Source organism: Uranotaenia lowii, chromosome 2 (assembly GCF_029784155.1).
Source record: "Uranotaenia lowii strain MFRU-FL chromosome 2, ASM2978415v1, whole genome shotgun sequence".
Taxonomy (NCBI): domain Eukaryota; kingdom Metazoa; phylum Arthropoda; class Insecta; order Diptera; family Culicidae; genus Uranotaenia; species Uranotaenia lowii.
The window spans coordinates 61,938,950-62,010,204 of NC_073692.1; the positions used below are offsets into that span (position 1 = coordinate 61,938,950).

Below are 71,255 nucleotides of genomic sequence, written 5' to 3' on the forward strand. Positions count from 1 at the left end.
CTGGCCTTTAGAAGCCGTTTTTGGGGATTCTGAGCTTAATTTGGGATCACAACTTTAAAATGCGTTTTCTGGCCTTTAGAAGCAGTTTTTGGGGATTCTGAGCTTAATTTGGGATCACAACTTTAAAATGCGTTTTCTGGCTTATAGAAGCCGTTTTTCGGGATTCTGAGCTTAATTTGGGATCACAACTTTAAAATGCGTTTTCTGGCTTATAGAAGCCGTTTTTCGGGATTCTGAGCTTAATTTGGGATCACAACTTTAAAATGCGTTTTCTGGCCTTTAGAAGCCGTTTTTGGGGATTCTGAGCTTAATTTGGGATCACAACTTTAAAATGCGTTTTCTGGCCTTTAGAAGTCGTTTTTCGGGATTCTGAGCTTAATTTGGGATCACAACTTTAAAATGCGTTTTCTGGCCTTTAGAAGCCGTTTTTCGGGATTCTGAGCTTAATTTGGGATCACAACTTTAAAATGCGTTTTCTGGCCTTTAGAAGCCGTTTTTGGGGATTCTGAGCTTAATTTGGGATCACAACTTTAAAATGCGTTTTCTGGCCTTTAGAAGCCGTTTTTCGGGATTCTGAGCTTAATTTGGGATCACAACTTTAAAATGCGTTTTCTGGCTTATAGAAGCCGTTTTTCGGGATTCTGAGCTTAATTTGGGATCACAACTTTAAAATGCGTTTTCTGGCTTATAGAAGCCGTTTTTCGGGATTCTGAGCTTAATTTGGGATCACAACTTTAAAATGCGTTTTCTGGCCTTTAGAAGCCGTTTTTGGGGATTCTGAGCTTAATTTGGGATCACAACTTTAAAATGCGTTTTCTGGCCTTTAGAAGCCGTTTTTCGGGATTCTGAGCTTAATTTGGGATAACAACTTTAAAATGCGTCTTCTGGCCTTTAGAAGCCGTTTTTCGGGATTCTGAGCTTAATTTGGGATCACAACTTTAAAATGCGTCTTCTGGCCTTTAGAAGCCGTTTTTCGGGATTCTGAGCTTAATTTGGGATCACAACTTTAAAATGCGTTTTCTGGCTTATAGAAGCCGTTTTTCGGGATTCTGAGCTTAATTTGGGATCACAACTTTAAAATGCGTTTTCTGGCTTATAGAAGCCGTTTTTCGGGATTCTGAGCTTAATTTGGGATCACAACTTTAAAATGCGTTTTCTGGCTTATAGAAGCCGTTTTTCGGGATTCTGAGCTTAATTTGGGATCACAACTTTAAAATGCGTTTTCTGGCCTTTAGAAGCCGTTTTTCGGGATTCTGAGCTTAATTTGGGATCACAACTTTAAAATGCGTTTTCTGGCCTTTAGAAGCCGTTTTTGGGGATTCTGAGCTTAATTTGGGATCACAACTTTAAAATGCGTTTTCTGGCCTTTAGAAGCAGTTTTTGGGGATTCTGAGCTTAATTTGGGATCACAACTTCAAAATGCGTTTTCCGGCCTTTAGAAGCCGTTTTTGGGGACTCTGAGCTTAATTTGGGATCACAACTTTAAAATGCGTTTTCTGGCCTTTAGAAGCAGTTTTTGGGGATTCTGAGCTTAATTTGGGATCACAACTTTAAAATGCGTTTTCTGGCTTATAGAAGCCGTTTTTCGGGATTCTGAGCTTAATTTGGGATCACAACTTTAAAATGCGTTTTCTGGCCTTTAGAAGCCGTTTTTGGGGATTCTGAGCTTAATTTGGGATCACAACTTTAAAATGCGTTTTCTGGCCTTTAGAAGCCGTTTTTGGGGATTCTGAGCTTAATTTGGGATCACAACTTTAAAATGCGTTTTCTGGCCTTTAGAAGCCGTTTTTCGGGATTCTGAGCTTAATTTGGGATCACAACTTTAAAATGCGTTTTCTGGCTTATAGAAGCCGTTTTTCGGGATTCTGAGCTTAATTTGGGATCACAACTTTAAAATGCGTTTTCTGGCCTTTAGAAGCCGTTTTTGGGGATTCTGAGCTTAATTTGGGATCACAACTTTAAAATGCGTTTTCTGGCCTTTAGAAGCCGTTTTTGGGGATTCTGAGCTTAATTTGGGATCACAACTTTAAAATGCGGGATTCTGAGCTTAATTTGGGATCACAACTTTAAAATGCGTTTTCTGGCCTTTAGAAGCCGTTTTTCGGGATTCTGAGCTTAATTTGGGATCACAACTTTAAAATGCGTTTTCTGGCCTTTAGAAGCCGTTTTTGGGGATTCTGAGCTTAATTTGGGATCACAACTTTAAAATGCGTTTTCTGGCCTTTAGAAGCCGTTTTTCGGGATTCTGAGCTTAATTTGGGATAACAACTTTAAAATGCGTTTTCTGGCCTTTAGAAGCCGTTTTTGGGGATTCTGAGCTTAATTTGGGATCACAACTTTAAAATGCGTTTTCTGGCCTTTAGAAGCCGTTTTTCGGGATTCTGAGCTTAATTTGGGATCACAACTTTAAAATGCGTTTTCTGGCTTATAGAAGCCGTTTTTCGGGATTCTGAGCTTAATTTGGGATCACAACTTTAAAATGCGTTTTCTGGCTTATAGAAGCCGTTTTTCGGGATTCTGAGCTTAATTTGGGATCACAACTTTAAAATGCGTTTTCTGGCCTTTAGAAGCCGTTTTTGGGGATTCTGAGCTTAATTTGGGATCACAACTTTAAAATGCGTTTTCTGGCCTTTAGAAGCCGTTTTTCGGGATTCTGAGCTTAATTTGGGATAACAACTTTAAAATGCGTCTTCTGGCCTTTAGAAGCCGTTTTTCGGGATTCTGAGCTTAATTTGGGATCACAACTTTAAAATGCGTTTTCTGGCCTTTAGAAGCAGTTTTTGGGGATTCTGAGCTTAATTTGGGATCACAACTTTAAAATGCGTTTTCTGGCTTATAGAAGCCGTTTTTCGGGATTCTGAGCTTAATTTGGGATCACAACTTTAAAATGCGTTTTCTGGCCTTTAGAAGCCGTTTTTCGGGATTCTGAGCTTAATTTGGGATCACAACTTTAAAATGCGTTTTCTGGCCTTTAGAAGCCGTTTTTCGGGATTCTGAGCTTAATTTGGGATCACAACTTTAAAATGCGTTTTCTGGCCTTTAGAAGCCGTTTTTCGGGATTCTGAGCTTAATTTGGGATCACAGCTTTAAAATGCGTTTTCTGGCCTTTAGAAGCCGTTTTTCGGGATTCTGAGCTTAATTTGGGATCACAACTTTAAAATGCGTTTTCTGGCCTTTAGAAGCCGTTTTTCGGGATTCTGAGCTTAATTTGGGATCACAGCTTTAAAATGCGTTTTCTGGCCTTTAGAAGCCGTTTTCCGGGATTCTGAGCTTAATTTGGGATCACAACTTTAAAATGCGTTTTCTGGCCTTTAGAAGCCGTTTTTCGGGGATTCTGAGCTTAATTTGGGATCACAACTTTAAAATGCGTTTTCTGGCCTTTAGAAGTCGTTTTTCGGGATTCTGAGCTTAATTTGGGATCACAACTTTAAAATGCGTTTTCTGGCCTTTAGAAGCCGTTTTTGGGGATTCTGAGCTTAATTTGGGATCACAACTTTAAAATGCGTTTTCTGGCTTATAGAAGCCGTTTTTCGGGATTCTGAGCTTAATTTGGGATCACAACTTTAAAATGCGTTTTCTGGCCTTTAGAAGCCGTTTTTGGGGATTCTGAGCTTAATTTGGGATCACAACTTTAAAATGCGTTTTCTGGCCTTTAGAAGCCGTTTTTCGGGATTCTGAGCTTAATTTGGGATCACAACTTTAAAATGCGTTTTCTGGCCTTTAGAAGCCGTTTTTCGGGATTCTGAGCTTAATTTGGGATCACAGCTTTAAAATGCGTTTTCTGGCCTTTAGAAGCCGTTTTTCGGGATTCTGAGCTTAATTTGGGATCACAACTTTAAAATGCGTCTTCTGGCCTTTAGAAGCCGTTTTTCGGGATTCTGAGCTTAATTTGGGATCACAGCTTTAAAATGCGTTTTCTGGCCTTTAGAAGCCGTTTTTGGGGATTCTGAGCTTAATTTGGGATCACAACTTTAAAATGCGTTTTCTGGCCTTTAGAAGTCGTTTTTCGGGATTCTGAGCTTAATTTGGGATCACAACTTTAAAATGCGTTTTCTGGCCTTTAGAAGCCGTTTTTGGGGATTCTGAGCTTAATTTGGGATCACAACTTTAAAATGCGTTTTCTGGCTTATGGAAGCCGTTTTTCGGGATTCTGAGCTTAATTTGGGATCACAACTTTAAAATGCGTTTTCTGGCCTTTAGAAGCCGTTTTTCGGGATTCTGAGCTTAATTTGGGATCACAACTTTAAAATGCGTTTTCTGGCCTTTAGAAGCCGTTTTTCGGGATTCTGAGCTTAATTTGGGATCACAGCTTTAAAATGCGTTTTCTGGCCTTTAGAAGCCGTTTTTGGGGATTCTGAGCTTAATTTGGGATCACAACTTTAAAATGCGTTTTCTGGCCTTTAGAAGTCGTTTTTCGGGATTCTGAGCTTAATTTGGGATCACAACTTTAAAATGCGTTTTCTGGCCTTTAGAAGCCGTTTTTGGGGATTCTGAGCTTAATTTGGGATCACAACTTTAAAATGCGTTTTCTGGCTTATAGAAGCCGTTTTTCGGGATTCTGAGCTTAATTTGGGATCACAACTTTAAAATGCGTTTTCTGGCCTTTAGAAGCAGTTTTTCGGGATTCTGAGCTTAATTTGGGATCACAACTTTAAAATGCGTTTTCTGGCCTTTAGAAGTCGTTTTTCGGGATTCTGAGCTTAATTTGGGATCACAACTTTAAAATGCGTTTTCTGGCCTTTAGAAGCCGTTTTTGGGGATTCTGAGCTTAATTTGGGATCACAACTTTAAAATGCGTTTTCTGGCTTATAGAAGCCGTTTTTCGGGATTCTGAGCTTAATTTGGGATCACAACTTTAAAATGCGTTTTCTGGCCTTTAGAAGCCGTTTTTGGGGATTCTGAGCTTAATTTGGGATCACAACTTTAAAATGCGTTTTCTGGCCTTTAGAAGCCGTTTTTCGGGATTCTGAGCTTAATTTGGGATCACAGCTTTAAAATGCGTTTTCTGGCCTTTAGAAGCCGTTTTTCGGGATTCTGAGCTTAATTTGGGATCACAACTTTAAAATGCGTTTTCTGGCCTTTAGAAGCCGTTTTTCGGGATTCTGAGCTTAATTTGGGATCACAGCTTTAAAATGCGTTTTCTGGCCTTTAGAAGCCGTTTTCCGGGATTCTGAGCTTAATTTGGGATCACAACTTTAAAATGCGTTTTCTGGCCTTTAGAAGCCGTTTTTCGGGATTCTGAGCTTAATTTGGGATCACAACTTTAAAATGCGTTTTCTGGCCTTTAGAAGCCGTTTTTGGGGATTCTGAGCTTAATTTGGGATCACAACTTTAAAATGCGTTTTCTGGCCTTTAGAAGCCGTTTTTCGGGATTCTGAGCTTAATTTGGGATCACAGCTTTAAAATGCGTTTTCTGGCCTTTAGAAGCCGTTTTTCGGGATTCTGAGCTTAATTTGGGATCACAACTTTAAAATGCGTTTTCTGGCCTTTAGAAGCCGTTTTTCGGGATTCTGAGCTTAATTTGGGATCACAACTTTAAAATGCGTTTTCTGGCCTTTAGAAGCCGTTTTTCGGGATTCTGAGCTTAATTTGGGATCACAACTTTAAAATGCGTTTTCTGGCCTTTAGAAGCCGTTTTTGGGGATTCTGAGCTTAATTTGGGATCACAACTTTAAAATGCGTTTTCTGGCCTTTAGAAGTCGTTTTTCGGGATTCTGAGCTTAATTTGGGATCACAACTTTAAAATGCGTTTTCTGGCCTTTAGAAGCCGTTTTTGGGGATTCTGAGCTTAATTTGGGATCACAACTTTAAAATGCGTTTTCTGGCTTATAGAAGCCGTTTTTCGGGATTCTGAGCTTAATTTGGGATCACAACTTTAAAATGCGTTTTCTGGCCTTTAGAAGCCGTTTTTGGGGATTCTGAGCTTAATTTGGGATCACAACTTTAAAATGCGTTTTCTGGCCTTTAGAAGCCGTTTTTCGGGATTCTGAGCTTAATTTGGGATCACAGCTTTAAAATGCGTTTTCTGGCCTTTAGAAGCCGTTTTTCGGGATTCTGAGCTTAATTTGGGATCACAACTTTAAAATGCGTTTTCTGGCCTTTAGAAGCCGTTTTTCGGGATTCTGAGCTTAATTTGGGATCACAACTTTAAAATGCGTTTTCTGGCCTTTAGAAGCCGTTTTTGGGGATTCTGAGCTTAATTTGGGATCACAACTTTAAAATGCGTTTTCTGGCCTTTAGAAGCCGTTTTTCGGGATTCTGAGCTTAATTTGGGATCACAACTTTAAAATGCGTTTTCTGGCTTATAGAAGCCGTTTTTCGGGATTCTGAGCTTAATTTGGGATCACAACTTCAAAATGCGTTTTCTGGCCTTTAGAAGCCGTTTTTGGGGATTCTGAGCTTAATTTGGGATCACAACTTTAAAATGCGTTTTCTGGCCTTTAGAAGCCGTTTTTCGGGATTCTGAGCTTAATTTGGGATCACAACTTTAAAATGCGTTTTCTGGCCTTTAGAAGCCGTTTTTCGGGATTCTGAGCTTAATTTGGGATCACAACTTTAAAATGCGTTTTCTGGCTTATAGAAGCCGTTTTTCGGGATTCTGAGCTTAATTTGGGATCACAACTTTAAAATGCGTTTTCTGGCCTTTAGAAGCCGTTTTTCGGGATTCTGAGCTTAATTTGGGATCACAACTTTAAAATGCGTTTTCTGGCCTTTAGAAGCCGTTTTTCGGGATTCTGAGCTTAATTTGGGATCACAACTTTAAAATGCGTTTTCTGGCTTATAGAAGCCGTTTTTCGGGATTCTGAGCTTAATTTGGGATCACAACTTTAAAATGCGTTTTCTGGCCTTTAGAAGCCGTTTTTCGGGATTCTGAGCTTAATTTGGGATCACAACTTTAAAATGCGTTTTCTGGCCTTTAGAAGCCGTTTTTCGGGATTCTGAGCTTAATTTGGGATCACAACTTTAAAATGCGTTTTCTGGCCTTTAGAAGCCGTTTTTCGGGATTCTGAGCTTAATTTGGGATCACAACTTTAAAATGCGTTTTCTGGCCTTTAGAAGCCGTTTTTCGGGATTCTGAGCTTAATTTGGGATCACAACTTTAAAATGCGTTTTCTGGCCTTTAGAAGCCGTTTTTCGGGATTCTGAGCTTAATTTGGGATCACAACTTTAAAATGCGTTTTCTGGCCTTTAGAAGCCGTTTTTGGGGATTCTGAGCTTAATTTGGGATCACAACTTTAAAATGCGTTTTCTGGCTTATAGAAGCCGTTTTTCGGGATTCTGAGCTTAATTTGGGATCACAACTTTAAAATGCGTTTTCTGGCTTATAGAAGCCGTTTTTCGGAATTCTGAGCTTAATTTGGGATCACAACTTTAAAATGCGTTTTCTGGCCTTTAGAAGCCGTTTTTCGGGATTCTGAGCTTAATTTGGGATCACAACTTTAAAATGCGTTTTCTGGCCTTTAGAAGCCGTTTTTCGGGATTCTGAGCTTAATTTGGGATCACAACTTTAAAATGCGTTTTCTGGCTTATAGAAGCCGTTTTTCGGGATTCTGAGCTTAATTTGGGATCACAACTTTAAAATGCGTTTTCTGGCTTATAGAAGCCGTTTTTCGGGATTCTGAGCTTAATTTGGGATCACAACTTTAAAATGCGTTTTCTGGCCTTTAGAAGCCGTTTTTGGGGATTCTGAGCTTAATTTGGGATCACAACTTTAAAATGCGTTTTCTGGCCTTTAGAAGCCGTTTTTCGGGATTCTGAGCTTAATTTGGGATCACAACTTTAAAATGCGTTTTCTGGCCTTTAGAAGCCGTTTTTCGGGATTCTGAGCTTAATTTGGGATCACAACTTTAAAATGCGTTTTCTGGCCTTTAGAAGCCGTTTTTCGGGATTCTGAGCTTAATTTGGGATCACAGCTTTAAAATGCGTTTTCTGGCCTTTAGAAGCCGTTTTTCGGGATTCTGAGCTTAATTTGGGATCACAACTTTAAAATGCGTTTTCTGGCTTATAGAAGCCGTTTTTCGGGATTCTGAGCTTAATTTGGGATCACAACTTTAAAATGCGTTTTCTGGCTTATAGAAGCCCTTTTTCGGGATTCTGAGCTTAATTTGGGATCACAACTTTAAAATGCGTTTTCTGGCCTTTAGAAGCCGTTTTTGGGGATTCTGAGCTTAATTTGGGATCACAACTTTAAAATGCGTTTTCTGGCCTTTAGAAGCCGTTTTTCGGGATTCTGAGCTTAATTTGGGATCACAACTTTAAAATGCGTTTTCTGGCTTATAGAAGCCGTTTTTCGGGATTCTGAGCTTAATTTGGGATCACAACTTTAAAATGCGTTTTTTGGCTTATAGAAGCCGTTTTTCGGGATTCTGAGCTTAATTTGGGATCACAACTTTAAAATGCGTTTTCTGGCTTATAGAAGCCGTTTTTCGGGATTCTGAGCTTAATTTGGGATCACAACTTTAAAATGCGTTTTCTGGCTTATAGAAGCCGTTTTTCGGGATTCTGAGCTTAATTTGGGATCACAACTTTAAAATGCGTTTTCTGGCCTTTAGAAGCCGTTTTTGGGGATTCTGAGCTTAATTTGGGATCACAACTTTAAAATGCGTTTTCTGGCCTTTAGAAGCCGTTTTTGGGGATTCTGAGCTTAATTTGGGATCACAACTTTAAAATGCGTTTTCTGGCCTTTAGAAGCCGTTTTTCGGGATTCTGAGCTTAATTTGGGATCACAACTTTAAAATGCGTTTTCTGGCTTATAGAAGCCGTTTTTCGGGATTCTGAGCTTAATTTGGGATCACAACTTTAAAATGCGTTTTTTGGCTTATAGAAGCCGTTTTTCGGGATTCTGAGCTTAATTTGGGATCACAACTTTAAAATGCGTTTTCTGGCTTATAGAAGCCGTTTTTCGGGATTCTGAGCTTAATTTGGGATCACAACTTTAAAATGCGTTTTCTGGCTTATAGAAGCCGTTTTTCGGGATTCTGAGCTTAATTTGGGATCACAACTTTAAAATGCGTTTTCTGGCCTTTAGAAGCCGTTTTTGGGGATTCTGAGCTTAATTTGGGATCACAACTTTAAAATGCGTTTTCTGGCCTTTAGAAGCCGTTTTTCGGGATTCTGAGCTTAATTTGGGATCACAACTTTAAAATGCGTTTTCTGGCTTATAGAAGCCGTTTTTGGGGATTCTGAGCTTAATTTGGGATCACAACTTTAAAATGCGTTTTCTGGCCTTTAGAAGCCGTTTTTCGGGATTCTGAGCTTAATTTGGTATCACAATTTTAAAATGCGTTTTCTGGCTTATAGAAGCCGTTTTTGGGGATTCTGAGCTTAATTTGGGATCACAACTTTAAAATGCGTTTTCTGGCCTTTAGAAGCCGTTTTTGGGGATTCAGAGCTTAATTTGGGATCACAACTTTAAAATGCGTTTTCTGGCCTTTAGAAGCCGTTGTTCGGGATTCTGAGCTTAATTTGGGATCACAACTTTAAAATGCGTTTTCTGGCCTTTAGAAGCCGTTTTTTTTTGGGATTCTGAGCTTAATTTGGGATCACAACTTTAAAATGCGTTTTCTGGCCTTTAGAAGCCGTTTTTCGGGATTCTGAGCTTAATTTGGGATCACAACTTAAAAATGCGTTTTCTGGCCTTTAGAAGCCGTTTTTCGGGATTCTGAGCTTAATTTGGGATCACAACTTTAAAATGCGTTTTCTGGCCTTTAGAAGCCGTTTTTCGGGATTCTGAGCTTAATTTGGGATCACAACTTTAAAATGCGTTTTCTGGCCTTTAGAAGCCGTTTTTTTTGGGATTCTGAGCTTAATTTGGGATCACAACTTAAAAATGCGTTTTCTGGCCTTTAGAAGCCGTTTTTCGGGATTCTGAGCTTAATTTGGGATCACAACTTTAAAATGCGTTTTCTGGCCTTTAGAAGCCGTTTTTCGGGATTCTGAGCTTAATTTGGGATCACAACTTTAAAATGCGTTTTCTGGCCTTTAGAAGCCGTTTTTTTTGGGATTCTGAGCTTAATTTGGGATGCGTTTTCTGGACTTTAGAAGCCGTTTTTTTTGGGATTCTGAGCTTAATTTGGGATCAAAACTTTAAAATGCGTTTTCTGGCCTTTAGAAGTCGTTTTCGGGATTCTGAGCTTAATTTGGGATCACAACTTTAAAATGCGTTTTCTGGCTTATAGAAGCCGTTTTTGGGGATTCTGTGCTTAGTTTGGGATCACAACTTTAAAATGCGTTTTTTAGCCTTTAGAAGCCGTTTTTCGGGATTCTGAGCTTAATTTGGGATCACAACTTTTTCGGGATTCTGAGCTTAATTTGGGATCACAACTTTAAAATGCGTTTTCTGGCCTTTAGAAGTCGTTTTCGGGATTCTGAGCTTAATTTGGGATCACAACTTTAATTCAAGTTTAATTTTTTGTTAGTAGCATTTGATTCGAGTGAAATGGAAATGTGATTTCAGATAAATGAAGCAATCATGAAATTAATTTGATTTAATATTTTCATTCTACAATATCTTTGAAACAAGATCATTTCGGTAGTAAATTTCTTTAACAATTTCAATTCAAACCATGATCAACGAACTCTCCTTGAATCAGAAACGAGGTTTCTCATCGCCAACGGTATCCCAGCTGAGCGAAATCGATGTTTCGTTGTTGACCGTACTTCTGGGGGTTGCGGCCTGTTGTCTCTTGAAGCGCCTCAAGGTAGTCAGAAGCCAGATGGTTCCCAACATGCATAGTAGCTGAAAAACGATGACAATCATCGTTCCCGTCGATACTGCGTTCATAATGTTCTCCAACATTCGCCTCAAACTTCCATAACAACCCTCCGGAAATGCTGCATTGCCTTCGACCAAACCGGGATGACACGATGGTGGAATAACGTACCCCGGCCATTGGTGCCAATCCGTGGGGGCGTGGATTCCACAGCACTCCAACTGAAATGTTAAAAATATATTTAAACATTTGTCCTATGTTTTTTTTTACAAATGAGATATCCTTAATAATCAAAGGTTTGAAGAACCTCTTAGCTGAATGAAACTATTATTTCAAAGTAGTCGAAGATTCCTTTGAATTCAGCTACAGTATTTGAAAGACCCAAATACTAGTATTTCACTAGCTACTTGCTAGCATCCTCAGTGGGTTATCGACTGAAGAAAGTGTATCATATCCCTCCCTTAAATTGTCCAAGCTAGGTAGCTCTGAATTATTTGTAGGTAAAAAGAACCTTCGAATGCTCGGCAAATGTGCCGTTGTCAGTTTCTTGGGCCTACCTACCCTTTTCTGGGTGTTGTCAGGTAGATTATTATTGTTACCCGCCCTATTTTGGGCGTTGTCAGGTAAATTATATTTCTTCCTACCTAAGAACTTGAACAGCCAACTATGACCTGGTCCGTTGTCTCCGTTCAACAGTTTAGCTGAATTTTGATTGAAAATTTCAATACTTTCCGCTACATCTAACTTCAGCGAATTACTGTTCAACGATCGAAGTAAAGAAATATTTTCTTGATCGATCAAATGGCCTGTTTCACAGATGTGTAATGCTACTGAAGATCTAGGATTCTGTGAAGGGAGAACTTTTTTCTTCGAATCTGATTTGGCAATTGCCAAATGTTCTTCGAATCTCTCTATTAACTTCCTTTTTGTTTGTCCAATGTATACCTTATCACAGTCAGAACAACTGATCTTGTACACACCGGATCTATGCAAAAGTTCCACCGGATCTTTTGTTGATCCTAAAATGGATTTCAATTGATTATTGGAACTACTAAAAACCAATTCAATATCAAATTTTGTTAACTTGGATCGTAATTCAAGAGCATTGAAGCTATTAAATTCCATCGATCTCCGTTGAAACTCGTTTTGAATTGGAGTTAAAGTAGTGAAGGATTTTCTCTGAAGAATTTTTTGTTTTTTGTTGATGATGGCTTGAATAGAACTGGATTGGTATCCATTCTTATTAGCCGTTTGGAAGATATATTGAAGTTCCTTTTCTTCCCCTTCTTTTCAAAATTCAGCTAAACTGTTGAACGGAGACAACGGACCAGGTCATAGTTGGCTGTTCAAGTTCTTAGGTAGGAAGAAATATAATTTACCTGACAACGCCCAAAATAGGGCGGGTAACAATAATAATCTACCTGACAACACCCAGAAAAGGGTAGGTAGGCCCAAGAAACTGACAACGGCACATTTGCCGAGCATTCGAAGGTTCTTTTTACCTACAAATAATTCAGAGCTACCTAGCTTGGACAATTTAAGGGAGGGATATGATACACTTTCTTCAGTCGATAACCCACTGAGGATGCTAACAAGTAGCTAGTGAAATACTAGTATTTGGGTCTTTCAAATACTGTAGCTGAATTCAAAGGAATCTTCGACTACTTTGAGATATCCTTACAGTTTGCTGCAAATGGTTAACGTAACCTTGCGCGGTTATATCTTCCAGATAAAGAGCAAACGTACTGAACATTCTGGATTCAAGCATGGCATCCATCCTTGTTGTGGCATTGAACGAACTCACGATACCGATGATTTCCAAAATTACCATCATTGTGTAGAGAACTACGTACTGTTGAAAAAAAAAAAACAAAATTAAAAAAGATGATTTTCTTTTAGTTCTGTTTAAACCATAAGATCTCACCGTTGATATAATGGTGACGTTCTCCAGAATGATTCCCACGCAGCAAAAGAGCGAAATCAGCAGCATTAGCACTCCGATCACCACGATGAAGTCCATCAGCGATATGTAGTAGTGATCGATGAAGATGCGATACTCCTTGAACATTCGGCCAGCGCTGGCTCCGAGAATGATTTGAAATATCTCGAAGACCTAATTGCGAAAAAATGTATGTATGAATTCTTTTAAAATGGTAAAGATTACCTTTGTCGTACCAATCCTTCGAAAAAAAATTCAAAGTTTATTTTGAGGAAGGACACCAATAAAAAAAACCATCGTAAGGGTTTTAGAATAAAAACGTCAAAATCTTCAGAGCGATGTTTTACTTCAAATAAGAACATGTTTTTAATTGAGAAAAGTGGCTCCAGAGAGTAAATAATGTCTTCACATAAAAGTTGCCCAAAGCAGCCGATTGTCGAAAATTTTACACGCTGAAATTGATGGCATGGCTCAGCTGTCAAATTCAAGCCCGATCGGACTACGGGGAGAGCACAGTGGTCCCCGAATCCCCAAAAGCTGGAAAAATAGTCCAATTTTCAAGTCAGCGAAAACAAATTTTATTATCTAGGATTCGAATCTTAAATATTCAAGGAACGTTTTGATGTAATTAGGTATTTTCTAGGACTTATTATACATCTTCCATGGAACAAACAAGAAAGACAACTTAAACACAAAAAAAAAAGATCTTTCCGAACAATTAAAAAAGGCGTCTAATCTTTATAAGTTCACAAATGTCTGTACCGAAGTGATACATAATTACCTATTTCACAGTTTTGAGATGAAAAACATCCTCAATATCATGAACTAATAAAGTTTCACTTAGTTGAGAATTCGCAATTTGAGGATAAAAAAAGTTCGATTTACTGTGTTTATTTTTCGGAAGCAAAAATATAGCTTCCGCTAACGATCGCCGTGGTAAATTATATATTGTTAGGTGGATGCCTCAACAAAAACATATCTTAACCCTCCAAAGCTGTTCGGGTCAATATGACCCGAAGCGTACATTTCAAACATCTTTATCATCATTCCAATATACTGAAGAACTGGGAATTTTGACAGACTACAGGGTGACAAAAAAGTCCGGTCACACAGGAAAATCTTAATATTTCAAAGAACAAGAAGAAAATCTGAATCTGGCTTTCATAGCTTTATTCAGTAACTCATGAAGATACTTCACAGACGATATCTCGGAATTACATCACCTTTCTCTGATCGAACCAGCTTCAGACACCTCGGAAAGTCGTCGCACGTGCTCCATCGGCATCTCGTTCCAGATTTTCGTTATAACTCGCTTGAATTACTCCAAATTTGTTATTTTATAGTCGTTCAGCTTCGACATTATGTATCCCCACACGAAATAATCCATTGGATTCAGATCCGGAGACGACGGAGGCCATTCATTCTGCTAAATGAAATCGGTCAAGTTTTCCTCACACCACGCAACAACAACCTTTGCGGTGTGGGATGGGGCGCCATCTTGCTGGAAGCAGTAGTAATCGTCTTCAAACAATAGTTCAGCTTGAGGCAGAACATTTTTCTTCAAAACCGTGTCCAGGTAGTACGCTGCGTTGATTTTGACCCCTTTATCGATAAAAATAAGGGGCAGTTTACCTCTCTTGCAAATGGCTCCCCAAACCATCACTGACGTCTTATTTTAGAACCGGGAAACGTTCAGCTTGTCCGCAGGAGCTTGCTGGAGGCTCACACTTCAAACTCAATCATTTTGGCGATTGACTGATTGCTCCAAAACGAACAGCTTCTCGTCCGAAAAAAAATCTCGTTATCTGCACGCCAACCGAGCAACTCCCGCGACCGTTGGTACATCTTGTCCTTTGTAGCTTTGTTAACCCCATGAACCACCTGTTTTTTGTACGGTGTAAGTTTCAAATCCTTGCGCAGAAGCAGGCGGATTGATTGTCGGTTCATTTTAAGGTTCCTGGCCAGTTTCCGTGCAGATTGGGCGGGATTCCGTCGAATCCGGTCTCGTATAATCTTTTTCAGCCTTGGAGTTCTCACAGACCTCGGTCGTCCAGATCGTGCCTTGTCCTCGATGCCTCCGGTCTCCAGGTACCGATTTATGGTCCGGCACACGAATTTCCGGTTGATTCCTAGCGGTTTTAGGTGTTTGAATATGCGTCCGGGTTGGTACCCTTTCACATATTCAGCGATAACAGCTGCTCTTAACCTTCCAAAGCCGTTCGCAAAATATCCGCTTCCGGGAAATTTGAGTTGTAGTTTGATTTCGTTCTCCTGGCTAAAAATGTGAACCGATTTTGATGATTTTATATTCATTGTGTAGGTAATTTATTCTAATTACTCAACATTACAAAATAAAGTTAATATGTATTACCAGGTTATCAAAAACTGGTTCAGAAAGTAAAAAGTTCGAAAAATCAATTTTATTCTTAAAATACTCATAACTTCTGACAGCTTTTCTGTATTTGAGTGATTCATTGATGTTGGAAATCATCAAGAATCCATCTATTCGACAATATATAGACATGTTGGGGTCCAATGAAAGTTTTGACCGCTATCTCAGATCTTCCTGTAGAAAAAAAATCTGACTTTAAAAAAACGACATCCAATTGTGGCTTTGCTTAGCTGTATTTCATTTCCCAATGAACCGATTTGCAAAGCTCAATTTTTAATTTTTTGTCGTTAATTTGATCATTATTTTCATAGAACATACTTACAGGGTGACAAAAAAGTCCGGTCACACTTTTTTGGGGTCGCCTGTAGCCTACACGTTGTATCTCTCTGGTGCCATCTATATGTCAAATGAAAGGGCTAACTTTGCTGCTCAAAGTGGCAGAGTTTCGTTTCTGTGCAGTTTATTTACATTGAGTTGTGAGCCATGACAGAGTTAACCCCCCAAAGCTGTTCGGGTCAATATGACCCGAAGCGCTCATTTCAAACAACTTTATCATACTGAAGAACTGGGTATTTTGACAGACCAAGTATGTTCTATGAAAATAATGATCAAAATAACGACAAAAAATTAAAAATTGAGCTTTGCAAATCGGTTCATTGGGAAATTAAATACAGCTAAGCAAAGCCAAAATTGGATAACGTTTTTTTAATGTAAGATTTTTTTTCTACCGGAAGATCTGAGATAGCGGTGAAAACATTCATTGGACCCTAACATATATATACATTGTCGGATGGATGAATTCTTGAAGATTTCAAACATCAATGAAACACTTAAAGTCTGCTTCATTTAATATTGGAACAAATTCTTTTGCTCATTGTGGCGCTCCTAGTGGACGGATTTGGAAACTTTTTTTCACCCACGTGTCGGGAAATTCATTACCTTTCACCATGTATTTATGTCATAACACCAAACGATAGCATTTTGTAAACAACCGCCATGGAAGCCGAACGGAGAGATCAAATTGTGCACAGTTTTCTTGAAAATCCATTGTTGTCGGCATCGAAGCTAGCTAAACAGCTTAAAATGCCCAGAAATACCGTATGGCGTGTTATCAAGCAGTACAAGGAAACATTGACGACGGCTCGGAAGCCGCATTCGAAGCGTCGGAGTGGAACTGTCGACCGGAAACTGCGTGGGAAAGTCATCAAGGCCGTCAAGAGGAATCCCAATCTTTCAGACGGCGATTTGGCCAATAAGTTCCAGGCCGCTCACAGTACGGTGCGACGAATTCGTCTCCGGGAAGGAATAAGGTCATTCCGAGCCAGCAAACAGCCAAATCGGACGCTGAAGCAGAACAATGTGGCCAGAATCCGTGCTCGAAAGCTGTACGACCAAGTGCTGACCAAGTTCGACGGATGTATTCTGATGGACGATGAGACCTACGTGAAGGCGGACTCAGGGCTTGAGGCGATCCCTTTTTTCATCAGCAGTCAACACACTGGCTCAGTCAATTGCATGCATTCCTTTTTGTGCGGTCCTTCGCAAGCCATTCGTTTCAAACCCGACTGGGAGCATTCGTGTCGCATTCGTTCTTCCATCTCTCTTAGAAATCCTCTCTCGTTCAATTCGTCCTGCTTTGCTCAAACTCCATTCATGCTTCTACCGTCCACGGTCATTTTGCAGTCAAACGACTGCGAAAAAAACATTCACCTCAGCAGTCAAACCGCAGTCACTGAGTAGGTAGAAGTGAATATGCTTATTCGGTGCAGCAGTTCTGTGTGGAGTGCGAGTGACTTCTACATTATATGATAAAAATTAAAAAAATTGTCATTTTAATTTTTTCTTACTTTTTATAGGGGAGAGTGGGGTAACGTGGGCCATGTTATAATATTTCAGGTGTGTGTGTGTGTGTGTGTGTGTGTGTGTGTGTGTGTGTGTGTGTGTGTGTGTGTGTGTGTGTGTGTGTGTGTGTGTGTGTGTGTGTGTGTGTGTGTGTGTGTGTGTGTGTGTGTGTGTGTGTGTGTGTGTGTGTGTGTGTGTGTGTGTGTGTGTGTGTGTGTGTGTGTGTGTGTGTGTGTGTGTGTGTGTGTGTGTGTGTGTGTGTGTGTGTGTGTGTGTGTGTGTGTGTGTGTGTGTGTGTGTGTGTGTGTGAGTGTGTGTGTGTGTCTGTGTTGTGATTAAAATTTCAATCCAACTGTCATCGTCGTTGCTTCGCGTCAGCATATTTTTCTATATGTTGTTGACTTTAATACGCATCATATGCTTCTTTTATTTATCAAGCTAAAAAAAAAGCACTCGCAAATTGCATCGATCGGGAACCTTAAATTCATTAAAAAAAATATGCTCATACGCTTATGATCTTAATTTTGTAATTTTTTTCACGTGGAAAAGGAATGTTCGATGAAACGTCAATAAGAAGTCACATAAACGCAACCAATTTGCAAATCATAGCTTGTGGGCAGTGGTGGGCCACATTTTGTAGGGTATCTTAGACCACCTATATTTTTATGTTTATATACACATTTAGAACTTAAATTACGATTTCCCTTTCTGTAAAGTATTCTTATGCCAAATGAAGAGTTATAAAAAATATTTTGTCCGTCATATGTATAGAATGTTGCCAAAACGTTCGCCTGCTAGGTTTTTAAGTTTTTTCGATCATACGCAACTATCTGTTTTATTTCATAATCTGAAATTGCTTGAAAATAAAGAAATGAATTATGAAAGCACAGTTTTGGGTCAACTGATAAACTTTGCATGTTATTTGGACAATTTGGATTTAGTGACCCACAATTCTCCACCGTTTGTCAAAATAGCTCTTTAAAAAACAGTCAGAACTTGCTGAAAAAAAACCTTTTCAAAAATAAAAAAATAAATGATACCTTGAAAATGTGATAAAATGAAAGTTTTTTATTTTCATTTTATCTTTTATAATATAAAAGTTATGGAACAAAGAAAATAGTGACCCATGATTCCCCACTCCCCCATATTTAAAAGGTTTCATTATTTTTCAGTGTAATATTTTCTATTCTTTAAAAACCAATTCTCTACAACGCGTCCGAAGGCATGATTTTGGTGCAATGCATTATGTAAATCATAGTGAATTATTTTTGGATTTATATTTGATGAAATTGCTGTTTTGAGTCTTTATCAATGGTTATTAGACCGCTGCAAGCCTTGTATGAAAATTTCCAATTTTTAAATTTTTACACCTCCCTTAACTTTTTTTGGTTGTTTTTGCTACCAGAAATAGCAATACAATTTTTTGAAGCGATCCATCCAGTCTTGAATAAGCGCAACGAGTTTTAATGTTGTATGGAAATTTATATGGAAAAATAAAAGAAAAATATTAAAAAATCTCCAAGAGATGTACTGCAAGTTTCTAAAAATATAACTTTGGATGAAAAATATTCCTTGATTCTTGTTGTAACATTCATGTGAACAAAGCACAAACGTAACTTGTATCCCAGTAAAGATATTGAATGTTATACATTTTTTTTTGTTTCAAAATAATCTAATTGATTTTAACCTTTTTGACTGCTTAATTGAAAGCTGTGTAACCGTAGGATGAGAATAAAAATTCTCAAAAAAAATGTTTTGCAATAGCCAGAATTTTTGTTGATTTTTATAATCTTTGCAAAAACATTTCATGAAATTATCAAAAGCTCTAGCAAGTAAAGTCTGCCCTTTTAAGTACTTTTCAATGGATTCAGTTTTTTTTTTAAATTTTGAAATGTTTATAACTTTTTTCATGAAATGCTTAGCTGCTTGTCATGTTAGCAAAAAATGAAGCTTGAGAATAGTTTAAACCAAAATTCAAAGACCGAGTTTATTTCGAGCCTATTTGAATTTTCTGGGCGATTTAATGTGCTTTTTTTCATACAAATTTCCATACAAAATTGAAACGCTTTGCGCTGATTCAGAAATCAACCAAATTATCTCAAATTTTGCACTGATGCTTGGTAGCCAAAAAGGCATCGAAAAAACATATGGGAGCAAAAAGTCGTTTTTGCAGCGGTCTAATGGTTATATTTTAACTTCACTTCCAGAAATGCATCATCAAGACATAATGCTTTAAAAGTTTTGAATGTCCAATTACTAAGAAATGAGCTATCAGCATCTCATTTCTAAAAGAACTAAGCATTAGTTTATGCATTGAATGATCATGTTTAAAATAATTAAATCGCTTGTTCTAGAGTGGCTTAAATTACTTCAGCATTTTTTCCAAATGTGATACAAACTTTCCACCCAACCCAACCAACACATTCCATACGCTTTACCTAGTTGGTTGGTAGGGGCTAGCAGTAGCAGCACGAGCCACACGACGAATGTTACGACCGGAGAGAAAAATTGAGAGCGAAAAATGTCCTTAACCTTGGCAGAATCGCAGTCCCGCTTCCATTCGTTCAAACTCTCTGTTTGCAACCTTCGGTATGAATGAGGAGCGGTAGAATGAAGGACTAAAAAATCATCTCTCGTAAAGCTGCAGCAGCGAATACCATACAAGCAGTCAAGAAACGGCAGAATGACTGCGACCGTTTCGCATTCAACTGAATGCTTATGGCTGTGGAAGTCAATCGGCGCACATTCGTTCGTTCACGCAGTCACAGTCAGAATGCGATCCCTTACCAAGCCCTGGGCGGACTTTGGGCAAATCCCAGGTCAAAAATTTTATTTGGCGACGGCTCGGGGGGATGTACCTGCAAAATTTAAGTTCGTGTTTGCGGATAAATTCGCCCGCAAGTACATGATTTGGCAGGGGATATGCAGTTGTGGACAGAAAACCAAAGTCTTTCTCACTGACAAGACAATGACATCAGAAGTCTACAAAAAAGAGTGCCTACAGAAACGGATTCTGCCGTTTATTCGTGCCCACGACCGTCCAGTAATGTTTTGGCCGGACCTCGCAAGCTGCCATTACAGCAAAACGGTTATGGAATGGTACGCAACGAACGGGGTCAGCGTAATACCGAAGGACCTCAACCCCCCAAACTGCCCCCAGTTCCGGCCGATAGAGAAATACTGGGCAATCACGAAGCGGAGGCTTAAGGCAAAGGGAAAACTTGTTAGGAACATGACTCAAATGAAGAACTGGTGGAATCAAATCGCCAAAACGGTGGACGAAAAGGGTGTGCGCCGCCTAATGTGCCGTATTACGGGAAAAGTACGAGAATTTCTTCGATACAGCATTGAATAATTTTTTTATTTTTTTTTTATGAAAGAGTAAAGAAAATGCTACATTTGTATGAAAAACAAATTATGAATTCGTTAATAAATGACTGAACTACACGCAATTGTTTGTGTTCCAATATTAAATGAAGCAGACTTTAAATACGGAAAAGGTGTCAGAAGTACTTTAAAAATCAAATTGATTTTTCGGACTTTTTACTTTCTGAAACAGTTTCTGATAACCGGGTAATACATATCGACTTTATTTTTAAATGTTGAGTAATTAGATTGTAGGTACACAATGAATGTAACGTTTAAAGCCAGGAGAACGAAATCAAACTACAACTTAAATTTATCCGAAACGGATATTTAGCAAACGGCTTTAGAAGGTTAAGATCAGCTGTTTGTTTTTGCTATATTTTTAATACGACAACTTTGAGTGGAGCGCCGTTTGGTTCAGAAATCAAAATTTTAAAGTATTTATACAGAGTAAATCAAGCGTTGATTACTTTGAACTTTGATATATAGGTAAATTCGCCATAAAACATCACTTTTAATATTCATGCAACTTACCTTGATGAATTTTAGAGTCTTTACTTAATTTTAACAAAAATAATCATATTTTATCGAGAAAAAAATTCTATTTTCCAGTATAAGGCTAAAAATCTGTTATTGAAGTTAAAAAAATTACATACATTGAAAAAAAAATTATTTTTATTTTTTTTCCAACTTTTCGCAAACATTCTTCAATAAAAAAGTTTTAAATCTTTTTTGCCAATTTTTTTTTTTGAACCACTGTGGAGAGGTCGCGCTACGATCCAAAATGATGATGACATAATTTTCTACATTTTAAGCTATGTTTTAAAGTTTTCCAAAATGTGAAAAATCCATCAATAAACGTAAATTTTAACATTTATCGATGCCGTAAAAACTTTATCCAGTATGACGCATTGGGTTAATGATAATACCTACAAACCAGTGAAAAACTGGTTTAATCATCCTATTCCAACACTGTTGGTGTAAAAATATTTTCCGAACAATCACCAAGTTTTTTAAAATAAATAATTTTATAATTCAATTACCTGCCTGGGGTAAGATGCAACAAAATGCAAAATAAAGAGACACCTTGTAAATCTCCTTTCCATACGCTCGAATATGATTGTTTTGCATCACGCATATATCAACATTGAAATTTCATTCACCCAAACATTTATTTTTATGATTTCAGCTAGTTGAATTTTTTATAGTATTTTTTACCCCCGAATGTAGGCAACATACAGAAAAAAAATGTAAAAATTAGTTTCAACAGAACTAGAAGTTACTGCAATTGGTGTGTTCATGCGTAATGGCTTTTATTGCATCCAAAATTTATCAAAAACTATACAATTACATACGTTTTCATTGGATTTATCATTAGAATCAAAGTTTGTTGCAAATTACCCCTTTTTTTCCAAATATAGTGAAAATCGCTTGTTTTTTTTTAATTTAAAATAACCGAAGAAACCAATAATTTTTCTGAATACGTCAATTGGATGTCCCGCTAACCTTAAAACTTTTGATGAATAAAGGGTATAACTATCTGTAGACGTGAGTTAATTAGAAGCCATTGAAGTTGAAAAGTGTTGCATGTTGCCCTAGTCGACGGCATTCAACTTTCATGATTTTCAGAATCTTTAAAAATAATCAAACAAAGCCTGTGTAAGGGGAACTTTGTCTACTACCGGACACTTTCGACACATTCGACCGTGACGGAACCATTCGGAGCTGTTATCATTCTAGAAGTCAACCAATTTATGATAGATTTGTGATCGATTACTTTTGTGATGTGAATTCACGCTAGAATTGACCATTTTTGACTTCAGTACACCTACCACTTCGATTTTCTGTTCTCTCTGTGGAAATAGGATATTGGTGTCTTCAAATAAGTTGTAGAGAAAACAATTACGCACATTTTGATGTTCATTGCTTCTTGATTGAACAACAATGGACAAAGTTATGCCTCTTTAAAGTTGTGAAGAGAATTCACTCAGTTTAATCAAAACAGGGTAGTGAACTTAATGCACGTCACGAAATTTCAAGTTATTCTGAACAATTCTTCAGAGCTTTCAAAATTAATGTACACTCTTAAAAGTGATATTTTTAAATTTTTTTTTCAAAAATTTTTTTTTTATTTGAAATCAATAATAAATAACTGAAATACAGGCAATTTTTTTTGTTCCAATTCTATCTGAAGCAAGCTTTACTTGTTATTCTTTATCAGAATTACGGAATTTTTGATGCTCAGTTTTGACGATAACCGTATTACCCAGTTTTGCAAGAAACTGTCTATAAAAACAGCATTCCGATAAAAATTAACCAATTTGGAAATCCCATTTAAACAGTAACTCGACGACTCGGCGACGACGAAAAGGTTGCAACGACCGGTCAACATTGAATATACTGCACCTCTCACCCCTTTAAAGTAACAGTTTTTCAGTTTTTTTTAACAGTTCAGTGTAACTCCTTCTACTTATTTATATATATTTTTTTATTTACATAGTATTCCTTCTCACGACATAACATGATGAATATAATTCCTAAAATTCATTCGGTCCACGGCAACCATTCTTCAATTTCTCAGACATCCCACATTCGCCAGATCACGCTCCACTTGGTCTAACCACCCCCTTTTACTAAGTGGATCATTTTATGATGTGGCTCCAGAGAGTCATTGAGCACATCTAGACTTTGGAGTCTGGAGTCACGTTAGACTGTGAGCTGTATTAGCCGTCAAAAATAAGTTGTAGTTAAATCGAAATTCTATTTTTGAATAAAACGGTGCAATTATTGATTATTGTTAATAAAAATTGTAATTTTGACATTGCATTTTCAATTCAATCTAAAAGTTCGCCAAAGTTTCTAGTTAAACTGAAGAATATATCCGTAAATGATGAAAATTTTTACGGCAAAGTGACTTCATAATGTTCGAAAATGTAGATTTTTTATGATTTATATTATATTCGCTCTTTTGTTTAAATATCAGCTCTGTTGAAATAATTTCTATTTCTAAACAAAGCAGGCACCATTTTTGATCACGTAAATCGATTTTGACGAAACTTGGCCTGGTACTAGATCAAACATTTTTACATCTTTTGACAAAATTTCAAGATTTTTCAAGAAAAATTGTCAGACACAGCAAATTTAGTAAAGCAATTCCAAATTTCCCTTTTTTTAAGGAAATAGCTGTATCTTTTTTATCGGCATTTTAAAGACTTCAATTTTTGTGGAACGTTAATTGAATACTTGAACTAAGTTTGGTGAAAATTTCATGAAAAATTGTCAACCGAGAGAGAAATGGCAGCTTGTCAAAGTTGAGAGAGAGTGCACAGCTTCACGCGATTTCATTCTTTTTTTAATGCAACTGTATGTAGGAAAAGAAAAAAAACAATTTCTAGAAATAGGTACACTTTTATTATACTCACCACTCCCAATCCGGTCAACGTCAATACTACGTACTTAGTGACATTTAACCTCTTCCTAGATATTTCCGAACGTTGCCCGGAGGAAGCTTGTCCGGCTTGCGGTGGCTCAGATTCGGTAACCATCGCTGGGGTTGCGTCTAAAACTAAATCTTGTAAACTAAATTAAATAACGAGTAAAATTTGCACACTGTTGATTCGATTTTGTTTAAACAACCAATGGATTAATTGACCAGAAGCAGAAGTCAGTTAGTCATGTCAGTGTTATCGTACCTTGCAGATCTTATGCATATCAAACGATAAGATATCGAGAGGGAGGACTCGCAAGCCCCGGACCATATGGCCGATAAATATTATAGGGGCGGCAGATATTGGATTTTTCCAGCACAACCGAAGTTGTTCAGTTTTGAATGTACCGAACGAAATTGCGGCTTTGAGCGTAGATATCAAGCACGCGTGTGAATTGCGCAGATACGGTAATTTGCCGGAAATGAGCGATACGCAACCACGAAAAATAACAAAAAATTAGCTCTATCATAATTGAGCAGTATAAAATGTGTGTGTGTGTGATATCCGTATCATAATTTATTTATTAAGCCTACATTTATTTAAGCTTGTTTTACATCAAAGCTAATACATATATTCGATTAATCTCGGAGTATTGACTATTATAATTTTAAATACTTATTTGAAAAAATGGTCCTTGGAGTTTTCAATGGTCAGCTCCTGTAGTCTCCGATAATCGAATGAGCCTGTGTTTTCATATTTTACATTACTTAGGCTCAGTTTCGTTTTGACTAGTCTTATCCTTTTGGCAAGCATGAAGGCGAACATCGCAGATGAAATCTGAAATTATGCTTTTATTTCAATTTTTGTTTACAAACGAAAAGGTTTTATAATTACCTGAACGAAGGCAACCAGTAAAATTCCGCTGATGACCGTTCGGGAGCAATGCGTCAGCAGGGCCAACATCCGCGGATAACAACCGGCCACGAAGGGAACGCATTCACCCTCCAGATAGGTGGCACAGCAAGAGGCCGGAAGTTCCGCCCGGGTGTTTCCGTTGTCCAGATCAATCACCGCGAACACGTTTTCCCAGTCGGTCCAGCTACGAATGCCGCAACATTCCAGCTGTCCAGGATAGAAGAAAAAATATAAATATTAAAATCAATCAAGATTTGTACACAATTGTTCGATACCTACCTCGATTTGCATAAAGTCAACCGATTCCTGAAGATGGCTATTCCACGCGTAGTGTTGGATGGATGAGTTCATCGTTTGCACCAGAAGACCATCCAATTCTTCCCGATGGTACACTCCTACCAGGGTAGCCGTAACTTCGAGTAGGAATACTACCGACAATAGGCCACAATACTGTAAAATAGAATTTGAAAGGGTTCATCAAATGAATTTCAGTGGCTTGTTTAGCTTGTGTTGAAAAATATACATGGTCAATCACAAAGATGCTAATAGTAGTTTTCGACCCTCTTTGTTGGAAGTTGGAGTATCATTGTTTTCAAAGTTCAATTCTTTGATCCCAATTATGTCTTTCCTTAATTTAAAATCCAAGTATAGACTATTCCGATAGTTATGAATATACTATAAAATATTCGTCATTTCCAAAATCGGGTAGTGTTCAACAAAATTTTGGCTGCGTACTGTTATTTAAATCAAAGTGAAATAAGAGTTATCATTTTTTGTCTTTTTTCCGAAGAAATCTGGAAATGCGTGGCCTTATTCCCGAAAAGGAATTGTGCACAAATCGGGCACTGTCAATCAGAAAACTAGCTAAGGAAGAAGGTGTGAGTGTCGAAGCAGTTAAAACCGCATTGAGAAAGTATGGAGAACAGTGTACGGATTGAATACCTCAAATCGCTTTTATTCTCCTTTCTGTTTGAAGGATCATTTTCGCTGCGCACTAAAATTAATGGTATTCCATCGGTTTTTTTTTTTAATTTTACTCATTTAGGTTTGGAGATACACCGCGTTTCCTCGGTCTGGGTTCTCTGATTCCTACATCCTAGTTACGCCAGCTGTATCCACCCTGGGCCGTTGGGTTCGTCACTTGCACGAGAAGGTTACTGAAGTCTAACAGCTTCAACATCTCCTTGGTCTCTGGGTCGACTTCGATGACGTCCTGTTCCAGGGCCGATACCTCGGGTACGTAGTTGTCACGTCGCTCACGTTCCTCTTCTTGCAGTTTGATCGAAATGCCTCGGACCTGCGAGTGGCGCAGACGCTTCATCAAATGGGTGACGAAACCGGCAATTTTGTTGCGCAGCGGCATCTGCTTGGATCCACGACAAGACTTTACGTGAGTCAGTTCAATAAAAAATTTGATCTACGCGAAGCGAATCTTTTTTCTTGATGGTGTCTCCCAGTTGAACCTTGAATGGCACACAGTATCAAAAATCAGACAATTTGTGTGGCTTTTTTGGGTTTAGCACAACATTTAGTGAGTGGTACCAGACAGACGAGGAATCAGTTTTTTTTAAACTCACCTTCGGTCGCCTTATGACAATAACATTTTTTTCAAATACTCCTCTATTTGCTGACGGACATCTTGATGCAATTTCGGATCACGAGAAAGCCGGCGTTCCAGTGCTGCCATTCTCTTCGATGCCATGGGGTAGCTGTCAGGAAAATTCGGTTTCTGGTTCCACAACAGCCCTGTTACGAAACGATCGCACGGTGGTTGCTTCGAGAATCTCACGAGCACGTCTGATGTCTTCCGACTTGTCGTAAACTTAAGGCTGGTCCTCGTTTCCTTGCCGTCTTCAAGTTGCTGCTTTTCTTCCGCTCCGTGATCTTCTCACTACAAAATCCGATTTTTGAATCACCTCATATTCTTTGTCCGGCAGTCAGAGATGCATATTTGAGATATCATTAACTTTTGGTTTTCCCTTTGTTTCCTTTTTTCATCTGTATCCTACATGGCTCTACAAACTTCACGTGTGGTGACGGGAATCCTTCCAGAGCGTAATAAGCTCCATCAGATCATGTTATTTTTTATGAATGATCCCGTCAACATTAATATTTGACATTTAATGTAAAAATATAAAAAAAATATTTATCAATGATTTCAAGAAATACTCTAACTTTTTCATAAAATCTCATTTTTATCTTTGCATACTTTTTTCAGTCATGTATTGATTTATTTTTTTACCACAGAAGCAAAACCTTTGCAAAATAATGATATTTTACACAAACTCACCTAGAAAAAGCAATTGGAATCTGGTTGGAACCTTTTCATGAGTAGGCATCCCGAATAATTTGATCTCTTGAATCCGGTCTTAACATACATTTTTTTGTCCATCAGAACACATCTGTCATATTGCGTAAACACCGGATGCACAGATTGCGATCTTTGGAGCTGATCATTATTAGTTATTTGCTTGGTGTCTACTAGTCAGGCAACACTTTTTGCCTGCCGGAAATGGATGTTTTGCATTATTTAAGGAGTCTGCATTCAGTTATCCCCAATAACCATGGACTATTTACCATATTTAAGATCAAGGGCTGCACTTCGATGGTTGGTTTGAACTTCGTGTGGATCTTAGAGTGGCTCCTTATACTTCTTAACCATTTGGTCCGGAAAAAAAAATTAGAAAAAATCAACAGTTCATGAGCTTTCAAGTAAACAATGAAGAATTTTCGAGGCGCAAAATGCGTGAAAGGAGCAAATTTGTGCAAATTTTTTTTTCCATGTCTTTTTGCATCGTAAATATCTCAAACACACGTTTTCACCTTCGCTCGCTTAACTTAAAAATCTATCAAAAAAAGGCAAGATAGTCCTTTTCATAACCAACACAACGCTACTAAAGTCATGTCCGAGCTCTATTAACGTAGCTATCACCGAAATAAAGTGCCCGAAATTCGGGCCCCGGATACTAGATGATCATATCGACCAACATCGTCCTCCTGTTATTATCTTGTTTATGTTTGAACGATAGAACTGCCGAAACGCCAAATGCTGTTGCAATCCAATTCCCGACATTCTTTTTGAGCGTGCTTAGCACTTAATCACCACCTTTATGCGAATCATTCTTAAGTCGCTTGCCGAATCGTGACCCCTCCTGAATTTCTCCTCAAACGACGTCTTCCGGAAGCTGCCTACGTTAGATGAAACAGAAGGACCTGGACCAGATGGCATGATTAAGAAATGCGCCGATTCGTTATCCGTACCAATTTCGATTATTTTCAACCAATCGTTAACGGAATGCACTTTTCCTACCGCATAGAAAATGGCATCGATCACTCCAATCCTCAAATCTGGCGACTTGTATCGAGTGGAAAACTACCGAGGGATTTCAATTCTAAGCTGTTTGCCTAAGGTATTCGAGAGCCTCATTTATGAATTGTTTTATCAATCGGTGCATCACTGTATTTCTGAAGATCAACATGGATTCATGAAACGTAGATCTACGACCACCAATCTCATGACGTATGTTTCATAGTTGGTTACTAGGCTTGACAAACGTCAACAGTCGATGCAGTTTAAAGGGTGATACGGTCAAAATTTGGTCACTATCAACTTGACGTATTTCTTTCAATTTTGCATTTAAAAAACCTGAACACCCCTCATTTTGAAGGTATGTGTGTGTGTGTAGAATGTTGCTACTATTTTGATTTTGGAATTCACTCTTCAGTTGTCAAAATGCCGTCCAAGGAAGAAGAGCAGCGTGTCAAAATTTTGCTCGCGCATCGTGAAAATCCGAGCTACTCGCACGCAAAGCTGGCAAAATCTCTAAAAGTTTCCAAATCAACCGTTACAAACGTAATAAAAGTGTTTGGGGAACGTTTGTCGACAGCCAGGAAGTCTGGATCGGGGGGAAATCGAAAACCGGAAGCCGCTGAGACGTCAAAGAGAGTGGCCGGTAGTTTCAAGCGAAACCCTAACCTCTCTCTCCGAGATGCCGCAAATAAGTTGGGTGTATCGTCTACAACCATGCTTCGAGCCAAAACACGAGCCGGACTATCGATTTACAAGAAGGTAGTGACTCCAATCGCGATGATAAACAAAATACGACGGCCAAAGTGCGATCCCGGAGGCTGTACACGACGATGCTGACGAAACTTGACTGCGTGGTAATGGACGACGAAACCTACGTCAAAGCCGACTACATGCAGCTTCCGGGACAGGAGTTTTATACGGCAAAAGGAAGGGGAAAGGTAGCAGATATTTTCAAGCATATGAAACTGTCAAAGTTTGCGAAGAAATATCTGGTTTGGCAAGCCATCTGTACCTGTGGCTTGAAAGGCAGCATTTTCATAGCTTTCAAGAGTGTCAACCAAGAAATTTACGTGAAAGAGTGTTTGAATAAACGTCCGCTGCCTTTCTTGAAGAAACACGGTTGTTCCGTATGTTTTGGCCGGATTTGGCATCTTGCCATTACGGTAAAAAGGCCATGGAGTGGTACGCCGCCAAGAACGTGCAGGTGGTTCCCAAAGACAAGAACCCTTCCAACATGCCAGAGCTTCGCACAATTGAGAAATACTGGGCTATTGTCAAGCGGAACCTAAAGAAGACCAAAAAAACTGCTAAGGACGAGCAGCAGTTCAAGGCAAACTGGCTTTCTGCGTCGAAGAAGGTGGACAAGGTGGTTGTACAAAATCTGATGGCAGGGGTTAAGCGTAAGGCCCGGCAATTCGGATTTGGAAAAGCGGAAGCCTAACTGAATATTTGTAGACTTGAGCAAGGCTTTTGATAGAGTACCGCACAAATTTGTAATCGAAAAATGCATAAGATAGGACTACCTGATTGGCTTTGCAATTGGATCAACTCTTATCTCGTAGACTGGACTGCTTACGTACGACTAAACATCGTGAACTCGACACCTTTTCGAATCACTTCTGGAGTTCCACGAGGAAGTCATCTGGGACCTTTGATCTTCGTTCTTTTGATCAACGACCTATGTACTTTTATTGAATCGGAGAAGCTGTTGTACGCCGACGATCTCAAAGTTTTTCGCCGCAATTCCATCGTCAAGGACTTTGGCATAATTTTGGACACCAAGCTCACTTTCTCACAGCATATCTCGACTACAACAGCTAAGGGCTTTGCGGTTCTTGGCTTCATACGACGAAACACGCATTTTTTCAATGACTACTACAGCCTAAAAGCACTTTATTGTGCTCTTGTACGCAGCATTGTCGAATACGGAGTGCAAATCTGGGCTCCATACCAGGTTGTACAGGCAAACCGGATCGAAAGAGTACAACGATGCTTCCACAGATACGCTCTGCGCCAGATACCATGGAACGACGTCTTAAGCCTCCCACCCTACGAACAGCTGAATCTACCGACGCGTCGCGGCACAGTCTCCTACAACATTTCTTGCAAATGACAACATTTTTCCATAGTTTTATGGGTACTATCCATTTTGCAGGGAATATTAAATCGATAATGAATTTAATTTAAATTTCTGTTCGGAATCTAGAGGTTCATGGATTCCTTTCGCATTCAGAGACTCGGCTATCGAATTTTCAACCATTGAAGTGGATGGTCCCTCATCAAAAAACGCTAAATTGTATATCGACCTTTCTCTTCTCCGTAGTAAAACGTTATCGGAATCACACGATATTAACAAAAGAGGTATGTCCGTTTTAAGGGAATGCTAAAGCAATAACAAATAGCCTTAGACCCGTTCAATTTACAACAAAAAAGCGTTTGTACAGCTAACCCTTGAGATTCACATCCCCCTCTTGTAACAACTTTTTTGTCGTAACTAGTGTCACCTCATGGTCTTCAGAGAAAATGTAGTGAATTAAGTTCAGATTTAGAAAACCAAATTTAGTAGAACAATCGGCGCATGTGCTTAAAATTATAAAAGTTAGAATTTTGAAGTTTAGCTAGCTTAAATGGTGTCGAATTTCCATACGAACTCAAGACTTTTGAGTCACCCTTTAGAGTTAACCCAACGAGCTGAAATATGGTATGAAGCCGATTTCAATATAAAGATTTGGATTCGAAAACATAACCTTATTTTTGTACCACCCTAATGTACACTCGTAAGGTCAAACCAATGCACAGGCTTTTAGGTAAACAGAAATTTTAAAGGGCAAATTTCGATAACAATATACCTTTGGAATTCAGTGGAGATTACTAATGGTAAACGCAAATTTTGAAATGTTCTTACTCAAATCATTTAGGTTAATACTATATATTGATTTTTGGCATTGTAAACAAAACCTCTGATAGACAGAGGTGCTTATCTAAAATCTATCGTCCACTGACACGATTCCTATGAACATATGAAGAAAACCTTTTCACTTCATTACGCGGTTTAATTCTACCGCAGTGCTTGATTTGTAGATAATAACGGCATTCATAACATCCCTAGATAACTCTGGTACCTAGCAGGCTTGATAGGTCGTTTTTTCTGTATTTTTCAAAAGCGGCAATTTATCAACTACATTTGATCTTTGTTGTTTATAGTTCATGACTCATCTGTGAATTTTTAACTTAGAACTTTAAGCTGCTATTATAAACAACTATAATCAATGAGAGTCCCTTTTGATTCAGACGATTCCCATGGTCCCTAAGTGAATTTTGCAAAGTGGTTCGCTAAAATGTTGACATGACTTACGATATTGATAAGCAAGGTGCTCTCCCGAATAGTTCCGATGAATCCGAACGTCGCAATCAGCAGCGTTATCACCCCGATAAAGATGAACATGAGCGTCGGCGAATAGAACTGGTCATCGATGAAGTTGGTGAAATCGCTGTAGATCGATTGTACGGCTGCTCCGGTTGAAATCACCAGTATAGCTGTGAACTAGAAGAAAGCCAAAATTTGTAATTCATTTTTTCGAATTACCACCAAATAAATGACTTACCACAAACATAACGTTGGTCATGAACAGGAAGAACTTGATCCATTTCATGGACCAACTGCCACTGTGGTGTTCCGCCTTCATCTTGGGATGCACTTAACAAAACTATTCTGAGGTAAAAATGCTAATTTTGCTGCCACTGAATCGTGCTAGAACGGCAGGAAGAAAGCACAGCTACTGAAAGCTAACTTTTTCGAGGCAAGTTGATGACAAATTTACGCCAGAAACCGGCCTAACAACCTTAGATAAGGCTCCGCGAACTGACTGCATCGAACATGTCCACATGTAATGTACACATAGCCGATATCTACCCTCCTAGCAACGTGTTATCAAATCAGTTGGTTCAACCATCAAGATCATTTGTCGTTTCAAACAAAGTTGGTATCAAACGAAGGCGGTTGCAGTTTTCATCAACATGTTGTCGAAGCCGGTTTGTATTCTGAACGATGGCACTGGTTAGGTAAATGCCGAAAGAACTGACCTGGCCATATAGAATTTAATTAAATTGCATTCTTAAACAAGCAGAACGACATTCGTAAAGCAGTTGTTTTCTTATCAGACAAAGGCAATCACAGATCTTATCGGGCTCCTTGAACCGAACGGCTAGATACGGGTGATTTTTTCTTTATCACACTGCGCAAACACATCGTTGACTGTATTTATATCGTGTATCGTGGAGAACTTGTTGTGCAGTATTTAATTTAGGTTGACTGACTTAAAGCAAAGTTGTTCAGGGTTTGTTAGAGGACTATATGAATCTGTTGGAAGGCAACAGCTCGGCTAGGTTTAACCAATATTTTATCTCGCAGCATCCGTCCTAGGACGAACTTGGTAAATATTGTCTTTAACCGAAGGCGAATGAAATCGTATGCCGCGGAATGCCATACCTCCTTAGAACTACAATATGTATTCGTATTGTACTCTTCCTTTAGGACTACATCAATGGTCTTCATGTTCTCTTTACTGCTTGTTTTGATCTGTTTAAAAATCCTTAAAAAAGCGTGAAAAATTCGAAGAAATGGAAAAAATGTAAGAAAAGACAGAAAGCGAAAAAAAATTTAAAATCTCGATAAAAATGACATATTTAACCAAAAAAAAAAAAAAGAAACAAAAACGACAAAAATACAATTTTTTTTTTTTTTTTTAACAATTCTTTATTTGAAACGGCTCATACCTTCAGGCTTTAAGGAGCCAAAATCGATTTTGGTTGTTTACAATTGATTTCTTAACTTAACACTTTGTGAGAGGAGAAAGGAAGATAGAAAGGGAAATATGAAAATAAAAAAGAAATTATAGACGAAGATCGATAGCTTTTAGAAAAAGGTAGATTTCTAACATATAGTCCAAATCTAGCACAGCTAGTACATCTCTCACTGGAACATTAGGTGGTTTTCCTCGGGCCCTAAGGGAGTCTATTAAATTCGTTCTGGCGACAAGATGGACCTCACACGACCAAACAATATGCTCGATGTCATGGTAACCTTGGCCGCAACTACACAAATTGCTGCCAGCAATGTCAAAACGATAGAGTACCGCGTCTAAGGAACAATGATTGGACATGAGACGGGAAAATATACGAATAAAATCCCGACTCAGGTCCAATCTATTAAACCAGGGTTTAAGGCTTACCTTTGGGATAATCGAGTGGAGCCACCGACCATCCTCATCCTCGTCCCATTTGCGCTGCCAGTTGACAAGAGAGTTCCCTCGTACCAAGAAGTAGAATTCGTTGAAGACGATTTCACGTGGATACGTGTCGCCTTCCGTCGCCCCCACCTTTGCCAGAGAGTCTGCCTTCTCATTGCCCACTATCGAGCAATGAGAGGGAACCCAAACAAAGGTGATTGAAAAGCGACGTCTTGTTAAAGCACTCAAAATATCCCGTATCTTCTCTAGGAAGAACGGCGAGTGCTTTCCCGGTCGTATTGAGTGTATTGCGTCAACTGAGCTTAGACTATCCGTTACAATGTAGTAGTGCCCAACAGGCCGTGAGGCGATGCTCTCCAAGGCCCAGTGAATAGCAGCTAACTCTGCTATATATACAGAGCATGGTGACTGGAGGTTATAAGAGGCGCTAGTTGTTTCGTTGAAAACTCCAAATCCCGTTGATTCCTCAATTAGAGACCCATCGGTAAAGTAAATTTTGTCAGCATCGACGTGTCTATATTTAGCTTCGAAAATTTTTGGAATCAGAAGTGGGCGATGCGAATCCGGGATTCCACGAATATCCTGCTGCATAGACAAATCAAACTGGACAGAAGAATTATCGTAGTCTGGGCTGAAAACACGAGTTGGAGAGTACGAAGAAGGGTTTACCTGCATTGACATGAGGACATGGTATATAGACATAAATCTGGTATGAAGATTTTGCTCTAGTAACCTTTCAAAATTAACGATCACCAATGGGTTCATGACCTCACACCTGATGAGGAACCGAAGTGATAGTAGATTGTATCGATCTTTCAAAGGGAGTATTCCTGCCAAAACTTCAAGACTCATGTTGTGCGTTGAGGGCATACAGCCCAAAGCGATGCGAAGACAACGGTATTGGATACGCTCGAGTTTGATGAGGTGAGTTTTGGCAGCCGACTGGAAACAGAAGCTACCATATTCCATCACTGAAAGAATAGTTGTTCGATACAATTTTAAAAGATCTTCTGGATGGGCTGACAAAAATACAATACTGAAAAAGATACCACGAAAAATAACAAAAATTGTAATGAACTAGATTTAAGCACACAACTGAAAATAATCAAAACTAGTTAAACGAGCTTCTTAAAGCCTCAAGGAATGAGCCCTTTTTAAATGAAGAGGAAAAATTAGGAAAATAAAAGAAAACCACAAAAAACGGCACGAACGATAAAATAAACAAAAATAATAAAGATGAAAAAACAACAAAAAATGACAATTTACACCAGAAAAATAAATGACAAAAATTACCAAACGACGATCAATGGAAACAAACAACAAAAATTTAAGAAAAAAGACAGAAAACTATAAAAATTATAAAATAACTAAGTATACGAAAATAAAAAATTACAGAAATACTACAAAAGAATCCGAAAGAGCATAAACGAAAAAAAATACATATGGCTTTTGAAATAAACCACAATGATAACAAAAACAAGGATTTTTTTAGAGACCGTTTAAACTCAGGGTCAAAAATATGGAATTTCCTGCAAGTTTTTACGGGAAGATTACATGTTTTTTATATCAGCAAATATTTTTCAACAAATGAAAATTTCATAATTAAAACCCTGTTGATGACTTTTTATTAAATAAAAAGGTATTTTGTATTAAACAAAACATGCGAAATGAGCTCAAATTCTACTTATAATTATTAATTTCCAGGTGAATTATCTATACAAACTGACAGAACAGGCGGATAGGCAAGCATTAGATGAGCTTCGTAGGATAAAGTTTTGGATAGGTGTTGAAAACTGTAAGTCTAGGGCATTTTTGTATTGGAAAGCATGAAAGTGTGTACCATGCCACACTTTGCCTTTGCCGTACAACAGACTACTCTGCATAGGAAGCGTGATCGACTTTTGATCAACACATTCGTAAACACAGCAGGCTTTAAATATGCCCGATTGTGTATTCACAGTACACAATCCAACTGGCCTGCTGTGTTTAGGAATGTGTTGATCAAAAGTCGCCTGCCATTGAATTTCCCTGATTGCCCTGATGAATATGCCTGATTTTGACTGATTTTTGCGAATGTGATTAAAAATGGGTAGTTAGGAACTGGATTAGGTACCATTGCTGAAATTAAAAAGTGAAAATGTGGCTGAATCAAAGCAATCGAAGGGAATTGAAGAGGGAATCTTTCGATTGCTTTGATTCAGTAGATTTATTCAACCAAGTAGGCTCACAACACATTTTAAAGTGAACATGTGGAACGATGACCAAAACAAAGGTCATCACGTTGAGCGAAAAATCCGTTACTTTAACGTAGCCTGATTTTGCCTGATTTTTATTTTACCAGTTCCCTGATTTAAGAAAAAAAATGTTGGCAACCCTGCTCACGACACGACAGCTCAGCCGTCGTGTGTGTGCGTGTTTTAAGGATGATGGAGGGAGAGTGCCAACTCGGAAAGGCCTACCAACCGAGAGAGTGTCGTGCTCGCAATGACCGGCTACACATCTCCCCCCTACACAAAAATATAAAAAACACAAACAGTTATTTGCAAAATTTATAGGTAATAAAATGCAAATACAAGGATATTTCATTTCTTTTTTTTATCTTTTACAAAACAATTTTGTAAACGCAGTAAACATTTTTTGGTGCTTATATTCATGTCAATATTTTAATCTTTTGTTATCAGAGCAGGACTCCATTTCCCAGTTAATCTTTTGTTTCAATGGCTACTCACCGAATGTATAGTAAACTAACGAACAATGTTTCTTATCTACATACTTAGAAGAATGCACTCTATAACAGAGTATTATCGATTTGCGTGAACAAGGGTTAAACTGACGGAAACATCTTTTCCTGAACTCAATGAATTTCGAAAGGAGATATGCCCTCCCAATCATTGTGGAACTTCGAAAAAAGACAGTTGGGCGACTTCAACAGTTTCGATTTGTCATTCCAGTCCTTCCGAACTAAACGATACGGAAGGGTTATCCAAACCGACTTTTATTTACTCGACATCTTGCTACAGAAAACTTCAATTTAATCCTGATCTAATTCGCTATCAAAAAAACTTTTTTACTAGACTGTTCAAATTGGCGATTTCAAACCAACATTTTTCGTATTTAAAAGATCCTTTTTTTTAAGGTACCCTGCCTCACAAAGTGAACCTTCTTGTTGGTCATCCCGATCCAACGCAAATTCATTAAGTGATCCTTCAGAACGCTCTCCAAGTTGGTCCTTCTGATCTAACGCACATTCATAAAGTAAACAACTCACTCTCACTCACTCACTCACTCACCACCACACACACTCTTCATGTCTGTCCTCCCGATCCAACGCAAATTTATAAAGTGAACCTTCAGAACACTCTGCAAGTTTGTCCTCCCGATCCAACGTTAATTCAGAACACTATTCATAAAGTGAACCTCCAGAACCTCCAGAAGTGAACCTTCAGAAAACTCTTCAAGTTAGTCCTCCCGATCCAACCCAGAACAGTGAACCTCCAGAACACTCTTCATGGCGGTCCTCCCGATCCAACGCAAATTTAAAAAGTGAACCTCCTCAACACTCTTAAAGTTGGTCCTCCCGATCCAACGCAAATTATAAAGTGAATCCTCAGAACACTCTTCAAGTTGGTCCTCCCGATCCAGCGCAAATTATAAAGTGAATCTTCAGAACACTCCCCAAGCAACCAGAATTCCCTTAAAACGTGCTCATAGAAGCTTAATCAGCCCTTTTCCATGTTCCTAGAGAATTCTATACAGCCCAAAATTTAAGTTCTTAAAGCTACTTTAAAGTTCGTTAAAGAAGCTGTAGAGAATGCTAATCAGCCCTTAAGGGAATGTCTAAAAACTTCTACGCGCTGAAAAAAAAATCGGTTTGACAGATTGCTCTGACAACCAGATGATTGACCGGTCTAGCTTGGTTTAACTCATTGATTTATATTTTTACATTATTTTTATTACAAAGAAACTGCTATTCGACTAAGGAATCGAACCACTGCTCTCTTACATGAAACGAAACTCCGCTAACCCCCTGACCAAACCAGCGTTACTTTTAGAGGTTGTTTAAAGTGGTATTTAAATAAAATGTTTTTTTTGAATATTTTTACTCGATTAGAATTAGAGTTTCAATTTTGGAAATGAATTATAGAAGAAAAAATACACAAGCATATTCGTCATAAAATTTTATTTATCATAACTATACTCAACACACATACGCGAGAGATTATCTTTTTACCGAAAACAGCAGGAGCTTCCGGCTGCGTGTGGGTATTATCTGAAACACTGGCGTTGATTTTATAGAACGAATGCTATCCGTCGTTCCTGGTTTGATGTTGTATTTACCGAGGGGTGGACACCGGTCTTGGATGGAACGGTATATAATTTTTCGGCTCTACTTCTATCCGTCACAGTATTTGCCAAATCCGGCCGGAACCAGACCCATTCGAACGATGATGATTTCCAAATGTTAGCTCCTGCTGCTCCTGGTCCATTTTGATGGCTCTGATCCTCGATTTTACGCGGAAGAAACAATAAACAACGGATCAATTACACTAGTTTACAAAATTTAAAAAAAATCGTGAACTTGATTAACTGACCAATATTTTTAATGTAAAATCGGGCGCTGAATCCGAAAATGAAATTCAAAAAAATCTCAGTAGAACCGTTTTTGAGTTATGCTCCAATTTTGAAATTTCGGAAAAATTAAAAAAGTTATTGTACTTAGATTGAAATATCTCGGACGGCATAACAGTAATTTGAAATCCCTCTTTTGCATATTGAAGGTGAATAAATTTTCTATCGATCATTTGAACACTGTTTTCGCGTTTGACCAACAGTATTGTTGATATTAGTGACTTTATGAGAAAAAAAATTATAAAAAACGCATTTTTTTAGAGAAAATTTTGCTTTAACAAAAGTTTTAGACTCAATAAAAGCATTTAAAAAATCTGATTTTCTTTTGCTTTTAAATGTCTTTTTAAAACAAAGATTTCAAGTGGTTGTTTATCAAAATCGATTGAAAATTGAAGAAGTTATGGCCACTTTACCATAACTGTAACTTTTGCAGTTTTTAATAATTTAACGAAACGGAGTACACTTATAATAGTATAGGAAGAATAACACATGGTAAATCTCACTCGCTCCAAGTCTAAATTATTTATTAGCTCACCAGAAGGTCACATGCCAAGTTTCAGGAAAATCTGACCATAGGGAGGGGTTGCTTGAGTCTCAAACGTGAATACAATTTTGAGGTTTTCTGCCCGGCAGGAACAAAAAATACTGGTTTTTCATCAATAACTTTTTTCATCACCAGCCGATTGTTTGTTATGGTTGATTTTCTTAAACCCTAAGTTGAGAGAAATATTTCACCCGAAGACTGCAACACGATTGGACTTGAAGTAAAAAAGTTATTGCAGTTCAAAGGCCGCAAATTTTGTTCAAAACGCAATGAGTACTTTTTACTCATTGCGTTTTATACGAGAATTTTCGACCAAAACACAATCTTTGAACCGCAATAACTTTTCTGTTTCAAACCCAATCGAGTTACAGTCTTCGGGTGAAATATTTGTCTCAACTTAGGCTTTAAGAAAATCAACCATAATAAATAATCAGCTAGTGATGAAAGAAGTTATTGATGAAAAACCAGTATTTTTCGTTCCTTCCGGGCAAAATACCTCAAAATTGTATTCACGTTTGAGACTCAAGCAACCCCACGCTATGATCAAATCTTCCTGAAACTTGGCATGTGACCTTCTGGTAAGCTAATAAATAATTTTGACTTGGAGCGAGTGAGATTTATCATGTTTTATTCTTCCTATACTATTATAAGTGTACAGCGGTTTGTTAAATTATGAAAAACTACAAAAAATACTATCATGGTAAAGTAGCCATAACTTCTTCAATTTTCAACCAATTTTGATAAATAACCACTTGAAATCTTTGTTCTAAATTGAAATTCAAGCGCAAAAGAAAATGAGATTTTTTAAATGCTACCATCGAGTCTAAAACTTTCGTTAAAGCAAAATTTTCTCTAAAAAAATGCGTTTTTTATAATTTTTTTTCTCATAAAGTCACTAATATCAACAATACTGTTGGTCAAACGCGAAAACAGTGTTCAAATGATCGATAGAAAATTTATTCACCTTCAATATGCAAAAGAGGGATTTCAAATTACTGTTATGCCGTCCGAGATATTTCAATCTAAGTACAATAACTTTTTTAATTTTTCCGAAATTTCAAAATTGGAGCATAACTCAAAAACGGTTCTACTGAGATTTTTTTGAATTTCATTTTCGGATTCAGCGCCCGATTTCACATAAGAAATGACCTTCAGTTTACTGAGTTCAAAAATGCTGTAAACTAGTGTTATTAGATAATATTTTTATATAATTGATTGCTGTTTTTACAGTTTTTAGTTCTTCTCATGTAAACAATCAACATATGTGAATTTTGATAGACAGGTGGCAGAAAATTTTGACATGTCTCTTAAAAGGTGCAAACAAGTTCTTCGCGTTACCAAGATGGTTCCGTAACGGTTCATTAGAAAGTGCTAAGCGAACGTTTGCGCCTTTCTTGAATGAAGTTTCGTAAGATGCGCTTAGAAGTTCCGTAATCATCTTTTTCACCTTTTCAAAGGCGCTGAAGGTTTCTAGGTAACTTTTAAGGTAATATGAGCACCTGAAAGTCTCAAAACATCTTTTTTCAGCCAAATACGAACTTTGTAATTCCATGCTTAAGTAAGTGAGCGACTTTTGGTTGCTTGGGTCTTCAAGTTGGTCCTCCCGATCCAACGTAAACTCATAAAGTGAACCTACAGAACACTCTTCAAGACACAAAATGACTCAAATAGGAGGAAAATATTGAAATGACCGAAATGACTAAAACGACAGGAAAATGGAAACATCGACAACTAATTACAAGAAAAAAAAAATAAGAGTAATAAATGGTCGGGATTCGACCAGACCGAACTGAACGCCATCAGCATTTTTTCGAGACACTTGAACTTTATGTGCAAATATTTCCATCTAGGAACAAAATATTTGTTGTTTATGTGCTAGAATCAAAAGTTTATAACTCCATTAACTTATTTTAGTCAATCGTATTTTGTTTTGCGATCTAGGATATAAATATCTTGAGATTTAGTTTATATTGTTTTTAAAAATTTAAAAGGTTACCATCGAATTTAGATCGATGAAATAAAATTTTCAGAAAAATGCATTTTTATCGTTTGTTTTTATATCACAAATTCGCAACGCAAAAATTAAAGTTCAAGTGATCAATAGCAAATTTTTGAACTTCGATATGCAAAAGAAAACAGATTTCAAAATTATGATATGCTTTCCGAGATATTAAAATCTTACTACATACAGTATTTTTAATATTTTTCCATAATTTCATATTTGAAGCCTAACAGTGAAAATAATTCCTATCCCCCTCCTATCCCAACCACTTCCCCTTCAAACCCCTTCCAACCCATTAGTTTAAAGAAAAGAATTGACCCACGGCACATAAGAACTTGTAAAAAGTAAAAGGCCTTAATAAAGAATATTATTTGGAAGCCTAACTCAAAAACTGTTCAACTGTGATTGTTTTGAATTTATTTTTGGATTCAGCGCCCTATTTTACATTAAAAATGATCTTCAGTTTACTTAGTTAAAAAATACCGACAATGAAACACAAAAATTACAAATAGGAAAAAACAACAAATGCGTGTGAGCGTAAACCATAAAAATAAAATTATAAACCATACAAAATTAACAGCAAATATTGAAAAAATTGATTTAAGACAAAATTCCAAAACAACACCCATCACAAAACTAATGACAATGACAAAAATATATTTAAAATTCAAAAACGACCAAAATGACAAAAATTGAAAAAACAGAGTTGAGTTAATAAGAAAATAAAAAATAATTCTGAAAAAAAATGTAAATTGACAAAAAAAAAAAAATGAAAATAACACCAACAGAAAAGACAAATAATACAAATACAAATGAAAATATCACAAAACTTGAATGCCTGTCAAATATTACGAAAATAAGCAATTAGATAAGGATTACACAAAAATCAGAAAAGACGAAAACATAATAGTGAGAAAAGCGGCGCAAACACCAGAAAAAAGACGAAATGATTAGTGAATCAATTACAATCATGGGAAAATAATAAAAAATTGACAGACAAATTTCAAAAAAGAAAACCTAAGATGACAAGAATGAAGTTGAAAAATATTCAAATGTGACAATGAAACTATTTTATAAATTGGCATTTTGTATCGGTTCAATTTTTGTGACTTGTTAAATATTTCATATTCTGCCTAACTAACGATTTTTGTCAATTTGTGCATTTTTTTTAAAATTAAATCAGTTTTGTCTGAACAACGCTCTGTACAATTTCCCACATAAAATGTATTGCCCACAGCCAAATGCCAAATGCATTAACAACTGTACGAAACAATTTTGAAAGGATTTTTCTCATCGAAGTTTTGATCCGATCAACGTGGCTAATTGAACGCTGTGCGCAATTGATCAGCAATTTAAAAAAAAACAGTCGTCTGAAAATAACAATACATTGTAAGGTACATGTAACAATTTTATGGAATTCAATGCTTTCCAGGACCTATCAAAATTGGAATACAAATAGGTATGTACCACCTTGTCTCAAATGTGGTCCAATTATACCCAATAAAAGTTCTATAAATGTTATTTCATTTTCTTTTCTTAGAAAAAATATTTCGAGCTTCAAGCAATATATCAGAGACCTCAGCACTCAGCTTTGACAGCTTTGAGAAGATTCTCTACTAGAGTTAAAACGAGGGTTAAATCATATTCATTTTAACCAATCTATTTATTTTCGATGCTTCCATTAGTCGGGAATCAAAGCCCGCCTACGTCAACAGCTTAACGTTCTTACGCTCAGCCGTATCTTTGTAGGCACTGTGCACATAGAACTCGTGGAAGCTGGGATCGATAAATTTATCCTTGGGGAAAGTTTTGTAAACCGGTTCACCGTACCAGGTGCCAACTTCCCAGCCTTTAACGTTCTTCATCAGATCGGCTTCCTCATCCCGGTTGCGGCGTAGCTGCTTCAGATATTCACGATCCCGTTCGGCGACCAACAGCGAAAAGATCACGTTCCGGGCCGAACGCATTTCGATTTCATTCTGGTGCACCTCTTTACAGTTCAGATAGTACAGCGATATTCCGAATGTGGTTGCTCCGGCGTAGGCCGCAATTAACTGCCAACCTGGAAGGGTAATTTAGATTTATATTACCAACAATGGTTGGATTCTAAACAAATGGTGACATAACAGCGCCGAATGTAATCAACCTTACCTTTAAAGTATTTCTTGGCCGGGATGCGGGCAAAGGGGATGCTCTGATAGCCACCCTTCGGTGGCATATCCTGTAACTTGGCTGGAGCAGCACTCATTGCGGGACTGTAACAGGAAAATAACAATTGAAACTAAAATGCATCAAAATTAAACGATTTGTACGATAACCTTTGCGAGAAACGACCAGCTGTGTGCAAAACTGAAGACAAAATTTTGCTTTGTTATGACTTTTGTCAGTGAAACGCGAGTTGAATCGGTTGAACCGGTTCAAATATATCGCGCGACTTGAAGAATGTTGCATCGCGTATCGGGAAGTCACAAATTACGAAATAAAATTTGCGATCGATTTTACAAACATCATTCAAGAAATTATATGTTATTAATTATTCCCCCGAATTAATTTAACTTAAAATATGAACAATTTTAACTTGGGTGACATTTTTAAATTAAAATTTATGTCAGATATCAATGACCTTATCGTTGTCTAAACAAATTTGATTTTGTAAAGCTGTGTCATTTATTAAGATTCTTCGAAATTGACTTTTTAGATATGTTGCACTCAGACTAATTTTCTATAGTGATTTTTCCATTGAAATCAAAATTATGAGATGCAATGAAGCGCATTTTGATGAAAAAATTATTAAGTATTGATTCATCTTCTATCTTTCGATATAATCATCAGTTACACAATAACAACGCTATAAAAAACGAGTAACAATTTTGATTTTAAACATACAATTATTATGAATTCATAATTTTATAATATATATAGGTATTTGAATTTTTGTCATTGTTGAACGATTTCATCATTCTCCTCAACTTTAAAAATGGTATAAAACTTGAAAAAATTGAAACAAGAACACACTGAACATAAACGAAATTTACGGATATGGAACAATTTTGGCAGAATTAAGTGATCAAAATAGTCCGATTTCGATAATTTGAGGCTTAGAAAATAAAATGCCTAAATTTAAAAGTTACTTGTTTTCACGTAAAATACCTGAACATAAAAGTTTCTGGCCCCACGTCATCAAATGAATGTACTGGAACTAAATTTAACGATAATCGAATGGCTTTTAAAAGAACAGTGAAAGCTACCACTGATAACAGTTGAAAACGAATTTAGTATTATTTCTAAAGTTATCTTTGATTAGGTCGTATGAACCAATATAAGTATGCTGCAAACGATTGATAAACATATACATATTCATTTTTGATAAAAACTTGCTCTCACTTGATCAAATTTTATCCAGAAAGGCTTTTAGCATAATATTGTATTTTAAAGGACAAACTGCTTAAGAGTCTAAATCAAGGAAAATTTCTTTCAGCTTATCAACACGGCAGACTAAAGCCTACAAACATTTATTCTTGAAAATATCATAATCACTAAGATAGGATTGTACACTACAAGTAATGGATTGATACACTTTCAATTTTACTGAACAGACTAACAAAATAAGTTTCGATTCGAGTTTATTAGGATTGAAAACAAAAAAAAAGCAGACAAATATTCTAGTCTACGACACATTAGCAACTATATCTAGATTAACGCCAAAAAGTAGAAACACACAAAACTATTTCGATGGTTCAGATTTCACCTCAGCAGTGCCCCTGGTCCACTGGTGGTTATCATCGTTTCCACCGAGTGGAGGACTTTCTAGCAAACGTTTCAAATTCGGTGAAGAGTCTCCGGCACCGGAAATGCGAGCTTTTCTAGCTGGTGGCAGATTGATGTCTTCCAGATCATCGGTTTTGGTGTTACTCCGCAGCGGACGTTTTCGTAGTTCCGCCCTAAGCGCTGGAAGTGCGTCCATATTGGATTTTCCTACTGAGGAGCTCACCTCTTCCGATTGCGCAGAATCAGCAGGTTCCTTTTTTACCTTCACCTGTTGGGAGGAACTGACCTCGTTGTTGCTGGCGATCGAAGCAAGATTTTGCTCTCGCAAGCGTGCCAACACGTTTGGAATTTCCGCTTTGTATTTCGCTAGGTCACGTGTTATTTCCAGTACCAGCTCTCTTCGGCGTTTGAGTATCGCGTCTGCCTTTTTCCTGTACGAAGTCACATTGTTTAAAAAGTTGGGATGCGATTTTTCGATGTGCTTCATGTAATTGAAAACGCTGTGCTGAACCTCCGAACATTCGGCACACTTGACCTTCACATGCGAGTGAGATGACAGGTGACCATTCAGGGAGGCCGACCGGGTGAAGGTTTTGAAGCAGACGATACAGGTGAAAGGCTGAACGGAGGTGTGTACCCGCATATGTGTGGCTAAGCTAATGCCGAGTGTGAACTTTTTGTTGCATTCTTTGCACTTGAACCGTCTCTCGGACCAATGTTTGCTTCGGATGTGCTGCCTTAGCCCAAAATGCTCGTTGAAAACTTTGGAGCAATAAACACATTGATATGGTCCCGCTGGACCAGTGTAAACCTTTGTAGCCGATGAACCATTTCCGTACGCAAAATGATTGAATATGGGAGTTTGCTGCGGGACTGAAGCAACTGGAGCTCGACGAAGGCTAAAATCAAAGTCAGATTTTGCATTGAACAATTTGGTTTAATAATTTTAAATGTAATTCTTACCTCTCTTCTAGCATTGGCATCCTTTTAAGAGGCGGCATTTGTTGTAAAGGTTCAAGCAGATCATCTTCTTCATCATCCTCGATCGTCTCCGGTGGTTCATCTTCTTGTGGTTCCAATTCATCTTGATTTCCTCGTTCCATTTCGTCTAACTGTTTGAGAAAATTTGGATCGACACTGGCAACGGCACTGATGACAAAATTGCTTTCGCCCAGTGTAGGCGTACTCTGACGGGATCCAGCTGACTCTGCACCGTTGCTATTGGTATTCAATAGTTGCGTCAATATAGGATTGTCGGAAACCGTTGAGTTCACCTCATCGTCTGCGATAGCACTCTCAGGCTCGAGTTTGATTTTTACTTCTGGTTCGGTGACAATTCTTTCCGGCGAACTCTGCACTTTACCAGATTTCGTAGCTGACGGCGAAAGGGATCTGGCATCGGTCTTGAGGGCTTCTATTAGCACTGATCCTTCTGGTCCACCGGTAGCACTGGACACAATCGGTGCCGATTGGTGGGCAGTCAGTTTGTGTTTCTGCAATGTGATATCTTTCTCAAAAACTTTTCCACATTGATCGCAGCGGTAATCTTTACCGGAGAAAATGTTTTTCTGTTTCAAGTGCACTCTCATGTGAAAGTATAGCTCGTGTTTTTGAAAATTCTTGTGGCACTCCACACATTTGTAGGGGTGCTCACTGTTTCCGCTCGCAATAAAAAGTTGGTTCGCGTTGAGAACGTTATTGTCTGATGATGTATTTACTGTCGAAGGACTTGCAGTCGGAAGTGAACGACGCACGGCAACTGGCCCTGATGGATTTATTCTAATGCCAGATTGGCTTGATCGGGGTGTGGGTGCGGCAACAGTTGGCGTTGGAGTTTGCCGCCGCTGGTTCATCTTATGCAAATTGACGTGGCTCCTGAAGTTTGGCAACGTAGAGTACATGGTTGTACAGTACCGACATTCGAATGGTGCTTCGGGAACGTGTGTCTCTTCGTGGATAACCAGCAGTTCGCGATCGAAGAAGGGTTCGTCACAAACGCAGCACTGAAAAGGTTGACCGCGCGACTCCTGAAAGGGTGACTGCTCTGTGAACAAGGATGCCGAAGCCGACCTCGGAGCCATGGCTGAGTTGCTGCCAGAAGACGAGGACATTCTGGAAATGCTGGTCTGCTCCTCTGGATGATAACGACGAATGTGAGATAGCAAGTTGCAAGATTGATTAAACCGTTGATCACAGCAAGGACATTGGTGTGGTTTTTCGCCGGTGTGGATTCTGGAAAGAGAAAGCATACATTGGTTTATTGAGAATAAATAATTAACCGATCAAGTAATCAACAACAAAACAACGAAAAAGGTCAGCTACATGACGGAAAATATGACTCAATAAATAACGAAGTATAATTCATATCTAGAGGTGTTTTGAAGTTCCGATTGAGGTATATCACGATCATTAAGATCATGTGATAAACTCATTAACAGCCTCTTGGTAAGAGATACAGTTTAGATACGTTCATGAAATTACTCGGTTAATTATCAGTATAAAAAATCCAAAAGAAATAGGATAGGTAAACAAACGTAAAAATTGATTGAATTTTAAGGATAATAGCAAGATAATGTCAGGGATATAGATATCCTGATTTCGATTCATCTTTTTATAAAAACTTTTCCAGATTATTGTAGCTTTATTCAGTGCCTAGTATTTGTGAAACAAAACTGCTTCGAACAAGTTTTGAATAATAATAAAGTTCTATATGCTCCTCCTAACTTTGATCGATTGACCACTGTCCTCACCTATAGTGAACCGTCAACGTGAACTGACGAATGAAAGCTTTCCCACAGATTTTGCACTCGAATGGCTTCGTTCCGGTGTGTATTTTCTTGTGACGAACGAGATATGCAGCCGAAACCACTCGTTTGCCACACACGTCACATTCGTGGACACCACTTCCACCTACTACGCTAGTACTACTACTACTACTACTACTACTTGCTTCATCATCTTTCAGGCTATCGCAATCATCCTCGACTGCTGCCTGATCTTCATTGCAAGCGTCGTAACAACTTTTAATTTTAGGAGGTTTGCCCGATACTTCATTTGGCACTAACATTGACTTCACCGGGCTGTCCAGGTTGATCTGGTGCAGCTCTACTTGATCTTGCTGATCGTGGCCGAACTGAAGATCTTCGTCCGCTTCCTGAGAACCGGCAGTGTTCGGGAAGTAGAAATCTTGTTCCGCCTTTATATGCTCGTTGGATTGATTCATAGTGCGCGTCTTTTCGCTCACCTCAAACCAGTATTTGTACGAAACACAATATCTGTAAAGGTGGAACAAAGCAGAGTATAAAAATATGATTAGGTATATTTTGCTTTTAATGATTCATGTTTTCAAAACAGTTTCTACCTTATCTGAAAACACTGCTCTACTTCCGAAGCGTTTTCAATAATATTTTTCTAAATAAAATCAACAACAACTACTATCCTATTTATGATCATGCTGACTAAACTGATCCCTAAACCTTCACCCAATTTTCTTTGAGGATTTTACGATGTTGCTCGAAATAACGCGAACAACACATTCAGGCTGGAGATTTTGGAAAAAAATTGCTGAGGCTGAATGCATGATGTTTCAAACTTATGAAATTTCATTGAGATTCCGATTTATGATTCATTTTGATATTCAAATTGAAAAGTCAGACAAAAACTTGAGATTTAAATATGAGATTTTAGTTCTAATGCAGATTCTAAGTTTCAAATTTCTGATTAAAAGAAATCACCTTTGATTTCTATTTAAGGGTTTTACGGCTGACAGATAAACTTATATAAAATTCAAGAATTTCCAATTACAGCATTTTATTATTTCGATTTTATAATTTGATTTTTTCAACACTTTACACGTTACATCTATGAGGCTAGGAATTTATACACCAAAAGAAAAGGTTTCATACCTCCACGCCAACCTTTGTTTGAGCAAGATTGTTAGACTTTTCCACGCTCGAATCCGAGGCATATCCGAAATATTTTATTTAAAAATCTGGCCTAATCCGGGTATGAGATTTCCAAATTTTCCAGCCAAAATCCAGGCATTATTTAGGCAAAACTCAAAAATTATTCTATAAAAATCAAGTTACAAAAAAATCGTTTATGTTAATTTTGACGGAAATCGCTCAAAACGCGTTTTTGGACGCAGAGGATGAAAATCCCGTATAAAAAAAAAAAAAAGAAAATCGGGCAAGGACCGAATTTTCTCAAATTTTGTTTTAAATATCCGGCAAATGCCGGTAAATACGGGTACCTAATCTGACAAGCTAGTGATAAAGCATACAGTGGATGAAAGTATTATTTAAATTGACATTTCCTTGTGCCAACACCAAACAACACAAATGCCATTTCTGGCATTAGATTCTGTCTATAGGTGAAAATTATGTAGGAAACATTATGCATATGTGTTTAAAAAGGATGTCCAGCGATGTATCATACCGGAATTCGCAAGCATTTCCAGTAAAAAAGCATAATGTTCCTATGCTACATTTTGAACATTTGTCATTTCTATCAGTTTTTATCCCATTTGAGATTCTCAGAACCAAAGGGGTGTACGTGAAGTGATAAATATGATAATCTATAGATTTCATCTCATCTCTACATTCCTTCTCACCTCTATTCTTTTATTTAGTTTCTACATGTCCTTCATCTCATCTCTACATTCCTTCTAAACTCTATTCTCAATAGACAGTCATTAGGTACAGCAATGCAAAACGGTCGTGTTTTTTCGCCTCTGCTAGTGTAGCTCAAAGACAGTGACGAAAAGTTTATTGTGCCAAAATTATTCGGGTGTGAATACCGTTCGGTAGTGAAACACGATTGTGATATTATCACTGATCACGCGATCACAGCTCAGTGATAAAATTTATGAATAATTGGGTGTGCAGTTGTCAGGAAAGCCGTTTCTATCTGTACGCATAGAACAAAGCCACCATTGACCTTGGACTTCAGCTGCTTGGAACAAAGGGCCACACGTTTGGTCGGGCCGAGAAGTTTGAGATTGGTATAGGGTTACCAGACGGATAAGTATTTGCAAAAAAAAAAATTTTTTTTTTCTTCTTCACTAGTTTTTTTTTTTAACTTATTCTTGTTTGTTATTTTGTTTGGTTTTATTATTCTTATCCACTTATTATTGATCCTCATTCTTTTAATTTTTTTTTCTTCTGATCTTATTTTAATTGCTAAATTTTATGACTACACACAGTGTAATACACAGTAGTAAAGGTTTCGTTCTCCACTTTTGCCCGTTATGTCGGAAAGCAAACGACTAACGGATGACGATGGCGAGGATGGTATGCATCCTCCATTCAAAGAGGGAATGCGCACGGAAGATAATCTTTTGGAGGAACCTCCTTCTCAAAATATCCCTATACAACCGATGTATCTTTCAGATACAGAAGATACTCCTGCCTCTGCTCCTGAACTAACTAAAACTCCTAATTCGTCAACACCCTTCATATTCGGTAATCCCCGCCCCCTTTTAACAAATGAAAGTTCAAAGTTACCGGAAACTACCCCTCGCCGTCGGGTTTACCAGTCTCAATCGACGGGACCCTGGGTAGTCTATATCCGGCCCAAACAGAATGGGAAACCACTTAATGTGATTTCAATCTCCCGAACCCTCGACCGATCGTACCCTTCCATAATCAACTACCAGTCGATGAGTCGGAACAAGATGCGCGTTGTCGCTGGTAGTCTGAAGGAAGCAAACGCCATTGCTTGTGACGAGAGGTTTACGATCGAGTACCGCGTTTACGTTCCCGCTCGTGACGTGGAAATCGACGGAGTGGTAACCGAAGAGGGTTTGACCGTCGATGACCTAATGGAATCAGGGGTTGGCCGATTCAAGGATCCTGCTCTTCCAACGGCCAAGGTGTTGGACGCGCGACAATTAAAATCAGCATCTGGCGAGGGGGAAAAACGAAAGTTTTCCCTGTCGAACTCTTTTCGGGTTACCTTTTCCGGCACTGCACTTCCTGATTACGTTGCGATCGGGAAGGTTCGTCTACCTGTGAGACTTTATGTGCCTTCGGTCATGTTCTGCCAGAAGTGCAAGCAGTTGGATCATACGGCCGCCTACTGCTGCAATCAGGCACGCTGCTCTAAGTGCGGGGAGAAGCATGAGGAAGCTTCGTGTACAACACCAGCGGCAAACAGGTGTTTGTATTGCACTGGTGAAGCATCTCATGCTCTCTCGGCGTGCCCTAAGTACATATCGCGCCGGGAAAAAATCAAGACTTCCTTGAAAAATCGAGTAAAAATGTCCTATAGAGACATGGTTCTGAAGTCTTTGCCAATCGTCTCAGAGAACCAGTTTGACCTTCTAAGTGACTGTGAGTCCGAAGGGGAGGATCCATGTGAAGGGACTTCAACTGGGCCATTTTTAAAAAATAATGTTTCACAGGCTCCAAAAAGGAAACGCATCACTAAAACACCAACCAAATTAGCTGCCAGCAAAATTAAAAATAAAAGAAATCCTCAAAGTGGAAATAGTAATTCTGCCCCTCCTATTCAGAGTCCTCCGGGTTTTAATCCGTCCCCGAAGGACTTCCCTCCACTTTCTGGGAAGTCAAAACCCCAGGCTTTCCTTCAGAATTCAGGCCCAGCAGTAACTAACAGGAATGCAACAATTTCCAGAGAAACTGCATCTGATCCATCGTCGAAAGGTTTTCCCAGCTTTTCGGCTGATGGTAAGATGAAATTCTCGGAAATTGTTGCGTTCATCCTGGACTTTTTCAGTGTACCAGCAGGATGGAGGACTATGATCAATATGTTTGTACCGCTTTTGAGAGAAGTCTTGAAAAAGAAAGCTCTCACCATGACCCTCATCGCAGAGACAATTTCTTTTGATGGCTAACTCATCCAATGAGGGAAGAGAAATTGTTTCTGTATTGCAATGGAACTGCAGGAGTATTTTACCAAAATTAGACGCACTCAAAATATTGGTACACAATTTGAATTGTGATGTGTTCGCCTTATGCGAAACTTGGCTTTCTCCTAACGTAGATTTCAACTTCCACAGCCACAACATTATTCGCCTGGACCGTGATGGTCAAAGAGGGGGTGGTGTTCTTTTGGGGATCAAGAAATGCCACTCTTTCTATCGTATTCCACTACAACCATCTCCAGGTATTGAAGTCGTTAGTTGCCAAGCTAGAATAAAAGGTCAAGACCTTTGTCTAGCCTCGGTTTATATTCCGCCATCTTCAAGCGTGAGCCGGAACCAATTGGCGAATATCATTTCTCTTCTCCCAGAACCCCGGTTAGTTCTGGGAGATTTTAACTCCCATGGCGTGGGCTGGGGTAGCTCACGTGATGATGATCGTGCTAACATTATTTATGAGCTGTGTGACGACTTCAACATGACTGTCTTAAACAATGGGGAAGTGACTCGAATTAATGGATCCCAATCACAGCATAGTATTTTAGACCTTTCTTTAGCTTCTTCCTCTCTGAGCTTGGATTGTACGTGGAAGGTAATCCAGGACCCTCAGGGAAGCGATCATTTGCCTATCCATATTTCTATCATCAGTGGTCGTAGTCCACCCGGAGAAATCAATATTCCTTATGACCTCACAAAGAATATAGATTGGAGAAAGTATGCATCGGGTGTTAGCGACGCCATCAACTCAACGAACGAACTACCTCCGGAGGCAGAGTATGGTTTCATCTCCGAGACGATTGTGGAATGTGCAATCGGGGCACAGGTCAGACGTAACGAAAACTCAACGATCCTGAAAAGACCTCCTACTCCGTGGTGGGACGGTGAGTGTTCTCGCGCGGGAAATGAAAAGCGCAAGGCGTTTGTCGAGTTTCGCAGAACCGGATTGCCAGAGAAGTTCCAGCGTTACTTAGCTTTGGAACGCAAGTTCAAGAACCTGATCAAGGCCAAGAAACGTGGATACTGGCGGCGATTTGTGGATGGGTTATCTCGAGAAACGTCTCTGCGCACACTTTGGCAAACAGCACGAAACATGCGTAATCACACTCCCTCGAACGAAAGTGAGGAAAGTTCGAGTCGATGGCTATTAAAGTTCGCGAAAAAGGTCTGCCCGGACGCAGCGCCAGCTCTGAAAATATATCGGGATACAGAGAATAGCTCCGACACCGAGGATAAATTCTCGATGGTCGAACTTTCACTTGCGCTCTGGTCCTGCAAAAATTCAGCTCCCGGACTGGACAGAATCAAATTCAACTTGTTGAAGAATCTGCCAGACTCCGCTAAAAAACGGTTATTGAATTTATTCAATAAGTGTTTGGAACTGAACATTGTTCCGCATGACTGGAGACAAGTGAAAGTCATCGCCATCCAAAAACCGGGAAAACCAGCTTCTGATTACAATTCGTATAGGCCGATTGCAATGCTCTCGTGTCTCCGGAAATTGCTCGAAAAAATGATCCTCTTTCGGCTGGATAAATGGGTTGAATCAAACAATCTGTTGTCAAGTACACAATTTGGATTCCGTAGAGGCAAGGGTACGAACGACTGTCTAGCATTACTTTCATCAGACATTCAATTGGCGTTTGCCCAAAAAGAGCAGATGGGGGCAGTATTTCTGGACATCAAAGGGGCATTCGATTCGGTGTCCATAGAAGTGCTATCTAGTAATCTTAACTCTTGCAGACTTTCACCAATTTTGAACAATTTTCTATATAACCTGTTGTCTGAAAAAATCATGCATTTTAGCCATGGAGAAACCAATATTGAACGAATTAGTTACATGGGTCTACCCCAAGGCTCATGTTTAAGCCCCCTGCTATATAACTTTTATGTCCGAGAAATCGATAGTTGTATGGCACAAAATTGCACGCTACGACAGCTTGCGGATGACTGTGTTGTTCATATCACAGGTAAAAAAGGCACTCAAATTAAACCTCCGTTACAAGAAACTCTAAATAATTTATCACATTGGGCCAGGAATCTAGGCATCGAGTTTTCGCCTAGTAAAACAGAGTTAGTAGTTTTTTCAAGGAAACATTCCCCTCCTCAAATAGAGCTCCTTATGATGGGTAGAACTCTAACTCAATCTCTTAGTTTTAAATATTTGGGTGTCTGGTTCGACTCTAAATGCCTTTGGGGAAAACATATTAGGTACTTGACACAAAAATGCCAAAAGAGAATCAATTTTCTTCGAACGATTACTGGAACCTGGTGGGGTGCTCATCCACAGGACCTCATCAGGTTATACCAAACAACGATACTGTCGGTCATAGAATACGGAAGCTTTTGCTTTGGGTCAGCCGCGGATACCCACTTGATTAAACTAGAACGAATACAGTATCGTTGTTTGCGTATTGCCATGGGTAGTATGCAGTCGACACATACGATGTGTCTCGAAGTACTGGCGGGAATAATGCCGTTGAAAAATCGGTTCTTCGATTTATCGCTACGTTTCCTAATTCGAAGTGAAACTATGAATCCTTTGGTGATAGAAAATTTGGAAAGGCTTATGAATATTAATCCGCAAGTAAAATATGTAGATAATTATAAAACTTTTAGTCAATTAGAAATAAATCCTTCTTTATTAAATTCGGACACGAGTCACTTTTACCCGAGTAGCAGTTCCTTGATAAAATTCGATCTGTCCATGACCGCTGACATCCGTGGAATACCAGATCACGTCCGACCCAACATTATTCCTTCAATCTTTGCTTCAAAAGTACGTGAAATTGATCCTATAAAAATGTTCTTTACTGATGGTTCTAGAATCGAAAACGCGACTGGCTTCGCAGTGTATAATGAGGGCTTTGAAGCTTCGTTCAAGCTCCGAGAGCCATGCTCCGTTTACACTGCTGAGCTAGCCGCTATTTACTGTACCTTGGAACACATCCGCACACTGCCCGTAGACCACTATTTCATCTATTCGGATAGTCTCAGCTCCGTTGAGGCAATTCGATCGATGAAACTGATGAAGCGCTCTTCCCATTTCTTGCTGGAAATTTCAGGGGTATTGGGCGCTTTGATCGAAAATTCGTATAGGATTACCTTAGCTTGGATCCCGTCTCATTGTCTTATACAAGGCAATGAGAAGGCGGACTCATTGGCTAAGGTGGGCGCGTTACAAGGTGAAATCTTTGAGAGGATAATAACTTACAACGAATACTTTTCAATACCTCGCACTTTAGCGATTAACGCTTGGCAGTCTAGCTGGTATAATGGCACAAAGGGACGTTGGCTCCATACGATTATCCCTAAGGTTCCGACGAAGGCATGGTTCAAGCATTTTAACTTGAGTCGCGACTTCATTCGCGTGATTTCTCGGCTCATGTCAAATCACTGCCGGCTTGACGCGCACTTGTTTCGTATTAATCTCGCTGCAACCAATGTTTGCGTTTGTGGGGATGGCTACCACGACATCGATCATGTTGTATGGACGTGTGAAAGGTATGGTCAAACGAGGGCTTGGCTACTGGATACCCTTAGGGCCCGAGGTAGATTACCTGGTGTTCCAATTCGAGACATTCTGGCAAACTTAGATTTTGGATATTTGTTCCCAATTTATAAATATCTCAAGCTGTCTGACTTGGTCGTTTAGTCCGCTTACCATGTAAACTCTCCCCTTATGTGTTCTTCATTTAATGTCTGTTTTGTTTGTTTAATTCTTAGTTCCACCTCTCAGCCAACGGGTTCGACAATAACGTAAAGAAGGCTGGCCAGAAGGAAACCAACATCAAACCGTAGCCATCGAAACTACAGCTGCAGGAGGCCACCACTGAACCCTAATGGAAAACTGTTCTCGAAGAATACCCCCATATAAACCCCCTCCTTCCCCTTATTTAAAAAGTTCTAACAGTTGAGTCGCCGCGACTATTACGGCCCCCTTCCCTACTAACCTAGTGAAACGAATACACTCGGCACATTGAAACTTGTAAAAGTAAAAGGCCTTTAATAAACTAGTTGTTAAATAAAAAAAAAAAATATTCTCAATAGAATCTTTTATTTACAGACTTTTGTTTTTCTAAAATACAAAATTTTATATTCCAAATACCCTCTTCTCAATTCTACATTCCATTCTCAGCAAAGCTTTTTTAATCTTAAAATTTTTATTTATTTTCTGTATACTCTCCATCTCATCTCTACATAGGGTAGGGGAGATAAGGGCATAATGGCCACCTTAAGGAAAAACTTGAAAAACTAGATAAAAACGTCTAAAAAAGCATTTAGAATTTTCGAAGCTGAATATAGACACGTCGATGCTGATAAAATGTACTTTACCGATGGATCACTTATAGAGGAAACAACAGGATTTGGAGTGTTCAATGAAATATCTAGCGCCTCTCACAGTCTCGAGTCACCATGCTCTGTATATGTTGCAGAGTTAGCAGCTATTCACTGGGCTTTGGACAGTTTCGCTTCACGGCCAGTTGGACACTATTATATTGTAACGGATAGTCTGAGCTCTGTTGAAGCAATCCATTCAATAAAACCGGGAAAGCACTCGCCATACTTCCTCGAGAAGATACGGAATAATTTGAGTGCTTTATCAAAACGTCGCTTTACTAAAGTCTGCTTCATTTAATATTGGAACAAATTCTTTTGCTCATTGTGGCGCTCCTAGTGGACGGATTTGGAAACTTTTTTCACCCACGTGTCGGAAAATTCATTACCTTTCACCATGTATTTATGTCATAACACCAAACGATAGCATTTTGTAAACAACCGCCATGGAAGCCGAACGGAGAGATCAAATTGTGCACAGTTTTCTTGAAAATCCATTGTTGTCGGCATCGAAGCTAGCTAAACAGCTTAAAATGCCCAGAAATACCGTATGGCGTGTTATCAAGCAGTACAAGGAAACATTGACGACGGCTCGGAAGCCGCATTCGAAGCGTCGGAGTGGAACTGTCGACCGGAAACTGCGTTGGAAAGTCATCAAGGCCGTCAAGAGGAATCCCAATCTTTCAGACCACGATTTGGCCAATAAGTTCCAGGCCGCTCACAGTACGGTGCGACGAATTCGTCTCCGGGAAGGAATAAGGTCATTCCGAGCCAGCAAACAGCCAAATCGGACGCTGAAGCAGAACAATGTGGCCAGAATCCGTGCTCGAAAGCTGTACGACCAAGTGCTGACCAAGTTCGACGGATGTATTCTGATGGACGATGAGACCTACGTGAAGGCGGACTTTGGGCAAATCCCAGGTCAAAAATATTATTTGGCGACGGCTCGGGGGGATGTACCTGCAAAATTTAAGTTCGTGTTTGCGGATAAATTCGCCCGCAAGTACATGATTTGGCAGGGGATATGCAGTTGTGGACAGAAAACCAAAGTCTTTCTCACTGACAAGACAATGACATCAGAGGTCTACAAAAAAGAGTGCCTACAGAAACGGATTCTGCCGTTTATTCGTGCCCACGACCGTCCAGTAATGTTTTGGCCGGACCTCGCAAGCTGCCATTACAGCAAAACGGTTATGGAATGGTACGCAACGAACGGGGTCAGCGTAATACCGAAGGACCTCAACCCCCCAAACTGCCCCCAGTTCCGGCCGATAGAGAAATACTGGGCAATCACGAAGCGGAGACTTAAGGCAAAGGGAAAACTTGTTAGGAACATGACTCAAATGAAGAACTGGTGGAATCAAATCGCCAAAACGGTGGATGAAAAGGGTGTGCGCCGCCTAATGTGCCGTATTACGGGAAAAGTACGAGAATTTCTTCGAAACAGCAATGAATAATTTTTTTAATTTTTTTTATGAAAGAGTAAAGAAAATGCTACATTTGTATGAAAAACAAATTATGAATTCGTTAATAAATGACTGAACTACACGCAATTGTTTGTGTTCCAATATTAAATGAAGCAGACTTTATCACCTTTGTTTGGGTTCCCTCTCATTGCTCTATAGTGGGCAATGAGCAGGCAGACTCTCTGGCAAAGGTGGGGGCGATGGAAGGCGACACGTATCAACGTGAAATTGTCTTCAACGAATTTTACTATTTGGTTCGGAGAAACTCTCTTGTCAACTGGCAGCGCAAATGGGACGAGGATGAGTTGGGTCGGTGGCTCCATTCGATTATCCCAAAGGTAAGCCTTAAACCATGGTTTAATAGATTGAACTTGAGTCGGGATTTTATTCGTATATTTTCACGTCTCATGTCCAATCATTGTTCCTTAGACGCGATACTCTATCGTTTTGATAGTGCTGGCAGCAAATTGTGTGGTTGCGGCCAAGGTTATCACGACATCGAGCATATTGTTTGGTCGTGTGAGGTCCATCTTGTCGCTAGAACGAATTTGATAGACTCCCTTCGGGCCCGAGGAAAACCACCCTATGTTCCAGTGAGAAATGTGCTGGCTCTGATAGACTTGGACTACATGTTCGAAATATATCTTTTCCTGAAAGCTATTGATCTTCGTCTATAATTCTTTTTATTTTAACATTTCCCTATCTATCTTCTATTTTTTCTTCAAAAAGTGAACTAGATATAAGCAAACAATTTTTTTTTTTGTTTATGGGTTTATGAGCGCCTGGCTGACCCGGAAAGGAAAAACAGAACGGGGGACAGAAGAGGAAAATTTTAAATGAGAGTAGTATACCTTAGAAAAGGATAGTGGCAACAGAGCCCGAGGGTTCTGAAGCACCAGTTTAGGGAAGCGTTAAGATAGTGCTCGACGGACTAGGACGGTTGGTGGGCCCCATATGAACTTCGAGTTAACCCAACCTTCAATTCAACCGAGCAATAGCAGTATGGTATCAAATAATATGATATCATATGCTAACGCCTCGATATCGTTGTCAGAAGGGTTCACTATCTTACCGTAGTTGAATTTTCCCTACCTGTCACCTAACCTTACTCGTTTCCATAAATTTGGATTCTTGCTAGTTTGATTTAAAAATAATCATAGATTTGCTCAGTAAAAGATATATTCAAAAGATTGATTTTACGCGACTACACGGTTGTTCGATAACTCAATTAGGATATATAAAAACAGAATCTAGAAAAGGTGTCTCTTAAAGTCATCAAACAATGAACTGTAAGCTTAAATAGCTGTATTGGTATCGTCCACTTATCAACGGAACAAGAAAAAACAGTGCTGTTAATTAAAACCTCATCACTATTTAATTGTGGACAACTTCTCTAACAAACTATAATACTCAATCTACACGATAGGGGTTCAATTCTAATAAACCGTGTCCGTGTTTTTTAATACCCGAAATAAATGATCTGAACTATCTACTCATTCTTGCTTATCGAAATCATATTTTCATTTTTAAACTTTGATTTATGAATTTCAATCCTAACCGAAAAATGTATAAATCTACCAAAAGAAAATAAATAGATAAATAAAAACAAATGTCGAAAGTGTATTACAAAATGAAATATCATATTTGTCAAAACAGCATTTCCGTCCAATGAGCCTCTAGCTCTTGTAAAATGCTTAATTTAAGAATAAGCCAACGAAATTCATAAACCGCAAATGCACACTTTCTAGAGCATTGGGGAGGCGAATACCATTCATTACCTATACCTACAACAAATTGTGATATTTTCACTGCAAAATTTTCCCATTGTTCAACGGAAGGGAGGGCAAGTGTTTCAACTCCCATTCATCTTATCAGCATGGATCATGAAAAATTGGGACACCACTGAACCTACTGCTAATGAAAATAAAGGTGTATATCGCGCCTTCTAATTTGAGTCATATTATGATCCATGCTTGACAAGATGTGTGCAACGACCCTGTCAGGACAATGATAGTAAACCATCATTATCACAAGCATGCACACCGCCGCCGTGACCCATGGGAACCCAGGGTACGGAACTAGATATAAGCACACAATTGTAATAAAACAAAACGAGTTTGGCTCCTTAAAGCCTAAAGGTATGAGCCGTTTCAAATAAAGAATTTACAAAAAAAAAAGAGCTACAGCTTGGCTTGTTTCGTCTGTCGATTTGGCCTATTGGTAAGGTGTCGGAGAGGTAATCAGTAGATTCGAGTTCGATTCCTGTTCAAGGGGATTTTTTTGCACTTACCATTCACGATTGATTTTTTTTATTGTTACATTATACGGCTAATAGCATCAAAGCATCATCCATCAAACAAAACACCAGAAACATAATGTATGAGCATGTGTTAATTCTTTGAATTCTACAAACAGACCTAGATTATTTTGTTATTGCTTTGTTTGATGAATCTACGCCTCACCATTTAGTGCAATCATGATCATGAATGATAAATGAAAAAAAAATCACCTCGACCAGGAATCGAACTCGAGCCTACTGATTACCTCTCCGACATCTTACCAATAGGCCAAATCGTCAGACGATACAAGTCAAGCTGTAGCTCTATTACTCAGTTGACTTCATCGAGTCGAGTTTGCTGCTAGAATCCCCGGCAGAAAACGCTCATTATGCCTTCATTGATGGTGCTCATACTGCCTCGGAGGGTTTCTCATTATGCCTCTACAATGACTGGTATTCAGCTTTCGGCAAAAATTTTTAAAATGCATTTTTAAACTTTTTTATCTACTTTTTCAAGTTTCATCCAATTAGGCAATAGACTATTCGAGTGTCTGAACACGAAACAATGATGTAATTCACATATTACAGCTGTTCTCTATGGTTGAACAAGCGTTTTCCTTAAGGTGGCCATTATGCCCCCATCTCCCCTACCCGGATTATCAGTGCTTTTACTTTGTTTGGACCAATAAAAAGTATATTCATTGGAAAGAAAATTTGATCTACATTCTAGTGAGGTGCAACAATTCACGCTGTGAGATCTCACAAAAATATGAAAATTATAAAGGTAAAATTATGTTTTCAGAAAAAAAGTATAACTGGGGAAAATAAAAAAAAACAAATAGAAAGTTTTGACCAAAAAGTAGGACGGTAGGACAAAGGGCCAAAAACTAGGACATGCCGAACTAAAGTAGGAAGGCTAATATCTAAGCCTAAGCACGAGTGCAATGAAACGGTATCCCTGAGACTCTTTTGATTGAGAAAATAACATTTACAGAATTAATAATCTCAATTACCAGTATTGAACCAAAAGTGTTGTTGTTTTGTATGTTTTTTTAAAAAGGGTTTGCAGCCTTAAACTTTTACCCTCAACCAAAAGCGTATAAAATGTTACTGTCAGTTAGAAAGTTTTTTGTTTTCGAAATTTCGAAAGTTGTAGTTTGAACTGAAAAAAAATCTCAATAGTCTATGGATCTCCCAGGGGTTCAACTCTTCTAACCTCGATTCAACGGATTTGTCACCCAAACAATGAGCTGCATGTTTGGTCCGAAGCACACATCATCATAATTTAATACCGAATTTATAGGATCAAAAGTAAAGAAACCGCTCGAGTCACAATAAACCGATATTATGTAAATAAATGTCACTTCATTGTTTCAAATTTAAAGAGAGATGATCGATCTTATTTCGCTCGCCACATTCGGGAAAGGGGGTCACGTGCTATGGTGTTGCAGCAGTCATGCTCGAAAACATGCGCGCGGGCGAAAGCTTCACACCAATATTGCATTGCAGCGACTGATGCGATGATCGTCGTCTCCTTCATCATCGTCATCGTCATGAAGGGTGCTTTCATTTCGAAAGGTACTTTTGCCCTATATTATTGGAGCCGGGCGTCCTCTGCGACTCTGCTCGAATTTCTCCGTTCACAATCAATCCGTATAAATTAAGTTTAAAAAAACGTCCGTGCTCACCAACTCTTTACTAACTATAGTCAGTCACCAATTGATTGGGGGTGTGGTATAGAGATGATATGGTAGATCATCTCGCGCGAAACTTGCTCATTGAAGAAGTCAGCAGCTTCAATTTGGTCGCTCGCTCTGATGGCCCAGATATTAATTGGAATGATCAACATTCGGAGCCGGGGTGGTGCGCTCTGAGGGGATACTCTCGAAACTGCTGATACCTTCGATGTTGTGTAGGCAAACCGCGATGGTTGAACCTAAAAGAGACGCAGCTGTACACAGACGGAGATATTTTTCATTGTTGGTATTTGTTTTTTGTTTTCTTTACGTGTTTTTTTTTTAATACAAACTGCATGCAACCCCGAAACCCCAAAAAGTGGGTTGATGTCAAAGCCAATCATCGTCCCAATCACAATCATCACCAACACCATCATCATCATCATCAGCATCAACAGCGTGATCGCTCCACGCGTGCAGGCGCGAAATAAGCAATACATTTAGAGACACAAATGGCGTTGCCCAATTTTAGGTTTCTTCGGCCTTTTTGCTTCTTCTATTTGTGCACCCTTTAGTAATGGCGGTACCTACATAGTATAGTAGCTAATAGTTGCCGAGGTCAGTTTAGCTCGGTAAAGTGGGTCTATTTGCATTAGGTCTCGATTATGTGCGCGCTGTAAGGTTATTGCCAAATATACCGACACTCCAAATGGTGTCAGATGGGTTTATTTAGTCGGTGAAAAATTGGAGCATAAGTTATTCAATCTTCCACGCGAATTTCCAGTGGAAACATTGAAAGCGGGTTGAGAAGCTTTCTGTAGTGTAGATATTGCCTTTTGGAGAATAATTTGTTAATACATATTGCAACAAGAAATTTGAAAGTTTGAACCAAAGCTCATGTTTGTTTCGTGAATTCACCAAACTCACCTGTCCATTATAACGTGCGAGCGGCGTTACTAAATTCTACGCAAAATTCTTTTAACCCATGTAAATTTGATTCGCGATTCCAATGCAAACGATAGTTTTTAAATCCAAAAATATAATTTAAACAATCATATTCGGTAGGCAGACGAAAACCTTGAGGTAGCTATCGAAACCACAGCTACAGGAAGCCACCACCGGACTCTGACGGAAACTGTTCTTGGAAGTGACTCCAGTTAATCCCCTTCCATTTCCTATAATAAAATTTGAACGGTCCCCCTCTTACTAACCCTAAGTTAGGAAAAATACTTCCGGTACATAAAAACTTTATAAGTAAAATGCCTCAATAAAACCATTTCAAATTAAAAGTTTTACTCTAGAAAAAAAATCATTTTCTTTATTTTTTTTCTCTAAAATTGTGATCTGATACTTATTTTATCGGCCTTATCGATGAAAACTGATGTCCTTTTTAGTAAGAACATTTGAAGATTATGAAATTTTATTGACGGATAGAAAGTTAGAAGAAATGAAAGTTGGTGGGAATGAACTCTACTAAAGGGCCCGGTACCGATTGACAGATAGGCGATCCGGAGCCAGCGTCTTCACTTGCTGCCAGCCAAGGTTTTCGTCAACTGTGCGGATTTCTGTGGCTTAACTACACCGCCACGAGCTTGTAGGCCTGCCTCTTCTTCGATGCCCATCTGGATTCCAGTCAAGCGTCTCTCTGCCAATCTCGTTTTCATCTCTTCACAGCATGTGCCCAATCCATCTCCACATACGTTCCCGAATCTCGATTTCTAGCGCCTTTTGATGAAACCGGCGATGTAGTTCCTCGTTTGAAATCCAGTTGCCAGGCCACCAAACGCGGATAGTATTCCGCAGGCCGCGATTTACAAATAATTACACTTTTCGCGTCGTCACCGCATATGTGCACCAAGTTTCGCACCCGTACAAAAATACGGATTTGACGTTTAAGCTAAAGATTCGGATTTTTGTGCGTAGAGAGATTTGGCGTAAGCACCAGATGTTTCGGAGACTCGCAAACGCAAATCGGGCTTTTCTGATCCGGGTTGCGATACTTTTCTTGTTACCACCATCAAACGTAATCTGGGTGCCAAGATACTGGAAGCACTCCACTTACTCAACCTGTTGCCCAGCTACCTCGGAATTGGAACGATTTTCTGTGTTGATTTCTGTCGACTTGGTCTTTCCGACATTGACTTTGAGACATGCTGCCTTGGAGCCTTCGGTGAGGTCGTCGAGTTAACTCTGCAGCAAAACAATATCGTCAGCCAGGTCAAGGTTGCTCCATTGTCGAAGGATTCCACGGCAATCCTCGGTTTGGTCAACAGTTAATCGATCCAGTTGATATCTCATCCATTACGATGAGAAAGAGTAGCGGTGACAAGATACATCCTTGTCTCACTCCAGCAATTACCGGGATTGGATAAGACAAGACACTGTCGTAAAGGATCTTGCCTGAAAATGCTTTGTACTGTGCTTCGATGAGATGGACTAGTTTTTCTGGGACTCCTCGTCGCTTTAGGATCCAAAATGAGCGGTTAAAATTTATATAGAAGTATTATCAACATCGAACGAACCCGCTTGTCTAGTAACAACAAGGTCACGATCGACGGCGGCGAGCTGGAGATAGTCGAAGACTTTCTCTTTCTCGACAACATATGTGGAATCCGGCGGCGAATGATCACCGGAAGTCGTGCCACGTATGGACTCCACAAACAACTGCGGTCGAGAAGACTTATCCCTCGCACGAAGTGTAACCTGTACGTGACGTTCATTAGACCGGTTTTTTCTACGGGCACGAGACATGGATATTACTCGAGGAGGACCTGAGTACACACGGAGTATTCGAGCGACAAGTGTTAAGAACCATCTTTGGCGGCGTGTAGGAGAACGGAGTGTGGCGGCGAAGTATGAACCACGAGCTCGCGGCGAACCCAGTATCCAGAAGTTGGTGAAGGCTGGACGGATACGCTGGATAGGACATGTTGCGGGAATGCCGGACAACTGTCCTGCAAAACAGGTGTTCGCTACGAATCTGGTAGGAACGAGACGAGCAGGGGCACAACGAGCGAGGTGGTTAGACAAAGTGGAGCGTGAATGTGGGATGTCTGAGAAATTGGAGAACGGTTGCCATGGACGGAATGAATTTGAAGAATTATGTTCGTCAAATTATGTTTTTGGACGGAATACTTTGAAAATAAAATCATAATAAATAATCAACACAGACCAAACTTTTGTTCCGCACGGTGTAGTATCGTAGTTTAGGTTAATATGGCATTTTATACCATTTTGCCTTTTCTAACTATTCAAATTGAATTTCTGTAGGCCAGGATGCCTTGAAAACTAACATTCGTTGATGGACAATCAGGAGTAAAAGACCACGTAAGCAACATTTCGACTATCAGCAAGAGTTAAGGTTTTAGTTCCAGACCAGATCCTTTTCTCGGATACTACACACGAGCCAGCTACTATGAAGTGGTAGATATAGATAGAGTTGAATCTACCACCATACATTAGAAGGCCAAGCGTGGGTTGCCTTACAAGTGGAAACCGCCCCTGCCTACAGTCCCATATGAAAAAAACAGCAAGTGATAAAATGAGCTTTTTCTGTTTTGTAATATATTTTTTATTATGACTACAACTTTCAGAATAAACAAAAACCGTTTATTGGAATATTTTCTAGGTTGAAATATAAAATCGTAGGACATGAAATGATTGTGTTTTTTACGGCCCTGAGTATCTTTTTTATTTGCTATGGGGCTATTGTGTGGGTATTATATTCGAGACTATTTTCAAATCTACTCACATAACAGTCCCATGCTGAATATATTTTTGTCAACAGTTGTACTCTATTTACTTCGGATTTATTTATTTCTGAGTTTTATTAAAGCGGTAATCAACTAGGGTGCGCCATCAGATTCTCAAAAATAAACAAGATTCTATCCGGATATTTTATGCCATTTATTCCAAACCATCTTAAGAATAAAACGTCGATTGAATGACCACACCCCCATTTCAAACGCAAAAATCAGCTCTTTTGCGGGCATTCTGCAAAAAAAAATTCACTTAGTGCCTAAAAAATCGGAATTTAGAAGCTATATATGGAAATATTTTTGTTGAATTTCTTAAGATCATTGCCACAAAAAATGTAAAAAAGTGGTGTTAGAACCGTACTCAACCGCCAAAGCTGTTCCAATATCAAAAGACCATTTTTGAAAAGTAAACTAGGCCGGAACAAATACCAATTTCTTCTTTTGTCATCCCCCCTTTCGAAACTTCTAAAAATCCCGAAGGGAGGAATAAATGAAGTTTGAAGTATTTTATGAAAATTTCGAAAAGTTTATCAAATATTCCATTCGATCAAATAACAAACTGTGGAAGATGGGAGTTTTATCACCTTTTGTATTTTGGTTTTAATGAATTTTTCGGTAAGGAAAATCATTTGATTTATAGGTTTTGTGCAATGATATGGTATGAAACTTTGTTGCATACAAGCTTTCGTGCAATTTATTCCAATTTATTAGTTTTTGCATTATTTTTTGTTATCCCCCCTCTCGCGATGTTCAAACTACGAGTGACAAAAGGAGGATTTGAAATTTGTTCCGGCCTTAGAATGTTAACATAATTTGTAACATTTTGGCTTCATCTATATATGGCCGCATTTCGACCAGACCGACCTGAGTGCAATGCGAAAATTTAAAAATAACAAAATTAGAATCTAGTGAAATCCATACACCAGATCGAAAAGACGAATATGATTTACAGAAAAGTTCGAGCTTGATGCATTGCAACTAGGGACCTCCACACACCCATGGATTCAACAGACCCGTACAATGATGGCCAATGATAACATAACTAGCCTGGATACCCGGCCATGCAGGCATCCCGGGCAATGATAGAGCTGATAGATTAGCCAAATCCGGTTGTAATGAATCTCCCACGATTGTTGCTGTTCCCGCTCAAGATCTAAAACGATTAGTTAAAGAGAAAATACGAGAAAAATGGGAAAATACGTGGAGATGTTCGACGAACTTCCTGAGGAGAATTAAAACATGCACTTCCAAACCAACGGATCGCAGATGCGCAACCGAGCAGAGAATTCTAAGTAGAATGAGAACAGGTCATAGGGTACTTCTGTCCATAACGCCCATGCGGGGTAAAACGCCAGCGACTATATTTTGTTAAATTTTGAAGATTTGCGAAGTTTTTAGTGGATTCTTTTCACACAAAAGTGTTCTTAAAACCAATACCTTGTAATTTTAATAAAAAAAGTTACCAGATATTCATTAAAACTCGAATAACAATTAAATTAAATTTTGAGGTGGCTATCCATCACTTAAATTGTAAAAAGTGATCAAATGAAATAGGCTTTTACACCAAGATAATTGCTTTAAACATCTTCGCCATTGATTTTATTGATAGTTCAAATTATATATTTGAATTATCAATTGATGAAAAACTGTGGTAAATTGTTGTTTTATGGTAAACTAAAGACACATTAAATTTTAAATATCCGATCAAAATGCCCCCATGAATTTATGGACAAATCGCCCTCCTCTCAAGGTGCTGTTCGGTAAGATGTAAACAAAACCACGTGTTTTATTCTAAATTTTGAAGTGCAGTTTTCCATGAATACAGACCGATTATCGAAAAGATATATCGATCTTCTTGTCCTTGTCCTTGTCCTTGTCCTTGCTTAGTCCTTAATTATCATTAGGATGCATAATAATTATAACTTTCGACCGGATTTGAGTAAAAAACGTGCACAGAAAATCGAATCGGTTCACTAAATTTGTCGCCAAAAGCAGCAGAAAAATTTGGTTGAAACTGACACAGTTCAAAATAAAGTCAAGAATTTCAAAATCTTTAATTTTTTCATTGGGAAATGTTAACAAACCATTTGTTTTTATGTGTAGATAAACTTGGAAAAAAATATTTTTTGTACTTGTTTCCGAATCAAATAACAGAACTAATTTATTTTCACTGTGAATATTGTGTTGTTTTCGAGTCGTTTTGATCCAATGTTTTGGAGCATCATTTGCCTACACTGGGGCGTTTAACATCCAATGATTTCAAAGGTTGCTTTTAAAGGCGTTTGTAAAAAATCGAATATTTTCATAGTTTTTACCATAAAAAGTAATATTTTTGACAGAATATGAGTAGAAGATAGAAATACGAAGCACATGTTGCAATTTATTCGGGTGTTCAGCTTACGTATTCAGCATACTCGGTCATTTCCCTTAGCAGGTGCATATTCCCCCGAAATACCCTACTCGTTTGACCCACTCATTCTTATTCGAAAAGAATGCTCCACCTGTCTGCCAGTATTGTGGAGAGCAAATTACAGTCCAGCATATACTTGTTGATCGTAGAGGATATGATCAAGCTAGGATAGACCACTGTCTCACCGGTAACATTTGCGAAATTCTTAGAAACGAACCAGATAAAGAAAAAGCCCTCCTACGATTCATAAAAAGTGTTGATTTATGAGACAAAATTTAATAGATTTAAGAACTACACAGAAAAAAAATCTGAATCCTTAACAACACTGAAATCGAAAACCTTTAATATTATATGACACAGAATGCGATTTATTCATGTGAATTTACAGATCACAAAACATTGAATCCTTAACAGCACTGAATTCTAATGACACAAATATTACTTGACACGGAACGCGATCATTTGATGTAAATTTACATCACATATGATGTAAATAAAAAGAAGCATCACATATGACGGAATTTTCAGTGCAAATTAAATATTATTTACATGTCTCGAATGTTTTACATGTCTTTCAAATTTTACAGTTCTGTAATCTTCAACTCGCACTGCAAATTCCATCATACGTGACGCTTTTATTTTTTCCGGGAAAATGAAAGAAACTGAATGGTATAATAACACGTAAAATAAAGTTAACCGAAAAAACGTTTTGACAAAAAATTCTGAATTTGTTTAGTTCATCAGTTTAGTTCCGCGACATTTAGGCGGTTTGCTTTTTGTAGAAAAAATACATGAGCGCAACGATAGACAATCTTGGTCTTAGCCGTGTTGCAGACAAACAGTAAACAAACTGCAACTAAATTTGTGCACTTTTTTGTAATTTGTATGATTTGTGCACTTGTTTCCGAAGAATTTCCAAAGGTAAGAAAACAATTTAGTTTCATCTTAACAGATTTTTTTAAAACAAGTTTTATTTTCTTTTAATTTTCAGCCTTCATCAGCAAACGCGAGCTGCGGTAAAATTTCATCTGATTTCTAATAGCAACTTATCAGCACAATGACTGGAACCTGTGGTTGACAACGATGGACCTGGAAGCATCGCTTCTAAAATCCGGACCGGAAACTCTGACGAATTTGTGTACCCAGGGTCAACGATTCATGAACGGCTGTATCGATGATATCACTCCGACCCCGCTGGAAGTTAGTTCGCCACCTGTAGGAAGTCATTCGTTTCGGTAAGTACATACCTTAAGTAGATCGTAAAATAAAGCAAACATGCTACAAACTTTTTGGTTTCAGGTTTCGTAAGTATCCAGTCAATGCTTCGGAAAAAGCGCTGCCAATAAGTCATGATGGTGACGATCACAATCGAGACTATTCAGGAAATCGAACAGGACATGGTTATGTCGAAGGGATTCCCGAGAAAACCGAACGATGTACTGGTTAAATCAGTTTTTTTTAGCAATCATGGGTAAGCATTAGGCAGATGCAATGTGATAAATAGGTGCTTGTAGTAAAAAATGATGTTGTATTGTGTTTTAGAAAATAATAAGAAGTTACATTTTGCTAATACTAAGTCACCCTTTGATAATGCAATAAAAATAATATGACATTTCTATGCTGCTGCTTCTTTTTGTGCTATTTATTAATAGAAATCTCCAAATTTTGATTCCAAACAAAAGTAAAAATCATAACCGTTCTGAAAATTCCGTTATTTCTTATTTTACATGCATTTTAATAATACATGCTCTTCAGTTTTACAGCACTACATTCTATTGCTTTCTAAGCCTTGAATATTCAACTGGCACGGAAAATTCCATCGTATGTGATGCTTCTTTTTATTTACATCATATGTGATGTAATTTTCAAGATTTTCTTGGTAGTGTGTAGTTTGGTAAAATGTCCTTAATTAAATAAATAATAATAATAAAAAAGTTCGAGTCTCTTGAAAAAACGCTGATGGCGTTCAGTTCGGTCTGGTCGAATACCGACCATATATAAAAATGGATTTCTGTCTGTCTGTCTGTGTTCCCTATAGACTCGGAAACTACTGAACCGATTTGCGTGAAACTTGGCAAGTGGGGGTATTGGTGGCAGGGAAAGGTTCCTATTATGGTCTGAGACCCCTCCCTCTCTCATGAAGGGGGGAAGGGGCCTCCAGAATAAAAGACAATTTTTTGCATTACTCGAAAACCAATCAAGCAAATGGTATTAAATTTGGCATGGAGTGGTATTTGGGAACGAGGAATATTTCCATGAATATAAGGTACCCTCCCTCCTCTCAGTGGGGTGATAGGCATTGGGGAGGGGGGCTACCATATAATTTTTCATGTAACTCGAAAACTGATCAAGATATTGAAACCAAACGAAAAATATTTCTATGATTATTTGAGATCCCCCCTCTTTCCAGGAGATATAAAGAGGCGAGGGGGTCTCTTTTATAGTTTTTTACATAACTCAAAAACTAATTAAGCAAATGGAACCAAATTTGGCATGGGCGGGTATTTGGGCACGTGATATGTTCTAATGATTGTTTGAGACCCCTTCCTTCTTCTAGCGGGGAGGAAGGAAAGAGGAAGGGGAGTTTCATACAATTTTTACTGCATAACTTGAGAACTTCAACAGCAAATGAAACCAAATTTGGCATCAAAAAGTATTTGAGTACAAAAAATTATGAATATTAAGTTCTCATCCATTCATTCAATGGGGAGAACGGAATGGGGGATGGTACGTCCTTTCAAGTTTATGCAAAATTTGGCATGGGATGGTATTTCAATACGAGGAACTTTTCTATGTGAAACAATTCCTTTCTGGCAGTAGGAAAATAGAATTGGGAATACAGGAAGGTAAGAGGAAAGCTTATATTAAACTTTTTTTTTTTACAAAATCCGAGGAATTGAAAAAACTTAACATGGAAAATCTTTTTGATTCTATGCTTATCTGACACACCATCCTCCTTTCAGTGAGTAGGTACATTGGAGGAGGGAAGTGAGTCCAATACAATTTAGTTAGCATAAGTTCTCAATTCACGCAAACGAAGCCAACAAATGGAAACAAATATGGTATGGAAAGGTATTTGGTTACGAGATATTTTTCTACGCTTGTTATAGACCCTCACGCTTTACAGTGTAGAGAGAGAGAGAGAGAGAGAGAGAGAGAGAGAGAGAGAGAGAGAGAGAGAGAGAGAGAGAGAGAGAAAGAAAGGATTTAAGTCATATTTGTGTTGCAATTCGAAAATCCAGCTGCAGCTCTCATTGTATAACGGTTGCTTTTTAATTATGTAATAATTTGGTTTAAAATAATACTGTTGAAAACGCAGGTTTCAGTGGTGGAATAGAGTTATCTTTATTCATGTTTCGTCTGTGAGGTCAGTAGAATACAACTATATTAATTAGCGATAGCTAATTGTCACTTTCCACTTCTTATATTCCCTAACCGGGAAAGTACTCATTTCTCAATGAGTACTTTGATATTCTTACCCAGAATATCTGGCAACACTGTTGTATCACCACAAACCCAATTTGAGTTTTCTCGCCTAACCGTGTGATGATGTAAACATTTGTACCGTGTTTACCATCATCACCTGTCATCAGCAATCATCGATCTATTGTTCTCGATTGCGAATTGACTCAAAGCATGCGGAACCAAAACAAACTGTTTTGGTTTCGCTCGTGGCAGCAGAAGTTTGCTGCTGGGCCGCTGTGCTGCTGCTGTTCCGGAGGAAACCGTAAGTTTCTACAAATACTAACAAAACAATAAAAATTTGAATTATTTCTGAAAATATCATTTATTTTTAAGGGTGTAGCAAAGCACACCGGGTCAGCTAGTTAGATTTATAAAACACGAAACAGATTTTTTGACGACTCTCCGAAGGTAGTTGTTTTTTCGAACTTTTTATCAATCTGCATTTTCTGAGACTATTCTAGCAATTAAATTCGACTTTGCACTGTGTGAACTATTGAAAAAATCGAACATTTTCCGATGAAAATCTATTTTAAGAAAATAATACTATCCATTAAAGTCGATTTTAGTTCACATAAGAATTATCTAAGTAGTAAACAAAAACACTTTATGTACTTGGAGTACAGTAATGCTTGGTTCGCTAACAGGCGTCGAATTTTGTAATTTGAACGGTAACGAAAAAATAAAATATTTTGATTCTTGCTATCGTTAGAATAATTAAGTTCTGTTTTTTCAGTGAAATGGTAAAACAATGATGCCAACACAGAATAGACGTCATTTTTTTTTTGGGAAAGCATCCCGGTTTTTTTTTTAATAATAACATTAAAGGGTGATTTTGGGCGTTGATTGGCTACTTGATGGTACTTTGTTATTGTGTAGTTTAATGATAGT

At 38.5% G+C, this 71,255-nt stretch overlaps 5 protein-coding genes across 5 annotated transcripts; all 5 read right to left on the bottom strand.

Moving 5' to 3' along the window:
* Positions 1-10,472: 10,472 nt before the first annotated feature.
* LOC129747461 (leukocyte surface antigen CD53-like) lies at positions 10,473-23,872 on the bottom strand. Its single transcript, XM_055741700.1, has 4 exons — positions 23,674-23,872; positions 12,637-12,825; positions 12,394-12,564; positions 10,473-10,933 (listed from the first exon to the last, which is right to left on the bottom strand). Exons 1-4 carry the CDS (start codon positions 23,794-23,796, stop codon positions 10,589-10,591), a joined length of 828 nt encoding a protein of 275 aa, XP_055597675.1. The 5' UTR covers positions 23,797-23,872; the 3' UTR covers positions 10,473-10,588.
* A 359-nt stretch (positions 23,873-24,231) lies between these two features.
* On the bottom strand, positions 24,232-32,077 carry LOC129746725 (CD63 antigen-like). Its single transcript, XM_055740578.1, has 5 exons — positions 31,510-32,077; positions 31,260-31,448; positions 24,874-25,044; positions 24,574-24,801; positions 24,232-24,516 (listed from the first exon to the last, which is right to left on the bottom strand). The coding sequence occupies exons 1-5, from the start codon at positions 31,588-31,590 to the stop codon at positions 24,355-24,357; spliced, it is 831 nt and encodes a 276-aa protein (XP_055596553.1). The 5' UTR covers positions 31,591-32,077; the 3' UTR covers positions 24,232-24,354.
* A 681-nt stretch (positions 32,078-32,758) lies between these two features.
* On the bottom strand, positions 32,759-34,107 carry LOC129748372 (uncharacterized). Its single transcript, XM_055742974.1, has 2 exons — positions 33,136-34,107; positions 32,759-33,044 (listed from the first exon to the last, which is right to left on the bottom strand). Exons 1-2 carry the CDS (start codon positions 34,021-34,023, stop codon positions 32,922-32,924), a joined length of 1,011 nt encoding a protein of 336 aa, XP_055598949.1. The 5' UTR covers positions 34,024-34,107; the 3' UTR covers positions 32,759-32,921.
* Positions 34,108-41,972: 7,865 nt separating this feature from the next.
* LOC129744839 (NADH dehydrogenase [ubiquinone] 1 alpha subcomplex subunit 13) lies at positions 41,973-42,708 on the bottom strand. Its single transcript, XM_055737568.1, has 3 exons — positions 42,647-42,708; positions 42,480-42,583; positions 41,973-42,390 (listed from the first exon to the last, which is right to left on the bottom strand). Exons 2-3 carry the CDS (start codon positions 42,574-42,576, stop codon positions 42,032-42,034), a joined length of 456 nt encoding a protein of 151 aa, XP_055593543.1. The 5' UTR covers positions 42,577-42,583; positions 42,647-42,708; the 3' UTR covers positions 41,973-42,031.
* Positions 42,709-43,824: 1,116 nt separating this feature from the next.
* LOC129741461 (zinc finger protein 236-like) lies at positions 43,825-47,319 on the bottom strand. Its single transcript, XM_055733196.1, has 3 exons — positions 46,847-47,319; positions 45,060-46,328; positions 43,825-44,995 (listed from the first exon to the last, which is right to left on the bottom strand). The coding sequence occupies exons 1-3, from the start codon at positions 47,317-47,319 to the stop codon at positions 44,053-44,055; spliced, it is 2,685 nt and encodes an 894-aa protein (XP_055589171.1). The 3' UTR covers positions 43,825-44,052.
* Between the last annotated feature and the right edge of the window lie 23,936 nt (positions 47,320-71,255).

What these genes read in the sequence shown, in the direction of transcription:
- LOC129746725 (XM_055740578.1), bottom strand. Translation starts at nt 31,590, where the DNA reads ATGAAGGCGGAACACCACAGTGGCAGTTGGTCCATGAAATGGATCAAG. An exon ending in TTGACTTTATGCAAATCGAG is followed by an intron (nt 24,802 to 24,873) that starts GTAGGTATCGAA and finishes TATCCTGGACAG; the next exon opens with CTGGAATGTTGCGGCATTCG. An exon ending in TACTGGTTGCCTTCGTTCAG is followed by an intron (nt 24,517 to 24,573) that starts GTAATTATAAAA and finishes GCATAATTTCAG; the next exon opens with ATTTCATCTGCGATGTTCGC.
- LOC129748372 (XM_055742974.1), bottom strand. Translation starts at nt 34,023, where the DNA reads ATGCCCTCAACGCACAACATGAGTCTTGAAGTTTTGGCAGGAATACTC. An exon ending in TCCACTCGATTATCCCAAAG is followed by an intron (nt 33,045 to 33,135) that starts GTAAGCCTTAAA and finishes ATTGTTCCTTAG; the next exon opens with ACGCGGTACTCTATCGTTTT.
- LOC129747461 (XM_055741700.1), bottom strand. Translation starts at nt 23,796, where the DNA reads ATGGTTACCGAATCTGAGCCACCGCAAGCCGGACAAGCTTCCTCCGGG. An exon ending in CGTTGACCGGATTGGGAGTG is followed by an intron (nt 12,826 to 23,673) that starts GTGAGTATAATA and finishes TTTCGCAATTAG; the next exon opens with GTCTTCGAGATATTTCAAAT. An exon ending in ACGTCACCATTATATCAACG is followed by an intron (nt 12,565 to 12,636) that starts GTGAGATCTTAT and finishes TTTTTTCAACAG; the next exon opens with TACGTAGTTCTCTACACAAT.
- LOC129744839 (XM_055737568.1), bottom strand. Translation starts at nt 42,576, where the DNA reads ATGAGTGCTGCTCCAGCCAAGTTACAGGATATGCCACCGAAGGGTGGC. An exon ending in GGCCAAGAAATACTTTAAAG is followed by an intron (nt 42,391 to 42,479) that starts GTAAGGTTGATT and finishes TTACCCTTCCAG; the next exon opens with GTTGGCAGTTAATTGCGGCC.
- LOC129741461 (XM_055733196.1), bottom strand. Translation starts at nt 47,319, where the DNA reads ATGAATCAATCCAACGAGCATATAAAGGCGGAACAAGATTTCTACTTC. An exon ending in ACGTTGACGGTTCACTATAG is followed by an intron (nt 46,329 to 46,846) that starts GTGAGGACAGTG and finishes TTCTCTTTCCAG; the next exon opens with AATCCACACCGGCGAAAAAC. An exon ending in ATGCCAATGCTAGAAGAGAG is followed by an intron (nt 44,996 to 45,059) that starts GTAAGAATTACA and finishes CTTTGATTTTAG; the next exon opens with CCTTCGTCGAGCTCCAGTTG.